Source organism: Xiphias gladius, chromosome 7 (assembly GCF_016859285.1).
Source record: "Xiphias gladius isolate SHS-SW01 ecotype Sanya breed wild chromosome 7, ASM1685928v1, whole genome shotgun sequence".
Taxonomy (NCBI): Eukaryota; Metazoa; Chordata; class Actinopteri; order Istiophoriformes; family Xiphiidae; genus Xiphias; species Xiphias gladius.
The window spans coordinates 20,551,225-20,620,033 of NC_053406.1; the positions used below are offsets into that span (position 1 = coordinate 20,551,225).

General features: G+C 40.5%; 7 protein-coding genes and 2 long non-coding RNA genes across 17 annotated transcripts; 5 read left to right on the forward strand and 4 right to left on the reverse strand.

Moving 5' to 3' along the window:
• The first annotated feature begins 3,315 nt into the window (after positions 1-3,315).
• Positions 3,316-11,710, forward strand: tlcd1 (TLC domain containing 1). The gene is made up of 4 exons (XM_040131472.1): positions 3,316-4,008; positions 5,053-5,135; positions 7,959-8,041; positions 8,651-11,710. The coding sequence occupies exons 1-4, from the start codon at positions 3,803-3,805 to the stop codon at positions 9,053-9,055; spliced, it is 777 nt and encodes a 258-aa protein (XP_039987406.1). The 5' UTR covers positions 3,316-3,802; the 3' UTR covers positions 9,056-11,710.
• A 1,969-nt stretch (positions 11,711-13,679) lies between these two features.
• Positions 13,680-24,632, forward strand: rab34a (RAB34, member RAS oncogene family a). 6 transcript variants are annotated; one of them, XM_040131468.1, is made up of 12 exons: positions 14,381-14,638; positions 16,553-16,667; positions 16,746-16,837; positions 16,931-16,999; positions 18,168-18,269; positions 18,364-18,428; positions 18,623-18,674; positions 18,768-18,849; positions 20,149-20,239; positions 21,522-21,629; positions 21,715-21,810; positions 22,972-24,632. In XM_040131468.1, the coding sequence occupies exons 2-11, from the start codon at positions 16,593-16,595 to the stop codon at positions 21,780-21,782; spliced, it is 804 nt and encodes a 267-aa protein (XP_039987402.1). In that variant the 5' UTR covers positions 14,381-14,638; positions 16,553-16,592; the 3' UTR covers positions 21,783-21,810; positions 22,972-24,632. The 6 variants fall into 6 exon arrangements, with proteins under 6 accessions (XP_039987400.1, XP_039987402.1, XP_039987403.1 ...); XM_040131469.1 differs by lacking the exon at positions 22,972-24,632 and adding an exon at positions 22,363-22,606; XM_040131466.1 differs by lacking the exons at positions 14,381-14,638; positions 22,972-24,632 and adding an exon at positions 13,680-13,886 and having other exon boundaries at positions 21,715-22,606.
• On the reverse strand, positions 22,719-26,011 carry zgc:174895 (uncharacterized protein LOC100126024 homolog). Its single transcript, XM_040131471.1, has 5 exons — positions 25,855-26,011; positions 25,637-25,730; positions 25,230-25,376; positions 23,103-23,198; positions 22,719-22,998 (listed from the first exon to the last, which is right to left on the reverse strand). Exons 1-5 carry the CDS (start codon positions 25,975-25,977, stop codon positions 22,835-22,837), a joined length of 624 nt encoding a protein of 207 aa, XP_039987405.1. The 5' UTR covers positions 25,978-26,011; the 3' UTR covers positions 22,719-22,834.
• Positions 26,012-32,101: 6,090 nt separating this feature from the next.
• proca1 (protein interacting with cyclin A1) lies at positions 32,102-36,175 on the forward strand. Its single transcript, XM_040131284.1, has 4 exons — positions 32,102-32,630; positions 32,791-32,923; positions 34,085-34,219; positions 34,328-36,175. Exons 1-4 carry the CDS (start codon positions 32,102-32,104, stop codon positions 36,048-36,050), a joined length of 2,520 nt encoding a protein of 839 aa, XP_039987218.1. The 3' UTR covers positions 36,051-36,175.
• Positions 36,176-41,622: 5,447 nt separating this feature from the next.
• On the reverse strand, positions 41,623-43,030 carry LOC120792427. The gene is made up of 3 exons (XR_005707809.1): positions 42,882-43,030; positions 42,154-42,358; positions 41,623-41,704 (listed from the first exon to the last, which is right to left on the reverse strand). It is a non-coding gene; the product is annotated as an uncharacterized LOC120792427 (long non-coding RNA).
• A 1,348-nt stretch (positions 43,031-44,378) lies between these two features.
• On the reverse strand, positions 44,379-52,475 carry LOC120792442 (dehydrogenase/reductase SDR family member 11-like). Its single transcript, XM_040131626.1, has 7 exons — positions 52,278-52,475; positions 49,323-49,532; positions 47,396-47,490; positions 46,267-46,396; positions 44,911-45,003; positions 44,732-44,797; positions 44,379-44,587 (listed from the first exon to the last, which is right to left on the reverse strand). The coding sequence occupies exons 1-7, from the start codon at positions 52,407-52,409 to the stop codon at positions 44,546-44,548; spliced, it is 768 nt and encodes a 255-aa protein (XP_039987560.1). The 5' UTR covers positions 52,410-52,475; the 3' UTR covers positions 44,379-44,545.
• A 39-nt stretch (positions 52,476-52,514) lies between these two features.
• ca4b (carbonic anhydrase IV b) lies at positions 52,515-58,837 on the forward strand. Of its 4 annotated transcripts, none has more exons than XM_040131624.1 (9): positions 52,515-52,689; positions 54,817-54,846; positions 55,005-55,049; positions 55,155-55,319; positions 56,110-56,255; positions 56,366-56,458; positions 57,128-57,194; positions 57,419-57,582; positions 58,057-58,810. In XM_040131624.1, the coding sequence occupies exons 2-9, from the start codon at positions 54,825-54,827 to the stop codon at positions 58,240-58,242; spliced, it is 888 nt and encodes a 295-aa protein (XP_039987558.1). In that variant the 5' UTR covers positions 52,515-52,689; positions 54,817-54,824; the 3' UTR covers positions 58,243-58,810. The 4 variants fall into 4 exon arrangements, 3 of the variants coding, with proteins under 3 accessions (XP_039987558.1, XP_039987559.1, XP_039987557.1); XM_040131625.1 differs by lacking the exon at positions 52,515-52,689 and having other exon boundaries at positions 54,686-54,846; positions 58,057-58,173; positions 58,751-58,834; XR_005707812.1 differs by lacking the exon at positions 52,515-52,689 and having other exon boundaries at positions 54,687-54,846; positions 58,057-58,296; positions 58,751-58,837.
• A 3,785-nt stretch (positions 58,838-62,622) lies between these two features.
• Positions 62,623-65,299, reverse strand: si:ch211-105f12.2 (RIMS-binding protein 2-like). Its single transcript, XM_040130775.1, has 5 exons — positions 64,995-65,299; positions 64,449-64,605; positions 63,303-63,424; positions 63,131-63,202; positions 62,623-63,037 (listed from the first exon to the last, which is right to left on the reverse strand). Exons 1-5 carry the CDS (start codon positions 65,214-65,216, stop codon positions 62,972-62,974), a joined length of 639 nt encoding a protein of 212 aa, XP_039986709.1. The 5' UTR covers positions 65,217-65,299; the 3' UTR covers positions 62,623-62,971.
• Positions 62,981-66,514, forward strand: LOC120791921. Its single transcript, XR_005707756.1, has 3 exons — positions 62,981-63,043; positions 63,667-65,929; positions 66,153-66,514. It is a non-coding gene; the product is annotated as an uncharacterized LOC120791921 (long non-coding RNA).
• Positions 66,515-68,809: the final 2,295 nt, after the last annotated feature.

Here is a 68,809-nt window from a genome sequence, read left to right on the forward strand (position 1 = left end):
GACATATTTGCCTTTATTTAATACAATGTAAATAATCATAAAGGAATTTAGTCGAATCAGCTAATCTTTAACTTAGTGAAAATATATACATTTTATAATTTTTAAAGTTAATGCAACTTAAAACCTCTTAGCTTTTATTTTAACTTAGAAGCACGAGTTTTTCTAACTTGAGGTGTTTTGACTTGACTCTCCTCCCACAAGTAAGCCTCACCCTCGATCCGCTACAGTTTCCCCGAAGGCAAAACCTCTCGCTGGAGGATGCAGTGATGATTACATTGCATACGGCCAACAGTCACGGAGAAGAAGCCCTGCGTATATGCCAGGATCCTGTTTGTGGATTTCCCCCTCAGCCTTCCACTGCATGCAGCCCCACATCCTCTGTGCCAGGCTGCAACAGCTCCAGATGGATCCTCACAGGATACTGGACTTCCTCCTCAAATTGGAGCAGTTGGTCAGGGTCAACAGCTGCACCTCTCCTGTGGTGCTCACATCCACCGGCTCCCCTCAGCAGACAGTGATTATACCAGCGACCTGAGGGGCTTCGGACAGTGTGAGCATGGCATCGAAGTTTGCAACTTGGTCGAATTCTCCAACAGCCCTGCCCATTTTGAGGAGGAAAACGAAGAAGCTGTACCAGTGCTGCGAGGAAGACAAAGGAGCTCCTCATAAACTTCCGCAGGAAGTCTGACCCCATCCCACAGATGACACTTAACGGAGAGGCTGTGGAGGGGGTTAGCAACTACAAGTACCTCAGGACCACCATCGACAGTGGGCTGACCTTCAACGTCGACACATAAACCATCTTCAAAAAGAGCCAGCAGCCTGTAATCAAAACAAAGAAGGGCAGGGCCAGCTTCAGCCCCTCTGCTTTTAGGCTTCTTAACAATCATAACCCCCCTCCACCAGGAAGAACTGGAGCTTTTGTGCTAACATCCCCCGTGCAGGCACACACGTGCACATATGTAGGCACGCGCACACATTACCAGAATTAGCAGAGGGCATTGCTTTTCTTTGAAAAATCCCGTGTTTTAGAATGATGTTTTGTACTGTGGTGTTAATTTTATTCATTTATTGTCTTGTCTGTCAGTATGGGACTGGCCTCAGCATAATGAATTTGCCTTTGCGGTCAAAAAAGAACATCTATGTCCATCGATATTCTGACTCTCTAAAAAGTCAGAATAAGTGTAAGAGATACTGAACCAAAGTTACAGAGGCACAAACACGGTTGAAATGCAAGGGTTTTTGTTTTATTTTTTTGGCATGAAAATTGAATATAAGGCATGTAGTAGTTTACATGGGAGTCCCAAAATACCTTGCACAGATAGAAGGAAGAGACTTAGAGCTTTCAGGTGATGTATAATTTGTTAAGGTTGTGTGAAGACTGATTCAGGTTCAAACAAAAACACACCTGACTCTAACCCCATCCCACAGGCCGGACAGTGTACTTTGAAAGGTTGGAGAAAGAAATCTTGATTCAAACTTTCTGTGCACCTTTAATACATTGCCAGGATTTCTTAACGGTCACATAAACGACAAACCTGGCTTCGGTAATCGGGGTAAGGGTTTCAAGAAACCTGATTTCAGATTTGTCCTGAAGAAGTTGTATTCACAGATTTACACTAACGGGGTCCCTATTCTATATGGCATGTGAACGTGTGCTCTGATTACCTGTGTTACCCGGTTTCTCTGAGCAACCTGGTTACCTACGAGCATGTAAACACACTGAATGTGAACCACGACGAAGGTTAGTGTTGAATTCGGTCCCTGCCCCCACACACTTATAATAAAACAAAGTCACATGTTGTCTTTGAACTATTACTGGTACAAACTGGATTCAATAGCCACAGCTGTAAGTTCTTCATGTCAAATGAACAACTGCCTCTTAGAGTCGAGAAAATGCAAATGAAAAGCCAATCTGTCTGTAACAATTGTTTGTTTGTCTGCATGACTGAACAGTTGTTAGTTCAATTTAATATCTTTATCAAACTCGTTTTCTGAATTTCAGTTAACTTGACTCAGCCGGTTTTACATTTTCAGCTCAGTTAACTCACATTTTTAAGGCAGCGGGGGTACTTCTATTTTTAAGTCGAGCCAACTTAAAGTCATTTTCAGCTGGGAGTCGAGAGGTAAGAGGAAATGAGGGGAGAGAGGTCCCTGGTCTGTGGCCAGAACCACACTCCTAACTACTCCTAACATTTCATTCAGTGTTTCAGTTGCATATAACTCCATAACGTGCACCGTCCATTCTGATTTAAGGGAAAGTATTTTAATCTATGTGTATTTTGCTAGATGGATTGCATTAGAAAAATGTGGAGAAGATGTGAGAAAGCAATGCAGGAACAAAAGACATTTTATTTGAAGGGAAAGAAGACAATCATGCATTAATAACATGTGAGAAAGAATGGGAAGATAAACAAGGAATAAAAATGTAAAGATGGGATTAAAGAACTACACCAGCTGTGGATGAACTGAAAAACTTTTTCGCAGTTAAAGAAAAGTAAGCTCTTCATGTGTGGGGGTGTAGGTTTTCACACAGACATCTGTGGTGCAGGTGGTAATGCGAATCAAGTGTGCAGGGTCTTAGCTGTTGCTGCTCATTTCCCTTTTCCCCATTGGGCTGCAGAGGGGCCAGTTGTGGGGAATGAGAAGTATGCCGTGTTTATGGAAAGAGTTATGGCCAGCGAAGGAGGCCGTTGCTGTTGGGCTGCCTGTTTAACATACAAGATTTAAATTGGTATGCTCCAAACAGCTGATAAAAATAGAGTTTAAAACCAGCAGAATTAAAATGGAGAAGTAATAATAACTTTCCAATTAAAGCTACTTTATACTTCTACTCCACTACAATTTTCCAAAGCCACAGTTTTTGTTCGTTTTGTTTTTTGTGGATTGCATTAAGATGTCCAGATACAACATGAAATGGCTGCTTACACGTCTATCACATAACATAACTTGTACTTATATATACTGTGAATGAGTTTGTTTGTTTTTTACATTGTGGAAACTTTCACTGAAACTCGATTCTAACACCAACGTGACAGTGTAAACAGATTTGGCCTTCTAGTGACAAAGGGAAACCGACACACTGCCTTACGTATGATGATTAAAGATAGAATTGTTATGTTCGTCGTTATTATCTGTAAATCGAACCCAGAGAAAGGGCCTTTACGCACGGTGCGTTGTAAGTGCGCACGAAGGGGTGGCGCTGGTAGCAATAGCAATCAAGAAGCTGCTATATGCGGATGTTTCACAGTTTTCACAGGGTCCTTTTCGACATGCTTACCCCAAAATCACGTTTCAGCAGCCTGGCGCCGTGTTTTTGCCCCTTGCGTAACACGATCGCAGTCTCTGCCCCTCCTTGTTTTTTGGTGGTTAAAGGGAGCAGCGACGGCGCCACCCACCCCGCTCCCTCTCCACCTCTCTTCCCTTCATTCCGCACAGACAGGCGGGCTGAGCGCGGCGTGGAGACGGACTTTGGAATGAGCGGTGCCGGGAATCCCCTCCAAGCCTGCCTCTTCAGGCTGAAACCGTGAGAAGAAAAACAACGAAAAAGTGGGGGCTGCACCACCAGTCGGACATCAGCTCCGCGGAAAGGAGCTCAGAAAAAAAACCCAAAACATAATAATAAGGATCATCTCCTGCAGCTGCAGCAGCCTCTCCTCTCTCTCAGTGGACCCTTGCCCTGGAGAGCACTCCAATCATATAGGGAGCATATACGTCCATCGCCGCGCCGAAGGAGACGGTCACAGGAGCGCGACGAGGCAAAGAGAGGGAAGGGGCGAAGGGACGTAGCTGGGAGGAGAGGATGGAGGCCCTGCTTCCTGTGCTGAAGAGTCACCCAGGCCCCTCGGTGCTGGTGTGCTCCCTGCTTTTCAGGGTGGCCCACCGGCTTCTGCAAAGGCTGCCCGTGCCCAAGGTGGTGAAGCAGGACGACCTCCGCTCCTGGAAGTGGAGGAACCTCTCCGTCTCTCTGGTGCACTCCCTGCTGACTGGGGCATGGGCCCTGACCTGGTAAGTCCCCATCCATCCGTCCGTCCATCCACACTGGGACACCATTGTCTATTCACAGTCCACATGATGTGTTATGTGTAGGGGTGTGTGTGCAGTGACAGTCTGTGGCAGCCAGGAGAAGAAGGGCATGTTCAGACAGGGTGAGGGACGGGGGAGACTGGCATTTTTTACTTGGTGGGGAGAAAAAGCTGTTATTGCTGTTTGCTTGCACTGTTGAATTTGTGTGCAACTCAGAGGGAAGACTTTTTTTTTCAGCCTCACACTCAGCAGCCAGCAGTCTGGGTTACTCAAGCGACAGCCTGAGGATATATTAACTGGAAAAACCTGCTGGCTGAACGATTCTTGTGAAAGCATTGTGAGAAACTATTTTCATGGGTGGGGACCGTGCTTCTGAATCATCGTTTAACATGAAGGGAGTGGGACCGAGGCCAGTTTTTTTTTTTCGTGCTCTCTGTACTTTTGCTGTTGCTTCATTTTAATATGTGACCGTATGAATTCGCAACGACTGAGAGCTTCCGTTGAGGCGAAATGAGCAAGTTTTCACATTCAAAAGGAGGTTTTTGTGCACTCAGAGCAGCACCAAGGAAATGTGAAACATTAATCTGCTTCGCAAGGCACATAAGGGATAAAGGTCATTTATTAACAATAATCCCGTCATGATGTGTTTATACAAGGAAGGGACCTTTGCTTTTTGAGGTGTGCCCCTATTGCCAAACAGCATTAAGAAGTGACAAAGAACAATGTGACCCACTTTAGGGAAAAATAATTGAAACTATGGCATTTTATTGAATATAAAGACAGATAAAGAAACTAGAAAATAAATAGTATTAAAACGAAATAATAAAACTTTAAAAGCGCCATTTCTACAACTAGTAAAAGGCGGGATATCTATTAGTCAGGGGGGTAAAAAAAAAAAAAAAAAAGCCGTAATGCCTGATATTAATGTCTCTGCTTAGTCAGGCTTTTCTCTCCAGGAGTGAGCCCATGTATGTCTGAGTGAGGCGAATACAGACCCATCTATCCATAACATGTATCCCTCCCCAGCGTGGTGGTCTGGCCAGAGACGCTGAGCAACATCCACTCGCACCACACCCCTCTGTCCTACCTGCTCGTCTGCGTCTCAACAGGTCAGTAAATGCATTGTGGGAAAGAAGAGAGCACGCAAGGGTGAAATGAAAGCAGCTGCAAAGTTAGGTTTTAGGAATCTAAATGAAGACGTGGATTTTGCCTACGCTGTTCTTGATTGTTTTTGTTGATTCACTGATTAGTCTAAAAAAAATGTTTAAAAAAATATATTTAAAAAATTAAAAAAAAAATGTTATAATTTTCCACAGGTGGTGTCTCATATGTCGTTTTGTCTGACCAACAGTCCAAAACTCAAAGATATATCATGCACGAGAGAGAAATCGATCAAATCAAAACATCTGAGATTGACTAATATTTGCAGCTCTAGGGTAAAGAACTCGAGGGAAATGTGGGAGAGGTGTTGAACTGAACTGAGCTGAACCGCTTCCCGCTGCTATCCCAGGGGCGTCAGACCGCCACCTCTCTCCAGTTGCTGCTTTTCAGAGAAACAACAGAAAGATCTACACCTCTCACCTGATTCTCAGAGCAGACGAACGGGCGCTCTCCCGTCGGTCGCCGCGGACACCCTAACATAATCACCTAAGGACTCGGTGGTCTGGTTCAGCTGTTCTGTACGTGGCTGGGTTTTTGTGTGCGTCTTTGTGTTACCATGGAGACGCAGGCCTGTGGAGCTCTGCCCTAGCAACCGCAAACAGCCACTGGCTCCACTGAGGCCATCCACAGCAGACGCTGGAGGTCGCGCTCTTTAACGTAGAGGCCGGGCTGTGTGTCCCGCCCGCCGCAGCGTGTCAGTGGTACCGGGGCACAAAAGGACTCCTGAATACCTCCAGCCAAACGAGGCCTACACAGTTTAATAACCACGTTTTTTTTTTTTTGGAAATCCTCTAGTTGATATTTTCTAAAAATATTCACGAAGAGAGACATTTAACTCTGCCGTCACATTAGTTCAACAAAACACTGACTCTAAATTTCTCTTGACGACCCTCTGACCGACGAGAGACTCAAGGGAAATGTTGCATTGCAATGTAAGATGTATTCAACATTATCCTGTAAAACGTTGATCTTTAGGTACACGCTGTAAGTAGTTAGTGGTAGTTTTTGTGCAATAAGTAATCAAAACAACTGATGACACTTTTTTTGCAATGCTGCAAATATCAGGTAACAAAAAGTAAAATCCACCCGTGAATTCAAAGCTGCTGTTGGTTCGGACATGTTGAGAACCTCATATCTAAGAGATTATTTCATCCGCGTGTTATCTCTTTAAACTGAAAGACTTTATTTTCATGATTAGTTGCTTGATGTTACATGCAATTGTGTGGTTAACTGAGGTGACACAATCAAACAACACATTCATTGTGGAGATTTGTCAGGTGTATTGAGTCTCAGCTGTCTGGCTCGAAATGCCAGTGCCCTCTGACTTCACCAATTCAGGGAATATCACATTTACAGTGACTTTACCGGGTTGGTCAGCGACATTTGTGCTACAGTGAGATGAAACAGTCAGGGCTGCTGCCAACGATTGTTATTGTTATTGATTAATCTGTTACTTTCAATCAAATTACTTTAATCGATTAGTCTATAAGATTTGTTGTTTTGTCCCACCATATCCAAGTCTAAATGCCAAACATTTTCACTTTACAATGACATAAAACGGCAAAAGACAGAAAATCCTCACACTGGAGAAGATGGAACCAGAGAAGGACTGGTGTTTTTGTTAAAAAAAAAAAAAAGACTTAATTGATTATCAAAATATTTGCAGATTGACTAATCAATTAACCAGGTGTTTCAGCCCGAGAAGCGACATTAACGACACAACAAAAGCTTCTCTGTCAGTTCTACTCTCCTATTCACTCTGTAGTTAGAGTTATGCATGCAGACCGAACAAGAAATATGTTTTTACAAGCAAAACATGCGTGTGAATATCTGAGAAAAATCACATGATGTGATGAATTCATATTTTTATAGTTTAGCAAAGATGCCCAGGCTACATGGGCTCGCAAAGAGAGAACAAAATGAAAGCAAGCAAACACACACTCCACGTGCTGCTGTATCCTTATGTGTCAAAACTAAAATTGTCGATTAATCTCTAGACTAATTGATAGCTTTGTCTGTAAAATATGTCAGAACATGGTGTAAAAGGCCTGATAAAACTGCACATAGCCTAAGCTGATATTGTCAAATTGCTTGTTTTTAATTTGACCAACAGTTAAAAATCCAAATATATTCAATTTTCTATCGTTTGCGACAAAAAGATGCATCAAATCCACACATTTCAGAAGCTGGAACCAGCAAATGTTTGGTACTTTGCTTGAAAATTTACAAAAATGAGTAATCGATTACTACATATTAATTATCGAATAAATCTTTGCAGCTCTAAAACTAAGCAAATTTAACACATAATGCTGTAACGCCTTGATGTTAAGACTTGAAAGAAACTGAGCTACACCCTGCAACTCGTAAATTTGCTGTATCTGTCATGTCATGAGTTGGATGCCTGCAAACATTTTGAGGAAAAGCTTACCATGAAAATCGTGATGAAACGAAGAGTTAAATATAAAATGTATTGTATATTTAGCCTCATCCACTTTCTGGCCCCCTCTCCAAAAGCATTTTCACATGGGAGTATTTGTTCACATGGGACTAAACCAGGCCTAATCCAACCCAAAGACTGTATCCCAGACACTCAATGTCTACAGAGAGCCTCTCCGCCCGAATCTGCACATTGTAGCAGCGGTTACGTGATACTAACTTGACTGTCAGCACAGGACTATCCTATCATATTTTCACCAAGTTGTCATTTGGCTGATTGACTCTACACGATTTATATCCGTTGCAGAGACAGAATCTTACTTTCTTTCCCCCAGGATACTTTGTGCAAGATGCAGGTGACATTATCCTGACAGGACATGCAAGAGGATCGTGGGAGTTCTTACTCCATCATGCGCTGGTAAGACGGCATGCCTGTGGCTATGTTTTTTTTTCCTTTAACTCCATCGATGTTGTTTTTCTGGTTCAGATAAGATATTGGAGTCACTAGGTCAAGCTCAGCAACTCGACAAAAGAGAGTTGATATCGAGATGATCTGAACAGGTAACCTGTTTCACATGTGTATGTAAGACTGAGAGAGAAGAAGAGAAAGTAAAAATGGTGACTTAAAACAGTCATGTTGTAAGAAATATAGCCCAGCAAGATAATTGTAACTCATGAGGTCAAATGGCAGACTTGTGTTATCCTATTTGCTCGGTGGAGAGCATCTTTTTTCTGAGCGTTTATCCCTGAAACGTCCAATTCCCTTTAATTCCCCCTTTAATTAGCTTTAAAGTTGAAAATTCATGTTTTTCCACTGGGTCTGACAGTATGACAGAAACAGTATATGTTGTATTAGTCTGTTCCAAGTATGTTTCTTTTCCTTTTTTGATTGCTTTACAGGGTAAAAGGAAAAAGGAAACAAATGCAAATGCAAATTAAATCAAACAATGAGACCATCGAAACACAGGAGTTTACTTGTTCGCTGCATATGCACCTCCACCTTTCTCTGTGTCCGTGTCCTCCTCAGGTGATCTGGTGTTTCCTGTACGCCCTCTACACTCAGCTGTACGTGGCCGGCGCTGTAGTCGCTCTCTTTGTGGAGGTCAACAGTGTCACCCTGCACCTGAGGCTGATGCTGAAACTGGCCGGCGCTCAGTCCTCCTCCATGTTCCACATCAACAAACTCGCCAACCTCTTCACCTACATCACGTTTCGTCTGAGCACCCAGTTCTACCTCACCTGGTACATCGTCCGCAATTACTCCTGGCTGGACCACGGTGGATACTTCCTCGTCACCATGATCATGATGAATATTATGATCCTGATTTATTTCTACCGCCTGCTCCGCGCCGACTTCTTCCACTGGAGTAAGAGCTATATGGGACAGAACGGGACTCATAACAACAACTCCAAAAAGTTTCTCAATGATTGACCGGAGAAGGTTCAGGGGACTATATTATGTTTTGATTTAGGGTGGGAGTTTACTCATTTTGTCTTTCTCAAACCATTACTGACACCATTCCTCGTGGTGACAGGTTTCCCTGTGTCTCACTGTCAAACAACCCCCCCCCCCAAAAAAAACAAAAAAATTGGTAATTGGTGGAACAAGGTGCAGCCTTGTTCAGGTCCTGCATTCCAGCAATGTTGGAAAGTCAGAAAATTGACTTTTCACAGGGAAAGATACAAAGCAGCACTGAAGCCAAAACTGTGGGTTGAACTTTAGCAACATTTCTCATACCATTGCGAAGTTACCACTTTTAGCATATTTAAAATTGATTTTCAGTATCATATAAACTTAAAGTAATAGGTCGACTATTTGGGAAATTCAATTCGTGGCTTTCTTGGCAAGCGTTTGATGAGAAGACTGATACCACTCTTCTGTTTGTAAAGTAAATTCGAAGCCATAGCCAGCAGCCGCTTAGTTTAGCTTAGTATAAAGACTGGAAACGGGGCAACTGCTAGCAGGGGTAAAAATCCTCCCGCAAACCACAACTTGTTGTTTTTACACTTCGGTTTTTGTACGGATTTAAGAAAAAGATATAATGAGTTAATTGGAGAGCTTTAAAGCTCCTTCTGTTAAATCAGTAAACAATCACAAGCTAGCTATATTTCTTCACAGAGCGTCACACTAGCTAGTGAGCACACTGTTTGCTAAACGACACTGTTAAAGGCTACTATACAGTTTTACTCTTTTACTGCAGAGTTGGACATTTTGAAAGGTTGAAAATACTGTGATTTTTCATAATAGCAAAATATATATTAAGTTTCAGCTTTTAATTACCATTAACACTGGACTTTGGCCAACATCAAACATCCGCATTTGCTTGTTTTTGCAGAAACTTCTGTACTTTCGCTCCAAGTTAGTAATATCGGCGCTTTCACAAAAATTTGACTTTCCCAGTCGTATTATTTTAGCTTTGTTTATTTGTTTTATTTAACCATTAATCAACCAGGAAGCCTCTTGAGATAAATTATCTCTTTTACAAGAGAGACCTAACCAAAATGGCAATGTGAGATAGCCCAAGTGTCATATAGCTACATAAGAACACACATCATCTTACAGCAACAATATACAACAATAATATCACAATAAATACACAATACTTCCTCATGGAGCATATTTTTGAAGGTGACATTTGAATGTCAGATATGAGGGCTGCATTGCCAGTTTCAACTTGGATGTTACAAGTGGGAAACTGCCGATTTTGGTAACTCCAGTATGACATGAACGCCCCATTTGCATACAGATACAGATACAAAAGTGGTGTTAACCTTCTCATTTAACTCTCAGCAAGAAAGCAAAGTGTACGTCCAAAAACATGTCACACTAGCCTTTAATCCACCAAAGAAAAAGAACCTGTGTGATAAATAGTTTAACACATAAATTTGAAATGTGAAATTGCATTTAACATATGCTAATGGTCTTAGCTGACAACCTAGCTATATACTGCCATATATCTTCAACATTTGCATGGGTAATAGTGTTTTTAATGTAGGGAACATTGAAATCTCGACCAGTTTTCTCTCCCTGGGCGTTTGAGCGACACGCCAAGTGAGATTTTCTGACATTGGACTTTGAATTCTAGCAGCAGCAGCACATTTTTATAATATGTGTATATACAGCGCGTCCTCTCCCTTTGTCTCGATGAAGCCTTTCGCGGCTGAGGATATACTGGGCTGTGACTTAACTGGTACATAATCTGGTAAAGGACCACTTGAACTGGTAACACACCCCAGTGCAGGACAATTTCTGGTCCCGTTACGGCTGTCATATGAAATCTGTTGGTATTTGACACAAGTGGAGCTAAAGCTGGATCTTCCTGCCAATTCACAATTTGATCATTTTGCTCATTGGGAAGTGGGTACCATGTGTAACCCTTCATAATGAGCAGGCAGCAGCACAATCAGTACTGATACTGCATCACGAGGCGCTAGACACGACATGGAGTAATAGAAGAATATCCTGACAGTGTGTTTCTTATTTGCTTGTTTGCGAAATAATAGTACTTTTACAGAGTAGATCCCTTTTTTAAGACACTGAATGACGAAATTCGGGTGAAGATGCGTCTCTCTTCCTTTCCTCGAAAATAGATATACAGCATTTTGTAAATATGTCCTCAAATGTGCATTGCTTTTTGGTTCATTTCAAAGCATAACGCAAGTTCACATAGTCGACCATTAGTGGACTTTAAATGCCAATTTTCTTAATCAGTTGTGGCTGTCATTTAAAAACCTGATGATCGTACATTTTATTTTCTGTTTCAGCAAACACCAAAGGGATAGGGACAGAGTTTAGATGTGTCTGACCTGTGCTACAGTGCCTTTACCACAGTGCCTTTTCAGAAATAAGAACAAAGCAGAGATAAAAACTATATAAGAATAAGAACGTATAGATATAGTATAGAATGATATAAGTATGTGCTTTTGTAAAAGCTGAGATTTTTGAGAGAAAATAATACTAAATTCATTTGACAATGACCACAATAATGTATAATGTATCTTGTATTAAAGTGACAGCTTCTTTTTAGGAGCCCTGTATTTTGGATTGTTGAGTGATACCATTAAATTTGAAAAGTATTTAAAATCACAGGGTTATTAACGTACATTTTTCTAAGATGTCCTCTGCCGCTGAGGGAAGGTTTAATGACTTGATTCTCTGTTTTACATTCACGTAGTCACTCATATTAACACCTGAGAGATTTTATGGTAAAGCTACAGTCAGATATTGTTTTGTCAGCTCATTTACTTAAATAAAAGTGCCAATACAACAAATGTAAAAATACTCCATTACAAGTAAATGTCGTGCATTCAAAATTTTACTCAAGTATTATCAACAAAATGTACTTAAAGTATCAAAAGTAAATACTCATTCTGTGGAAAAATGGCCCCTGTTACTGATATATTACAATACTGTGTTTTGCATCATTAGATTGCTAATGCTGACGTATCAATGTATAAGCTGCATTTTACTGTTGTAGCCGCTCGTGGTGGAGCTGGTTTTAACTACTTCACATACAGACAAGACAGTATTTTTTCTGAGTAAACGAAATCATCGAGAAGTATAAAGGGGAAATGTCTGTCTGGAGGAACTGCTAACAACTCATAAACAGATGAGATGTGACAGAGGGGCCCCAACTGAACGCTGGCCAAAAAAGGCTGGAAACCACTGTTTTAAAGGATAGGTTCACATTTTTTCATGTAGGGGGCAACATCCACAGGCCTCTCTCTGTGTATAGATATGTCCTTACGTTGGGGCTTCATCAAAAACAAGAAAAACACTGCTTGGAAAACACACGGAGGGAATGTGGCACTAAAAAGACCGTAGCTTTGATTTGAATTCATTTTCTGTCACACTAACTAATCATTTCATGTCATGTATAGGACAGTGGGGGTCAGAGGGGGTTTGATAGGGGCCCATGAACAAATTTTTACCCTGGGTTCCCCCTAGGAGGTGAATCTGATCATGAATACATGTCGAATGTATTACAATATTATAACTATGATACATGTTTCATATCAATATTTAATTCTTTTACAGTATGTGTATCAAGCAGCCTTTATTGTGTTCATAAAGAGTCAAAACAGACCTATGGCGCCACCTGCAGTCCACATATAGAATTGATGGACAGAAAACAACAAGGTTACAGTATTTTCTCTTTTTTCTTTTATTGCAAAAACAGGGATATATACATATATACAGACAAGTATGAAATTATTACTTTACTATAGAAAACAGCAACTTAATGAAGTTAAGTAGAAGAAAGAGAGGGTTCAAGTATTTAAAGGAAAGTTAAAGTAAAGTATTTTTGACATTTTCCTCAGCATTACCGAATTGTCCAAGTATATAATGTAATAACACAGTGTAACATATTATAGTATGGAATATACTATATAAAAGGTGAAATTTATTAAAATAGTATAACATAATATAGAGTAGAGTAGGGCAATATGTATACACTATATAATATTCTATACTACATTGCTGTATGAGTATAACTATAGTGTTAATAAAAAATAAATATAGTATAATATGAAATAAATATTACGTGTGCAATATTTGCAAATCAGTCCAGTGGAAAGAGTTAATAAGTATGAATAGGTATACATAAATAAATAAGAAAACAGTGTAACATATTAACATAATACAGTATAGTATAATATAATAGTGTATTATGGTACAGAATATAAAACATAAAGTGAAATGTACTAATATAACCTAATATAGAGTATAGTAAAGAAATGCAGTATAGAATATAAAATATGGTATGAGTATAGCATTGTCTAATAAATAGATATAGTTAAGAGGAGAACGAATTAAAAAAAAAAATTATCAATAGGTATTCATAGATAAGTGGGAAAAAAAAAATCAAAAGGAAACAATAAAAGGTCATCAACAACATACACGTTTCATTTGTTTTAAATTTTCAGATATAGATAGATAGACAGATTATTCCTCATTTCCTCCAGCAGGGGACCGAACTGAGAAAATCTGGGAGGAAAGAGAAAAATCCAGGGAACTGAGTCAGCAGCGGCGGCGGCGACGACGGGTCCCGGTCCGTAAACCCCCCACCCCCCCCTTCTACTTCCGTGGATCCGATTCAGCTCCGTTCAACGCAAACTCAACGCTGTGACACCGAGCAGTGGACCTGAATGGGTTTGCGTTGCAACAAGAAGCATCTGTGGCAGGAAATCGAGGCGTAAAGAAAAAAAAAAAAAAGGAGCAGAGGAGAGGAGACCGGAGCGGACCATCCTGTCCCGCTGAGGTAACAGCTCGAACACGCTGTTTTTCAAAGTTTACTCGGGACATGTACGTGGTTATAAGTCGCACTCCTGTCTCTCTGTGTGTGTGTGTGTGTGTGTGTGTGTGTGTGTGTGTGTGTGTGTGTGTGTGTGTGAGAGAGAGTTTTTGGTTGTTGTTTTTTTTTGTTTTGTTTATGAAAAAAATACACAACCTGCAGTTTGACTGTGTTCTAGTCGATTTGGTAGAAACGAGTCGCATGGTTTCATTTTCGCGGTGGCTCAAACCAGACGTACCGCACTTAAAGACTTCTCCCTCTGATGAACAATGGGATTAAACCAGATCTTACACAGTAAGTGGATCAACGCTGGGTCCGGTTGTCTGGTCTGGCTCCGTATGTGGTCATGTAGCTCCAAACTGGGGGGGGGGTGCAGTCTGTGTTCCCCAGGGCAAAAACATCCCCTATTAGTTGGGTCCCCTTTTGACCCCCACTACATAGTGCATGGCAGTTTGATTAGTTCCCCAGGCATCCCCAAAGGCAGCTGGACTCTACAGCTGAAATGATTAGTTGATTAATCAGTCAGTCAGTTTGACAGGAAAACAGTTGGCACCACTTATTTAGTTGTTTTCCTCGGTCTGCTGTCACACTGAACGCAATATTATAAAATAATTTGAATATGTTGACCTGTTGAATGTTTGTACAGGAGCCCGAAAATAATTTACCCAAAAGAAAACAGGTACTGCTCTTCAGCCCCCAACTCTGGCCTCCTTAGAAAGGTAACTCTTTACAGCCTAAAAGTCAGAGTGAACTGACGTCATGTTAGAAATGTAAGTTGTTTTTTGTTTGTTTTTGTTTTTGTTTTTTCCTCACCTATTTTTTGGCATAAATAACGGGAATGTAAGTCTGAACCAATCCTGTGCTTTCAGGTTTTGCGGTGATATGAGGGATCCATAAATGCACAGACAGAATGAGGAGACTCACAGCTTTCAAACAACGTATACATTTGTTAAGGTTGCTTGAAAACTGAGTCCGGTACAGACCAAAACGTACCTGAAGTAGTGCTGCCAAGGCCGGAACAGTCAATAGCTTACTAAAGAAAAATAATTGTCAGATCTGTTGAGAGGTTGCAGCCTCACCGTGCTTCTGTGATGGAATGATACTACCTCGCCCGAAGTTATCTGAGTGACAATAACTTGACTCAGGGGAGAAAAAAATGGAAGCAATCTGATAAAACATAAACTGCAAAACAAATGGGCTCAATATAAACTTGAATAACTGCTGTCTCAAAACTGGAATTCGACACGAGAGCAAGGCCGGAAGATGGTGGGTGGTGGACCGGTCAGGGTTGATGTCACTGGGCGGTTGCCTGCTCTACCCGGTTGGTAATCCGACCTTGGGTCTGGTCTCCTGTGTAAATAAAAACGAATATAAAGCCGGAGACAAAGATGGCACAGGGAGAGAACATGAGCTAATTTCATCTAAATTAATTAGAAATTTGTGCTAAGTGCAGTATGCGGTTGGTTTCACCGAAAAGCGGCGAGTGGGTTTTTATGGTTGTTTATGAGCAAGGGAGACTGAAAGTAACATTTCAAATAAACAGCAGTTAACGCAAATATAGATACATAAAAAAACAGTTTGAAGCCCGAGGTGACAAATGTTTTTAAAAATGAAACTGTCAAATTTGAGCAGCTGAAACTAGGGAACCTTTGGAATTTTTGCTTGAAAATGACAAACCATCAAAATAATTGCTGATTGATTTTCTGTCAGTTGACCAACTGATTAATTGACACATTTTTTCAGCTTTATATACATGCCGCGAAATGTCCAGAAGACATTAGAAATCAGGAAAAACACAAATAAAGATTTAGATTCATAACCGATTAATCTGTCAACATTTTTTTTTTGGTGAATAATAGTTTGTATGGTTGTTTATGTCTATTAAATGTCATAAAAGGGTTAAAAAAAAAACTACGTCTTTGAAAGTCTGATTTAGAGCTGAAACAATTCGTTGATTGACAGAAAAATCGATGAATTGTTAATCATTTTTTTTCAAGGAAAAATGGCAAACATTCAGTTTCCTGTTCACAAAATGTGAGGGTTTTTTTTTAAACATTGTAAGTGGAATATTTGGACCCTTGGCCAGACAAAACAAGACATTAGAGGACGTCTCCTGGGCCTGATTGAAGGTGTGATGGGCATTTTCAATGTTATCCGTTAACGTTTTGAAGAATAAATGATTATTCAGTTAAACGTGAAAACAATCAGCACGTTAACAGATAAGTTGGTTTCAGCCCTACTCTTGGTTTGTCCGGACAACACTTCATAACTCAATGAAATTCCTTTTTACAATAATATACAAGGATATAAACTGTTCGAAAAGCAGAAAATCCTCATAACTAAGAAGCTTGATCCAGATAATATTTGGCTGTTTTTAATTATAAAATGAAAACCAGAGTTGGTAGAGTTAGATTTTTGTTTATTTCTGTCTCTTCATGTTGGATGCAGATTCGTTATAAGCTTCAGTCTTCGTCTTGTAAATTTTATTCCCAGTAGCAACAGGAAAAATAAGCGCCAGGCCTGATGAGTGTGCCCAAAAAACCATTCACCACAGTCTAAATATTCTGAGGAAACAGCTTTAACAAGTTAAAATAGCAGATTGTTAATGCTGCCCTGCTTCTCTTTCTGTCCAGCACACCACGTCCCTGTGCTGAATATTAACCTGGAGGCCTCATGTCGGTCCGAGTCTCAGCCATGAGCGTTTTTCCTCCTGTTCGAAGGGACCGAGTCATCGCCCAGCTCCCTCAGGTAAAAATCGTTCACCGTTTAATTCCGACGCCTGCAAGACGGTCCACAGCCTCACAAAGTCTTCCTCCTCCCCTGCAGTATTTCAGGAAGGAGGCCGCTCTCCACACTAAGGACGATTTCAACAATAAAGTGAAGACTGCCTGCCAGGAGCAGCGCACCGGCACCGTGGGGTGAGTGGAGGAACCACAGGCCGGATGATGCGGGATCTGGTGTTCTTTGTGGCACTTATTCACTTGTTGCTTCTTTTTTTTAATTCTTCTCAGCAGATTTAAAATCTCTAAGGTCATCGTTGTGGGTGACCTGGCTGTAGGGAAAACCTGTCTGATTAATAGGTAAGCTCAGACACAGTCACTTAATAATTAAAAAGAGGGGTGACGTGCAGTCCTGGGAAATAAATAACTTAAATAAGAAAGAACTCAGAGAACATTTACCTCCCACAAGAAAGCACAGTCCTCTGAATTTATTTTACTATTAAAAGATGTGGAAAGGTTCTGTATTAAAATACACGTGCCAAGCTTTTTGATTCAAATAGATGCAGCAGAAAGTGCCTTCCTTTTAAATATGTTATGTATGTTCACACTTACCTCAAGTTTAAGTTTCATTTGTCCAGGTTTTAAAATATCCGCGTCCATCCCAGTACGTTGGTGCCGAACAGAATTTTGTTCACGGCGCTCAAAGCATCAAAAATAAATTACCTTTAAAATATTTAAAAAGGCAACATCTCTTTGCAGAAACAGTGTCCCCGTCAAGGCATATTGACTAACAAGGGAAAAACGGGGGGTCTGGTGCTGCACCCACAATGCTAATATTGTTAGCAGTAGATTGCTACGTTTCAGAGACTCAAACGGGGTTTTTGTAACAAACCTGGCACCTGGCATGCTGATATTTTTTTCTTTTTTACTTATCTGGTCTCGATATGAGGCTGATTAATCGTAAAATCTGCAAATCCAGAAACACAAGCGGGCTAATTGATCTTTCCTCCGTTCAAGCAGTGGTTAACAGTGATTGGCTGCTCCCACGGACAGCTCGGGTCAGAGTTCAGTAACTTTGAACTTTGGCATTCCCACTCCGCTCGGCGCAACATGGACATCGGTGCAGGGTCGTCGTTGCCCTCCTAGAAATTCCGTGTCATTACAACTGAAGAGCAACAGCAAATAGGCTTTGTAGGAAACATAATCTCTGGCTGGATTATGTTCAGAGACAACTTTTTTTTTTTTTTTTGAATGATGCGCTACGTTTATTAACGGCAGCGGAGAGACCAGGAGGTGGTTGGGGTGGATGGTAGGTGAACCAACCCTGTAAAAAATTGCTTGCTTGCACGTATTAATTCATATCCACACAAGAATCACTGTGCTCCTTGGTTTTATGTTTTACTGAAATTTAAGTTTTTTTTGGATAACTGTAGTCCTTACAGGACCTCGCTTTCCTGGATACTGTTGTGGGTGCTGGACCTGTTTATCATCGGGATTTTCTGAAGGCATGCACTTTCCTTTGTTTCAGATTTTGCAAAGATGCTTTCGATAAGAACTACAAGGCAACAATTGGTGTGGACTTTGAGATGGAGCGGTTTGAGGTGTTGGGTGTTCCTTTCAGCCTACAGCTGTAAGTCTAATGTGCACTTTATTAGGCACAAAACAAAGTTAGTAAGCTGTGTCTGACGTACAGTATAACTCACCAGTCAGTCTTTCCATTACAGGTGGGACACTGCAGGCCAAGAGAGGTTCAAGTGCATTGCCTCTACGTACTACAGAGGAGCCCAGAGTGAGAGATTTGTGTGTTTTTTAGGGCAGCAAACAAATAAAAGAACTAAAGACTCTCATCATACCATGCACACGTTGTTTAACAAAGGACAAAATGTCAAGGGAGGGAGTAAATCACTGGAATTTGTGTCGCTGACATGCTAAAAACAACACTCTTAAAACTGTTCATTGATGTGATATTTTCTTCTCTTCCAGTTGTGATCATCGTGTTTGATGTAAATGATATCGCCTCTTTGGGCCATGTGAGGTAAGCTTCTTTATTATCAGCAAATTGTTTGCACTCTTACAGTTTTTTCTTTTTCCTTCTTTTTTTTTTCAACGCGTCTTCTTCTGTCTGCAGGCAGTGGCTCGAAGACGCCTTGAAGGAGAACGACCCCACCGGTGTCCAGCTGTTCCTCGTCGGCACAAAGAAAGACCTAAGTGTGCGTCTTTTACTGTTTTTAAAATGGGCAACGCCTGTGTTCATTTCTGCATCTTTACTGGGGTCAAGTGTGAATGGTTTGGATTGTTGCCAGCAGCAGAAAGCGTGTGTGTCCAGGCTCCAACCTCAGGAATGTGGTTCCTCATCCTTCAGTGGACCCCAAGCATCTGAGACATTACTAACTGTATTTAAGCAGTGGAGCAAGAATCATACTTGCTCATTGTTGAGCTATTTTTCTATATCAAGATGTCTGTAAATCTTCCTTTTAAAATGTTTAAAATGTTTCTCTTTTACTTCATTGTGAATTTTGTTGAAACTTTTCTGACTTTTCTTGTTCTGATTTCTATCCTGTGGCTTTTGTAATCACCAAACTAACAATTACCCATTCTCCCGGAGCCCGGTAACATCATCATTAGTCTTTCTTCTGTTCGACCGACAGTCCAAAACCCAAAGATTTTCGATTTAAAGTGATATAAAACAGAGAAAAGCAGCAAATCCTCCCATTGGAAAAGCTGGAGCCAGCAAAGATGACTCAAACAAAAGATCATTAAATTGATTAGTCGACTAGTGTTGCAGCTCTAATTACTATAGTTCAGTTAAATTCCGGGCCAATGTGGTGCACAGTGTACCTGCCTATCACCTGGATGTACTTAGGTCAAAGGTTGCAGCAGTAGAAAGCAGTAATGCTATATCGTCACTGCAGTTGCTTTAATCTGCTGCCACACTTGACTTTGGCATTATTGATCTGAGAGATTTGATGCTTTTCTTTGACCAACATTATACTAAATATCTTTGAGTCTCTTACTCTTGGTCGGACAGAACAAAACATTTGAAGACGTCATTTTGGGCGTGGGAAGCTGTGATGTGAATTTTTCACTATTTCTCTAACATTTTCTAGGCAAGACGACGCGACGGTTAATCGAGAAAATCTGCAGATTATCAATAGTATTCATTAGATGCACTTTAGTAATCATTAGTTGCAGCCCTAGATTAAAGCAGAACTGAATGTTTACTTGATCGACAGAAAATCAGTTAACTATTTTAATAACTGATTACTTTTTTTTGTCATTTTCAAGCAAAAAATACCATAATTCCCTTTTTCCAGCTTCAAAATTGTGGGTATTTGTTGTTTTTTCTTTGTCATATGTGACAAAAAGAGCAATATTTTCAGGTTTTAGACTGTTTAGCTGTTTGGATTATCAAGTAATTTGAAGGCTTCAGCCTGGGGTGCAGGACACTGTAATCGGCTTTTTTTCCCCCCCACTGTATCTAACTTGGTCGCCTGTGGTTTCTCTGACAGTCTCCTGCTCAGTATTCTCAGATCGAACAGGACGCTCTCAAACTGGCTCAAGAGATCAGGGCAGAGTACTGGGCCGTTTCATCACTCACAGGTGAGCGTTTGGATTTAAATATGCTGTAGTAAACTGATCACTTCCAGTAATCCCACCACTGAGTTAGGGAAAATTATTAGCTGTGGTTCAGAGAAGGGGGGGGTCGTGTATTTTATTTTTTGTTCAAGGCAGGGTAGACAGCGGAAGGTTTTAAATTTTTTTCATGCCCCAGATTTATGTTTTACGCAAATATTTTCTCAGTAGAGTTACTGTTAAAAAACATAGATCAAAATAGTTACATCAAAAACCACCATTGATTTATTTTCCAGTTGCTAGTTGGACCCGTGTGTCAGTTTTGAGAAGCAATAGATGTTATAGGCATTGAATATTATTTCTGTAAAGAGCACTCCATTTCTTTTACAAGCCAAAGACAGTGTTCTAACCTATTTAATATCTGCGAATCAAATTCCATAAAAACTGTCATTTAAAAGCACGAATCTTGTAGGTTACCGATTCTCCTAAAACAAGCTCGGCTTCAGTTGCCTCTTCAGAACAAAGCTCCACTGAGCTGTGAAGTTCACGGTTCTCAGTCTCCCACTCGCCTCAAAGCGCACCGACTGATACCAGCTGGTGTGTTGCTGACCTCTGGGACTAAAACGACGCGTGGTTCCTCAGACGAATGGACCCGTGAAGACCTCTAATTGGGCCACTTGGAGTGTTCTTCCCCAACATTTCACAAACAAAAACAACTGAGACGTTTCACTAAATAGTTCTGAAGTCCATTTTGTTATTTTTGCCTGGATATTCTATCGCATCGAGTTTGTGAAAACGGTCCCCACCCCTAATAGATGGCTTGGCCCATTCCAAACACTCAAGTTTTAGTACACAATACACAACGCCGTTTAGCCTTCTTCAAGAGCACCAGCATGTTGCCTGCATCTCAAAAATTTACCTACTGAGCACAACACTATCTTTTAGAACTATGGTAAAGTTACATGGACTGCATCAGGTGGACTTAACCTGCGTGTTCAACACAACCCAACATGAAACTAACACATTACAGTGCAGAGGCTCCTCAGTAACCACAGAGCTGCTGCCTGTGTCCTGTTCACCTAGTAGCTCTTAGTTTTAATAATGGAGAGCGGCTGAAATTCACTGTAAACAGGGCACATCGTTTGTACGGCTGTATAACAATGATTGGGTGCTATTGGGTTGCTTTAATATTATTACCCTGAGGAGGGCCTCGCTTTTGTAAAAAGTCAGACATAAGTTTCACCCCATTTCCGGGCCCCAGTAATATTGATACAGTCCATTACTCTTCTTGATCTCTTTGATGCCGCAGGGGAGAACGTGAAAGAGTTTTTCTTCCGAGTTGCATCGTTGGCATTCGAGACCAATGTTCTCGCCGAGTTGGAGAAAAGCGGATCGAGGCAAATCGGAGACGTCGTCAGTGAGTATCCGAACAGTCTCTCTGTAACCGTGAAAACCACAACATTTGTCACATACTTTAACGCCCAGCTGTGCATCTGTTTCAGGAATTAACAGCACTTCAAACAACCTGTACGCTACATCGAAGAAGAAACAGCCAAACTGCTGTCAGTAGGGATGGGAGCAGAAGTTTGAAGTCAAAGGTACAGACTTTTTTTTTCCTCAGTGGAAAAAGACTGTGGCTGCTCTCCAGCTCATGGGAGGGACTTCTGTGGGCAAAGCAGGAGGAGGGACGCTGGGGTTTCACTTCCTGACGTGTTTGAATTCAGTTTTTCCTGGCCCATGTCAAGTTTTCCCTCGTGGGATGTGGATTCTTGTGGTGTTGCTCAGTTTAGCTTGTCTGGAGTTAGAGTGACACAAAAATGACTAGTTCTGCTGAAACGCCAAAGAATGACTGCGGATGATTTTAGCATGGCATATGTGTGAATGTGTACTTTACTTGGGGCTTGAATTAGATCTTCATTTATGCTGCTCTTTCTTGACAATAATACTCTGGTTTACCTTCTTTTGTTTTAAATGACTGTTTTCACTTGGTAATTTGCCTCATTTCATAATGTTGTAGATCATAGGTTCCCAATTTTTCTGTAAGAAGTAAGATAATGAAGTAAATAACAGCACAACACCACATTTGAAGATAGTGTGCAGAAATAAACTTAGTTTTGTGTTGCAGAAATTTTTTTTTTTCTGCATTCCAGTCCTGCTAATCATCTCTCAACCCTTATCTTTTGACTCCTCGTTGATGCAGCCTTGGACATTTATTTTTTTTTTATTTTTCAGTGCATGCTTCATAGGTGCTTTTAGCTTTTCGTTTACAATCAAATAAGTGACTGAATTTGACTGACGTGATCATTTTTATATCAGGAACTGAAATGGTGTGTGTTAACGTCTGATCATTTATTTTGTTTAAAAAATCCTCCTGTTATTTTTTACATGTCAAGAAATTAAAAAAGGGAAAATAAATCATTTCATCATCAAAGTGTTTTGAAATTAACATGTCTTTTGCAGAAATACTTCAATTTAGTTAAAATGACAGTACAGCTTATGTTATTCAAAAAAAAGCTCATATTAAACAGGGATTTCAGTATTTCTTAAACAGATACAACATGTCGGTGCAGATGAAACAATTTCTTGACAGTCTCAGTCTTCCCCTTTTCTTCTCTACTGAACTCACGAGAAATTATTTTCACTTGTTGAGTTGAGGCTTTTGAAAGAACTGACACATTGCCGGTCAATTTGACTCTGTAGCTCTTCGGAGATGCAGTGAGAGAATTTGTAATTTTCTTTGATCCACTTCCCCCCTTCAGTGTTTTCGATTGCCACAGCTGCTACACCTGCACAAAACAGAGTGAGATATTTCCGCGCGGGTGTTGAGGTTCTTTAAATTACGGCGTAATAAGAAGAATAATGGCGATGATATTGTCACATGTTGACCGACCTACAACAGTGGCTCCCAGTCTCTCTACCAGCTGGATGGCAGCCTTCATCGTACCTCCGGTCTCTATCCATTGGTCCACTAACAACACCCTCACACCTGCGAGACGGAGAAACAAAGTGTTTAAAGAAAATGGTCCACGTCTTTCTTTTCTTAAATGAAGATATAAATGATGATTATATGATTTAATATGATTACACAGCAAATTTGTTAAAATGTTAATGTTTGAAAATGTTAACAAAAGAAAAAAATTTAAACAAGGGAGAAGTAAAGTTTGTTATGCTATTTCTAGTGCAAAAATACTAAGCAAACAATGATACAATCCATTTTTACATTAAATGATACAGTGTATACTTGGCAATGGTGACTGACATTGGTGACTGATGCAACAATGTGTAAACAGCATTTTACTGTTGTTGCTGCTCGAGTTGGATTTAAGTTTAACTACTTTGTATGCGGTTATGTAGTTTAGTCCAGTGGTTATGACCCCAGGGGTCATAACCACACCAAGGTTCACAAGAAAAATTTGAGAGGTCTTCAAATGATTAATGTGAGAAGAAAGAAGAAAACACAAAGTTCTGATACACCAAATTTGATTAATTTTTCAGACTTTTATCTAATCTTTACTTCAGTTGTGAAATATTGGATAATTTTACCTCTTCTTATATTCAATCATCTGAAGCTGAGGCAGGAAATCACTCACAAACATCTTAAACACGACCAAACATTTAACAATGTGTTGTATTTTATTTTTTTAAATGTAAAATGTCTCATTCATATTAAATGTAACGTGAGTCTGAAAAGCAGCCAGTAGTTATAGCTAGTATAATAAGTATAGTGCAGTAGAAGTATAAAGTAGCATGAAATGGAAATACTCAAGTAAAGCGGAATGGAGTAAATATACTTAGTCACTCTCCACCACTGATACTTGGATAGATGTACAAATGTAAATATGCAATAAAAAGGAGTAATTAAAATTAAATAAATGGGACTAGAATCCAGCATTGACACGTTTCTCTCTGCTCCTTCTCTAATCCTTGGCCTTCAAAGTATCCAATGTCAAAGACACTAAACCAAAAAGAATGAATCTTAGAGCAACACTGGATCTTTAATTCACAAATGGCACATACAGCACTGTTCATTTAATGTGTTACACTGATGCAGCTGTAATTTGCTTCAACCAACCCTAGGAGGTGCTGTGTGACAGGGAGTAAATGGACGTAAAGTTAAAGAAACCTGTGCTCTAAGTCGTTTGGGGTTCTGCACTTGTTCATTTTAGTCATTTTTCAAGCAAAAATGCCAGATTTCTATTTGGTAGTTCCAGCTGAGGATTTGCTGCTTTTCTTAGTCTTAAACGATAGTAAACTGAATTTCTTTGTATTTTAAGACTGTTTGTTGAATAAAAAAAAGCAATTTGAATTCATTACTTTGGCTGTGGAAAATTATTATGGACATTGTTCAATATTTTCTGACATTTGATAGACAAATTGATTAACTGACTAATTGAGAAAATAACCAACAGATCAACTGATGAATGAATTAAAGCCGTAGTTGATTTATTCGTTTTTTGATAAGTATGAAATAAATGTCATAACCTGGTCAAACTCGTCTGCAAGTCTACAATTTGTATATTTAAAGGTGCTATGTGTAAGTTTTTGCTATCGCTATATATCCAAAATTAGCATTAACACCCGTTTACTCCCGTCAAACTTCATCCCTTTACTCACCAAGAGCTTTCTCCAGCCGTGGAAAGCAACACTAGTGTTAACGCTTGTTTTACTTCTATTTCTAACACTTATTTCGTCTACTGAAGTTTGCGTGCTAACTAGCTAGCCCCGGCCTGTCCCGTGTAATACCACTTTTTGATAGAGTACGAAGAAGTAGCGTTGCCCAGAGGGCGTATCCTAACCTCGCCTTGTAAACACAAGTAAACAGCTGATAATGCTAACGTTGGCTATGTAGCGATGGCAAAAGCTTACGTATAGCACCATGAAATTCTGTTTATTATTTTAATTTTTACATATAAATACAGCTGTGCATGGCAGCTTTTCCAATGCTCACAACATCTATGACAAATCAGTGCAGAGATTCGGTGCAGGGTTACAGGGTACAAAGTAAAGGAAGATTAACCTGGTTTTAGCACATCCAGTCTTACTTCCATATTCTTTTCCCTCCCTGTGTAGTCGGTGTAGTTTTGATTTTCGGTTGCGACACACAGGTGTCCTGCTTTACGGACGGCCAGGAAGCCTTTTCCAAGAACGGTGGCAATGGACGCCCCTGAAAAACGCACATCAAAAATATTCATGCACACTGACAGAATGATATCTTTGAACCTGAGGAAGAATGCTTTCAGATATTGTCATTCAATGTGTCATGAGGCAGGGTGCAGAGGAATCAAACTATCTAAATTTAGTATCTTTACCAGAGGGGTTAGGTTTCCCTGAGCTGACACTCTCACTAATTTGAGACACCAAGTGTGACCGCTCTTAACCTACCATTTATTTTCGTTCTTAACATGAATTGGTTTGTTTTCTTACCGAGAATGAATCCCATTGCATCTATCCCAGCGACCACATCAATGGTGTTGCTGTGGAATGGGCTGAGAAGGTCTTTGGCACAGTCTGCCAGAGCCTGAATAAGGTGCACAAAGAAAAAAAAAGTTAATCTACACTGTGTTCAGTGAGAAGGAAGACAGCAGAAGCAGTATCAACAGCCAAACAGTCTGCCGAGTAAGTAAAAGTTTTTTCCTTCATACCTGGGAGTTGCAGTAGAGTCTGGACGGATCCAGCCAGGCAAACATTGGTCCTTTTGTGTTGGGGGCCATCAGAGAAAGGTACCATCCTTTAGGTCGGTCTGCGGGAATGGCCAACACGTCCATTTCTTAAGACACCACTTTTTGCTCTGTGCGAAGGAGCAATGGGGGCGTATGAGCTGGACAGTGAGATGAGAAGAGTCGCCCATATCAGGTTCCATTGGGGCGATTGGTGGGTGGGAAGGGGCTGAACTTAGTTACTCTTTAATTACTTATTCTCCCTGCAATCAGTTAGGGATTCTTCATTTAAAAAGAAGTAATGATTTGATGACCAGTGTCAGCCTTGTCAACGACGGTCTTTGAGACTGAAAGATCAGCTGCAAAGGAGATAAATGTGCAGATGTTTTGATCTTTTTTTCATTACTCTTTTTTGCATCCAGCACCTTCTTGTTTTATGGTAGTGTGTGTTAGTTTGGGGAAAGATTATTATTAGATGTAGTATTTGTTTGCGCAGTTTACAAAAAAAAAAAAGAACAGTTACTATACAACCATATGACATGTACACAAAGACAGCCACATATATACAAACACACTTCTACCAACATAGACATACATGAATCCAATGGAAAGAGCTTGTGCAGGAGAGGTAACCGAATTAAGCTAAACAAAAACAATAAGGGATAAGGATTTTAGTTCATACACTACAAATCCTTTACACTGAACATCATGGCTGTTGTCCAAGGCATGCCAAAGGGTTTTATTTCCTTTAATGTATTTTTCTCTCCACTCGTTTCAGTTGCAGTATTTAATGGTCAAACTGACATTATTGTTTTATCCTAATACAGGTCAAAGCGCAGATCAAATGGAAAACTGTGCGGTGCATTAGCACACACGAGTATGAAAACTTTGACACAGATGAAAGCAGACGTTACATTCACTGGGAAGACTGATCGCACTAGATGCGTTTTTAAGTGTATGAATGTTGCCTTTTATATTGAATGAAATGGAACCAGTGACAGTCTAGAAAAGGGAGCACTTCGGCGTGCATATATAAATGGCGCAGTATTTGTGATTTGCAGTACACGGGCAAAAACAGTAGACTGTTCCTTTAACTGAGCAGAACTGTGTTTCAACACAGTTCATCAGGCTAAATGAAAACACGTATTGTGATGTGAACTATAACAATCAGTTCAACTGAATAATTTTCCCTATTGCTACTAGAGTAAATCAAATCAGATGAATAATATTGTGATTTAACCAGACGTTTGCCATTAATTGTGCTTTTACAGCTTTCTCTCGAGCCTACGCGGAGTCAGTTTTGGATACTAAAAATGCAGGCTTCAGACACAGCTACAGCTCATATCGGGAGTACATTATAAAATTACAGTTACCCTTTTAAACTACGGCTACCACAAAGCGATCTGTCGGTTGTCAACATCCTGACTCTAATGCTGTGTTTGGACCTCTAAAAAACAGACTTAACGTGGTTTTATCAGCCTGATACTTCTTCTAATTTTATGAAAACTTCATATGAGTAGGATTTTTAAACTGATGACATGTTTAAGAAAGTTCAATACAGAGAAGTGTGCATTTCCTCTCTGAGGCCCCGGCTGTAAAACATGATTAACTACATTTGATTTTTATATCTGTGATGACAGTATTTTTTGCACTTTACTACCCTGACAAATCCCACATCTATTTCGATTTCCGTCAAAAAAAACTCTCAGGTGATGAAACAAAGGTGTTTAAGAATGTGTCACTTGTTTGTTTTTTTTTAGTTGCATCTGTGCAGACTGTGCCCAAGAAACAAATCCAACACTGCAGTCAACTGAGTATCAACACTGGACTGAATTAAGTGTGACTGACGATACTATAAAAATGTTAATATTTTCTCTCATCCATGCCTCGGGTTGTTATTCTAAAGGCTTCTCAGAGCTGCTGTCTTCAGGCATTTGGCTTCAGATGCTTATAATCACCAGAGGACCGGTGTCTAAATAAGTTCAGGTTGTGATTGTGCTCACTGCAAGAGAAACAAAATCCACCATCTCGCCGTATCTTTCCCAGTTCTCAGGCGGGAAATATTATTACTGTCATTAAATAAACCGATATCTGAAATTTCACCCCAGTTCTGTGCAACAGAGTTCACGCTGAGCTCAAGACTGGGTGTTCACTTTTCTGCCAACAGTAACTCTGCTTTCCCAAAGTTTTGATTTATCTGTTTCTTAAACCGGGTTAACTTGGAGTAGATGTTACACTGGAAAGCTCACACGCTTTCCTTTTGCATTTTTGGTGTAAAAGAAAGCATGTGAGCCCGGCTCTTTTCCCCACTCCACCATTTTTACGCGCCCGGCCTTGTTATTTAACAAGGAAGCGTTTTTATTATAAACAACAGTAATAATAATGATTTATACTATTACTAATGCTGCTTCGTTATTAGATAACATTTCCCCTCTGGATGCGGCCAAAACATACACGGATCGCTGTGGCACTGCGGTGATAACTGTAAAGTGAAAGCGGTTGCTAAGTGGCCACCAAAAGATACTTGGCGGGCTCTGTCCTGCATTGTGCCATACACGCTCACAGCCAAAATACAGAGCGCTACCTACCTGGGGCTGCAGCCCCACCTAGTGGTAACGTTACGCCACGCCACTGCAAATGTCCACATTTGAGAACCTGGTACCAGCAAATTTTTTTTGGCATTTATGCTTAAAAAATAGCTTAAACAATTATTCAGTTATCAAAATTGTAGCAATTTTTTTTTTTTTCCCAAGCGACTAATCGCTCAATCTACTAATCATTTCAGCTCTAGAGTAGTGGTCCGTTTCTGAGTGACTGGGGCAGTAATGAAAGTGCCATGTTCAGTGGGGGTCAGTAGGGGCTCAGCAACAAAGTTTTGCCCCTTGGAGATCTGCACCAGCCTCCACTTACTGGTTTCCACAGGAGGAGTTAAAATCGCAATAAATGCATTAATAAACACTTATATCTGCTTACAACTACATTATAGTGTTATAAATGTTTGTATGCTGCTTATAAACACTTAGTGTTGCCCGTACGTGTAGCACATTCACACAGATTAACAGCGTGTATATTGTCGAGGTAACTGCATTCACTAACTAGCAGGGAATCATTTAGCGCTTTCGCAAACACATCGGGATGGTGCGCCTAGCTCACAGAAGGTCACTGACCCCTCAGCTTGTCCAGGGGGCGCTGTTCTGCTGCAGCTGACCCGTCGGTGGATGAGAGCAAATAAAAGGAGTCTCACCCGGCAGGAATCAATACAATGCATATTTCATTAAGTGTCACCTCTCTGCCTCACTGTGTGGTGTTAGTTGACTCCAAACGTTTCCTGGCGAACAGCAGGATTATTAATCTCTAAATCCCTCATCCACTGTGCACTTTAATTCATGAGAAACTTTTTTTTTTCCCTCCCTCTCTCAAGACGTGGTCGAACGTTGCCTCTGGTGATTTTACATCATTTCTCTCCGCCTTCCGACAATCCGATTTCAGTGCCCTGAGAAGGCCGGATCTCTGCCTCCAGAGCTCTGAGTAAGACAAGCCATGTGACAAAACACTGGGCTCATTTGAAAAAAAAAAAAAAAAAAAACCCAACCTGACAAGAGGTTTTTCTTTCCTCCGGGGAAACAGTCACTTGTTCGCAGATGCAGAGCTGTGCATCATTTTCTAAACTCAAATGTGATTTTAGTGAGAGTTTGTCAACCTAAGTCGTACGTAGGCCCACATGTCACAAAAGGCATTGATCAGACACAGATCTACCGCAATTTAATGCATGAAAAATGATTCCTCGCTGGTATAAAGTGCCGCTGCTGACACATTAATGACTGAATGAATGACTTTGTTTTTATTATTGTGCCATGCATACTGTGCCCAGTGTGCATGACCTCACAAGACACCACAAATACACCGTACTATGGGCCAGATCCAGAATGCTGCATATACATTTTCAAACAACACTAAAAAAAAAAAAAAAAAAAACTACATAAATGATCAGATCTTCATGTCTACAACAAATATTCATAAGTCACTAACACAAGGGGAGAAATCGGATACAATACTCATTAAATAGTCCTTCTTTTCTAGGCTTTTAAGACTGTTAGCAAACATGAAAACGTGAAACTTGAACAACCTTTCCACTTTTTGATCATCTACGGACCAGAATATTTCAGTGTTTTGAAAAGACATTTAATAAGACTCATCATACGGTAGTATGTACAATCCAAAAATATATATATAAGTCATTTTCCACTTCCCCTAAATTGCTCACACAGTGTTTCTTCTTGAATATTTCTGAACCTGCCAATCTCAGTATGGAGTAAATTAACTACCAATTCTCAACTGCAGCACCAAAGAGCTTTGGCTTCTATTTAGGCAAAGTTTAACATGTAATTCGGGGTCATACTTTTGTTTAATATGATTATACGCCACAGGTCAAATGTTTTAGAACACCTCAGCTTTTCCAGCTGTTATTTAAGTTTACATGACTCAATGTTTCAGTGTTTCTGAAATTTAAAGCACAGAACAAAAAAACAATTGGAGATTATAAAAACGGAATAACTGAATCTTCTTCTTTGACCTAAATTTTTGGCTCTTTCGGCAGCCAAACACACTCCTGACATTCTTTTACAATGGAAATGAAACATTGTTCAGAAAGTTCATCCCAACGCTGTTACAGAAGTTCCCAAAAATGTGTAGGTCGCTTTGCTTTCACCTTCTGCCCAGTTCATCCCAACCCAGCTCCTTGTGGTTTAAGTCTGGAGACTGTGCTGGTCTTCCATCATGTGAAGCCGCCGTCTGGCTCTTTTCTTCTAATATGTTGGGTCATTGTCTTGCTGTTGCACGAACCCCTGACCAACCGGTCTGTCTGCCTTTGTTAATTGCCTTTTTCTCACCATTCTGGTAGCAGTATACACTACTACTTCCTGCAGTACAGTATTGTCCTAATAATGCATCAGAGGGTGATGTAACATAGTTTGTTAACAACGCTGCCTTTGTGCAGACGGAGGGTTTGTGAGTAATCAACAAACGTTGGGGCTCCTGTAGGAAGTGTTTCCATTAACCTTCAAGGTTTCATTTACTTCCATGGCTTCGGGGAAGCTGCAAGTTGACCAGTTTCTTAATCCCCGAAAAAGTCTGTTTTCTATTAAATTGATTTTTCAGTTTTTGGAGTTTGAACTGCTTCAACTTCAGTAAAAACTGGAAAAATGGGGATGTTCTAAAACTTTTGACCGGTAGTGTAAACTCAGTATTTCCACTCCATGATTCCATAATTCCACACTCCCGCACTCCATAATTGGAGCAATTTGACAGAGAATAAATATTTGATCAATGCTAATGACACATTAGATGCATTATTATTATGAAATAGTAAAGCTAGTTTGTCACATTTGAGCATAATGAGACCCATTAAAAACAAATAATATTTTGAGGACACAAAACAAAAAACACATACAGAGGGTAAAATGAATAGCAACACCACCTAGAGGCAACGTCAAGTCCTAATTCTGGACTAATTCGGCTGATGGGTGCTGATGTTGGCCGGTGCCAAGCGCTCAGGACGCCTGGACGCCGAGCGGTCGGTTGATCCCGCCGCTATGCTACTGGGCTCTGTCTGAAATCCGACCGGCACTTTAGCGTCAGCCTCGGTGTCGTGGGCCGCTGAGGCCTTTTCTCAGTCGGTCGCAGCGCGGGTTGTGCGTGCGACAGCGCCAACCTTTCATCCCGACATTCCGCAGTGAGAGAGGTCCGGTCCCGCCACTGCGATTTAGGTCATCGCCGATTCAGCGGCTGTTTTGTTGGCATCTGAGAGATGCCACCCCGGTGCCTGTTACCATGGAAAGCGGGGCGAGCTAGAAGCTCCGCCGTGCGTGTTCCCAAAGTAAATCTTCACTTTCTTGGGGGGGAGGGCGAGGGGGCCGGGGGGGTAACTCGCGGTCATCTCTCTCTCTCTGCAGCGAAAGGTGGTGTCCTGCGCTACACACCCACAAATCAACCCTTTCATTTCGGCGCGGTAGCCTGACACGCTGATGGGTAATATTTACGCTCAGTTTGTCTTGGCGCTCTCCGTCATAGATAGAGGTACTCTACCACGCTGGAAATCTAAAGAGGTTAATTCGGCTAACTCCTCCCAGCGGTGCCATTCATCGCATTAATAATCGCGCCACTTGAGCTTCGCCTTAAAGGTGCGGAGCTGTCTGCGTTACGCGTGGTGCTGAAAAGTGCCACTCTCCGCATCATGTGGTCGGTCTTCTTTGTCTTTCTGGCTTATCTGGACGGAAACTTCGTCCAGGGCGACTCCCCGGGCCTCGCCCCGGACGCAGAGAGGGAGCGCGAGGAGACGTTCTCCGCGCTCAACTGCACCTTTTGCGCAAAAGTGTCAACCGCGGGGGGGAATTCCCTCTACCAGGTATCTGGCGGAGCCGCGGCGGTGCGCTCCGTCGTCGGTCCCTCCGGGAAGCTGGTGAACTGCTCTGTCACGGCGGACCAGAGGCAGGTGAGATCCTTCATGCATGAGTGCCGCTCGGGGCCGAAAGGGCAGAGGGCCGGGCGGCAGCCGGAGACGCGTTCTGCGCGCATGAACGAAGCCAAAGTGACGTGCCGGGAGTTTAAAGAGAGGTCCGGGCGCGGCGGCAGGCTGGAAAGGGATGACAGTGCGGACACTGCGCTGCGGAACAAGGCTTTAAAAAGATCCAAGAGAGGCCTGACTTATCCCGGGACCCTGTGGTGTGGAGCCGGTAACATGGCTGATCACTACGACCAGCTGGGTGGGTTTAACGAATTCAGTGTGTTTAAGCAAATTAAGCTAATGATTTGTGTGTGTGTGTGTGTGTGTGTGTGTGTGTGTGTGTGTGTGTGTGTGTGTGTCTTATGTCAGTGCGTGCCAAATATCGTCCCGGTTTAACAACTGTGACCTCCTCTACGCAGGAGACTTCGCAGAGACCGACAGCTGCTGCCGGACTCACGACCACTGTCCCCATGTCATCCACGCCTTCTCCTCCAAGTATGGCCACACTAATTTCAAGTGGCACTCCATCTGTCATTGTGACTGTGATAAAGCGTGAGTCAAATCTTTTTCTTTTTTTTTTCTTTTCAAATAAATGCTTTCTACTTCAATATGGACTCGGTTCAGTGTTAATTAATTGGACCATCCAATTAAAATTGGCTGGCATATGTTGAATCCCCTCTGTGTTTGAGGTACCTTGAATAAAACGTTGAGTTGAATTGGCCTAATGTTACCATACTTGGGTAACATTATTTATACAGGATTACACGTTCTGAATAATGAATACTGGGGTGCAAATGATATACATCCAGTCGAGCTGAAGAGTATGACTGCATGTGGAACGATGAAAAACATTATGATATATATTCACAAAAGAATCATAACTTTCCAAAGGTCATAACAATGAGAGCGTTTTTAGCATTAGCCTTTAAAAAAACAGCCTCAGAAAGGTTTAATAGTTTAATGAACCTAACAATACGAAGAAGTGGATCACAAGTAGTGACAGACTGAACTTGTGAAATGTTAAATTCAGTGAAATTCAGACATTTAGTTTAATAAACTGCTCTTCAGTCATTCTCTCCAAAAGTGTGTTAACATTTTGCTTTGGCCATCAACTTAAAAGGAGTTTAAAAGCATAATTAATATTAACAGTAATTAAAAAAAAAAAATGCATCAGAATTGATTGACTACAGATCTTTTTAAAATAAAGTCAGTGATTTCAGGCTGTTACTGCTTAAGGTGCAGCTTGTAAATAATTTTTGACCAATGTTACTGACCAATCTGTTTGTGCAGAGCCAAAATAATGTCAGAACGTATCAGGAGGACCAACTGGTAAATGTGTCACTGTTAGACGTAACAGTATTGCAGTCATCATCTAATTATGATGCCTGGTTTGACATCTAAAAAAATGGAGCTTCTGCAAAATGTTGGACAACTTTAAACTACACTTTGGAATTAATGACAGTTTGGTAGGTGCTTGCAAATGCATTATCTTCCAGGATATAAGTCTATAGGTTGACCATCTAAACCCGACAGCTGCACAGCAGGGCGGTAGCAGGGCGCACCGAGTCAAACGAGGTCAACAGCAAATATGCCCCTGTCACATTCTGGAGTTACTCTACTTTTACAGGTCAAAGTGTATCACCAGCTCTCCTTTTGCGTTTGAATGGTTCGTGAAAGGAGACTGAAATATTTGTTCTCTGTCACTCTCTGCAGGTTGAAAGACTGTCTGAGGAAAGTCAACGACACATCCTCCAGAGTTGTTGGTCAGGCGTTCTTCAATGTTATTGGCGTGCCTTGCTTTGAGTTTGAATACGAAGAACAGTGCGCAGAGCGGCACTGGTATGGCCTGTAAGTATCAGTTCACTCTGGTGTTAAACTTTTAAGCAGCTTTGCAGCATACTGAGCTGTACTACTCTTTGAAATCACCACGCACAACCTCTCCTTCATCTCTCGTAGGTGTAAGCGATATGAGAAGCTCCCCATTGCTGTGCTGAAAGAGGCGGTCCCGTATGACTTTGGGGGTATTGATGTCATCGATGAGCTGACGGTGGCTCCTCCCAAGAGGAAAGATTCCAAGAAAAGTGAGGAAGAAGAGAGACTGGAGAGTGCCACGCAGTCTACCATGACAGGCCCTGAAGAGCCTTCGCTCACAAACGTGGTCACCGCTGCCGAGGACTTCATCAAGGTACTCGCTACTGTCTCCACCTCTCAAAGCTCCACCACTGACTCTGACAAAGGCGAGACGCAAAGCTCGGAGAAGAAGAAGAGGAAGGACACGGGAAAGAAGAAGAAAACCACCAAAAAACAGAAAGGAGAAGGAAAGGGGAGGAAGAGAAAGCAGAAAGCAGGGGCAGGTGTCAAATCAGAGGAAGGAGCCGCGGTCTCGCCCTCTGGCAGCAAAGCCCTGAGTAACTTCATCAGCGAGTCACGCAAACACGACCAGTCAAGTAGAAACACAAACAGAGTCGGTGACAATGAATATGAGCTCGAAGGAAAAGAAGAACCCTCCAATGAAGTCATGAAAGATGAACCACCGGTGGATAAGGAGAGTGTTTCCATTACATCGTCTATGATAGTCCAGGAGAAGCCAGCAGAGTCGGACACTGATGCGCAGAGAGAAGAAATCACTCTTTCTGCATCGACAAGCACAACTTTTACTCCACATGAAGCAAAATCCAGAGGGCTAAGGAAGGGGAGGAGAAAGAAGAGCAAGAAAGCTCCTCTTCCTTCTGCTGAGGAGCTTGTAACGAACACAACAGACAACCTAAGTGCCATTTCCGTCCCCACCATCATAACCCCAGTGGCACAGCAACAAAGCTTTGGGAGCGACACTGAAAAGCGGCCTGTCGCCAGCACTGCCAGTACCCCCATTGTATTCCCCGTCAAAAGGCACAGGTCAAAGGAGACAGGAGACAGAGAGGGGAGGAAGAAAAGGAGGAAAGTCGGATCGGTCTCTCCCACTGCGGCCGCTGCCCATGAACATTCCTCTGTGGACAATATGAAAGCGATGCCTCTCAGCGGGGCTCCCACCGTAACACCGGTCCCCACCACAGAGCGGCAGGTTTCTCACAGGCTGGACGTTTATGGAGGGAAAACATCCATCTACGTAAAAGCCCCGGACTCTTCCTTTAGTGTTTTGAAAAGGCAAGGGTCGAAAGAGAGAAGACTGAGGAGGAGGAAAACAACTTTACCTCTGTCAAGTGAAAATCCACTTTATCACAACATCTCTGAAAACGTGCTTCCTACTCTCCAGACTCCAGACGCAAGTAGGACACTGAACAGCCCTGGAACCACTGACGCAATTAGTTGGCCTGGGGAAAAACTAGAAACTCACAGCAAATGGAGGATTTTTACAACAGCCGCCCCTACTATCAGTACAAAACGACACAGGCAGACAATCAGACAGCAGAGAAAACCAAGAAAGAAAGCCGTGCCCGCTGCCCTCGGCGACAGCGTTTCTATTTCTGAACAAACTGAACATACACCGATGACGTTTACAACCACGCCATCCAAAGTCGTCGCTGCTGAAGAGCTCAGTCCGCAGAGATCTGAAAAGCCCGGCAGGACCACCTCATCCACTCCCGTCATGAGCCCAGTTCAGTTATCTATTGAGAGAGCAAAAGCACAATTCATGAGGAAGAAGAGGAGGAAAGCAGCACTGTCTAGCAGACGGCAATGAGCCACGGCGTGCAAGCGTAGCAGGATAGGCTTCAAATAAAAAAGGCAACTTAGCCATCTAGGCTAGCTCATGTCAGTCTGATAAACTTGCTTCATGATGAGTTAAATATTAAATTAAAATATTTACAATATAATCTTCTTTTGGTTCAGCATTTAAAGCACAGAAATGGTCAGAAATAATACTTGATTGTAATGTCAGAATCATGTTTTGTAATAATTTATACTGCATGTCTCTAATAAAATTTCTGAATGATTATGAATTTATCTCACATTTCTTCCATTTATATGGAGTGATAAAATAAATAAAAGTAACATTCTTCTATTTTAGAAGATCAGTTTTGAATTTTGGGGATTATACTTATTTGCTTTCTTGCGTTAGAAGGTCGATGCTACTTTCATACCTGTTTCATACCAGAGCCAGGCTAGCTGTTTCCCCCTGTTTCCAGTCTCTAAGCTAAGCTAGGCTAACCGACTGCTAGCGGTAGCGTCATATTTAGCATACAAGCATGAGAGTGGTGATCATTTTTTCATCTACCTCTGGGCAAGAAAGCAAGTAATCGTTTATCCCAAAATGTTGACCTAAATCTTCAAATGACTTTTTAGATATCTGAAATTATATATATTCAGAAAAGACATGACAGCTTGCTAGGACTGATAGAAGGAACTTATCATCTTAAAATCATTTTGTGTGCACAGTCCCTTGTTATCTCAGCTGGAAATATTTAATTAACATTGGAAATCTAAAAACTCAGAGGCTTAAGACATAACCTTCTTAACCTGATTTTAATTTTTTGTGAACCTTTATTTCCATACTGTGCACAGAAAACCATGCCAAGAAAACGCGGCAAATTTATGTACTGTGTTATTTTGTTCTAGGGGACTGCGTGGTTTAAGGCAGGGTCACATTCTCCACACAGATTAGGTGCTCACTTTGCACATTATACTTTCACATCTCACCAGTGAAGGGTTGTAACACTCGGTGCAGAGGCTGAAATCCTCCGGGTCAGCTGATTCTCACGTGGTTGCATAAGAAGAATTTATCTGGATGAGTATGAAAGAGTGAGATGTCCAAATTAGACGCACGTAAAATGCACTTTGGCACTCTCAGATATACTGCACAGCATCAGATTATATCCTAAATCTTGCAAACGGTGGGATTGATGAGACAGTACAGACCTTCCCGCTACAGCTCAAGTTCCCAGATTTTTTGGAAGACACTCAAGCATTCAAAGGAGCTCGACATTCAGACACAACCCTAAACTGAAATGGAAACGAGACTAATTTAGGCAGATGTGTTTTAAAGCAATTTCTGAAAGTGAGGAAAGAAAAAGTGGCAAGAATTTTCTATTATATCTGAGAGTTTATGACCTCTGAGAGGACTTTTTTGGTTTCATGTTTATGTAAAGTATTTATTGGAGTTTAGATATGCAAAATCTAAATATGGATTTAGATTTTAAAACGTAAATGACCTGATGCTCTGCCAATATTCCCAACAAACAGAATGTTACTATCTGACACAGGTATGTATTTTAATTTATGCACCAATGCTTAAACGAAAACTTTGATTTACATAAGAAACAAAACATTGGAAACATGTGTCCATGTGGGTAGTTTACGTTTGTTAATTTAGTCCAAATCAGATTTTCTTCAACGATAAAAAAATTATTTACACACACACACACACACACACACGTAGATAAGCCGTATACACACATACACGCACCGGCTAATAGTTACTTGCAGGTGGAGAACTTCCGTTGCAATTTCATGTCCACACAATGTTTCCTCAAATGTGCAATTATATTTATTACAAGAGACATTTGATTTTACAAATTATTTCTCTCGTGTATGTCGATTAGTAAATGCACTTGATTTCAACGCAGTTGCATTTAACACAGCAATAAGGAGCAACAGACGGGTTGATAAATTCTCTGATAAGCTCTGTATTCCCTTTGAACCAACTAATGTGGCGTTGGGACCTCCCCGAGGGGTCGTGAAATGAATTTAAATGGTCGTGATATAATTTATGGGATGTGGTAAGAAGAAAAGACATATTTGCTACACAAAATGTCTCTGTTTTCATACATTTTTCTAAACTTTGCTTTTTCCTTGAGAATTACTGGATAATTTCACCTCGGTAGGCCTCTGAATATTGTTCAGATAAAACAATCTCAAAAGCAATAGTCACATATTACATTACAAATGTAGAGTAGACATAGATTAGGGGGTTGACGATGCCAATAAAGTTTGGGAACCACTGCTATACAGTATGTGCCCAAAAGTATGTGGACACACGTTTTTTACCTTTTTTTGTCAAGGGCTGTTTTTAATGGTTTGGTTCTGGCTCCTTTATTCTAAATAAGGGAAATTGTCAGTGCAACAGTATACAGTCATATTTCCGACAACAGTGTGTTTCGAGCTTTGTTGCAACTATTTGGGGAAGGCCTTTTACTGTTTTGGCATTACAAAGTCGCACGCACAAAGTAACATCCATGAATAAAAGATTTTTCTAGCTTGATATGGGAGATCTTGACTGGCCTGCACAGAGCCCTGACCTCAAACCCACCCCACACCTTTGGCATGAACTGGGGACAGACTGCGAGCCGGGCCTTATCACCCAACATCAGTGCCCGACCTCACTAATGCTCTTATGGTTGAATGGGAGCCAATCCCTGCAGCCAGGTTACGAAATCTGGCGGAAAGTCTTTCTGAAAGACTGGTTGCTTGTATAGCAACATGTTTATACCCATTGTTTTGGAATGAAATGTTCAAGAGTAAGATTTCGGAGTAACCTTTGGCTGTCCACATACCTTTGCCCATGTCTTGAATCTCACTGTCCAACCCGAGGGCCTACAAATTCATGTAGTGCAGCCACACATTGTTCAAACCTGCAACAGATAACGGATTTTTTTTTAACACTTGTGGGCAGTGGAAACAAGTTGTGACTGACATCAGGCACCTTATAAGTTGATATGGTGAACTTATTACAAAAAGTTGCAAGCAGCAGTTACGGACCAGCATCGTCATTCTTTTGGAGCCGTGTCTCTGTCCACCTGGAGTGTGTGAGTCCAAGATTTCAGACTGCTCTGTTTTCGGTCTCCACCAATTCCTGAGGGAAATATTTGGCTCCATGCTGCTGAGCAGGTGGTGCACAGTGAGTTTTTCAGAGCTTTTTTGCTGCCCGCTGAGGCTGGAAATGACACAATGAGAGTGGGCGAGAGTGAACCAAAGCCAGCAAAAGTTGCGTATCAGACATCCAAACAATGAACTGAAACTCACCATAAACCTCTGTAAAGCCAAGGGGAGCTGCAGACTCAGGTGATAAATATCTGTAGGTTCATCACTACGGGTGAACCCTTCCACATTGTCACAATGTTTTCACACTGTTATTGACATATGGTTATTATAAAAATATTGATTATAGCCGCTTTCAATATCTAAAATATATGAAGAGGCCAGCCTGTTTATTACCTTAACAATAGAGAACAATAGAGATTAAGATCTGAGGCACTGAAAGGCAGTGAAAAAGTGCCAGCACAGGGCGATGTGGACTTTGTGTGCCACTAAGAAGCCTAGCAGCAGCCTTTTGGACAAGTTGCAGGACACAAAAGACTGGCTACAGAACTGAAAGCAGCAGCAAATGAGGGTGTGAATGACTAGATTATGAAGTTAAAGGAAGAAGTTGATTTCGGATACTGTCCCCGCCTGAAGGAAATCTTACTGTGTAATATATATTAAGAACAGTTATTTATGTGCAGTACAGACTTTCTGGAAGCTATTAGGTTATTGGCTGTGGTTGTAACTGGGGTGATGATCCGTCAAAGGGCTGAGGGGTTTCAGTGGTGGGATTTTGATGAGCTTGTGGTTGATATTGGAGTAAGTTGGTGTCATACTGGGTGGTGGACACCTGTGCACGTTAAAAAAAGAAAAAAAAAATGTGGTTGGTTAGAAACTGACAAATTTAGGTTGTTTTTTTTCTTTGTCTTCTTTCTCTTCTGCTTCTGAGCACTGAACATAAATTTCACACATCTGTGACCACATCTTTAAACTCTCAACGGTGCATGTAACTTGAGATAACTTGAGGCCTGAGATTGGTTTTTACACACCAAAACACAGACAATGAAAATATAACACACTGTATGTGGGAAACTACAAAACATGAATCATTAATTACCTATGGATTGAAACATATAAGTCTTTTACTTAACTAATTATTCTCCTTTTCGAGAGGTTGAGATATAGATATCTTATAGTATGTCATAATATGTACATGTGTGTACTGTATACATACAGCATGTGTTGGTATGTAGTTTTTTTTCATTTACTTATTCTGTTTATTTCAATGATTGTTTTAATTCAGTGAAAAAAAGTAAAAGTACCAATACAGCAATGTAAAAATACTCAGTTAGGAATAAAAGTTGTACATGACAAAATCCTACCTAAGTGAAAGAAGTATTATCAGAAAAATGTACTTAAAGTATCAGAAGTAAAAGTACTCTTTCTGCAGAAAAGTGGCTTCTGTGACAGACCCATCATTATGTATTACAGTAAACAGCATGTTAATAACGTGGCTGCTTGAGGTGGAGCTAGTTTTATCTAATTTATATACAGTTAGATAGTTTAGTCCAGTGATTCCAAACCTAGGGGGTCAGGCCCCTTCAAAGGGCCACAAGATCCATCTGAGGGGTCTTGATGGGAGAGGAGATAAGAAAAAACAAAGTTCTGATGCACAAATTTGTGTTCATTTTTTCAGACTTCTTCCAGATCTTTACTGCGGTTCGTGAAACATTGGATACCTTAACCTTGCAGTTATTCAAATGAAATCAATCTGAGAAGTTTAGAGGGAAAATCTCTCTTTTGTGAAACTGATAACATCTCATTCATTTGAGAGTGAAAAGGACCCACAACTAGACTCGGTTTTTTTGTAAGGAGTCCCAAATGGTTTAAATCAATGGTGTAATATTTGAAAATGCATTGGGTTTTTTTTCTATCAGCTTATCATATGTTTTTTTTATGTGAAAATTAAATCTGCAAAGTTACTACTAACTAAAGCAGTCAAATAAATGTAGTGGAGTAAAAAGTACAATATTTCCCTCTGGAATGTATTGAAGTAATATTACCAAGTAGCAGAAAATCAAAATACTCAAGTACTTCAAAACAGTACTAAAGCACGGTGCTTGATTAAATGTACTTAGTTACTTTCTACCACTGAATATTATTCATCAAAAAGGAAAAAAAACGGGGTTAAGACATGAAATCAGACTGCAAAATTTGACCATTTCCTGAACCTAGGTGATGCCTCTTTCCCAGTGTACTGGCCGAATGCCCACTGGACAGGGGCCGTGTTAGGGTTTCGACCCCAGCTCGTTACTGCGGCGATGGCTTTGAACAGCTGAGAGAGGCCCGACTGCTCCGGTCAGGCAGAAAACACGTAAATGAATACACAATCACTGGTATAGAGGAGGACATGGTAATGAGAGGACATAGGCTCTGCGGCATGCCATTAGATGAAGAATCCGATAATCCATTATATTCACCAACACGGAAGAGGATTTCTTGATTGAGAGAAACTAACCTGCAGTGGTTAAATTGGCTCATGTGGCACTGATGGATGAGGAAGTGCTTGTTCTGCTTCTGCAGAGGCAACCCTTGTTTCTGAAATAAGCCGCAAGACAGCTCATCAAATACAGACAATCCGGGCTCTCCGGGATGTAAACAGTATGTATACAGTATGTTATGTAGAGCAGTGTCTCTATAGAAAGTATGTCGCAAAAAAAAAAAAAAAAAATTTCAAAACAAAAGGCCCGCAAAGTGCTTCAGTTACAAAAAAGACAATGAAAAGAATTTGAATAAATATTCAAATAATCTCTGCCGTCATTTCAGGATGGCTTTGTGTTGTGGTCATTTTGCATGTCTTTGTAGTCTTTTATTGCTTCGGTTGTTTGATCGACTTTCTAACAGGAAAATTTAGCAGTCGCTTCGTACAGAGGCTTTAGGCCAGGGATCTGGGCCTGAACCCGAATTAACTGGAACTACTAAGATAGATGCCTTGTAGAAAAACACTCCAAACACGCTCATTGTAAATGTATATCCAGATGTGTTACCCTGTTAGCACAATGTAGCTGAAGGATGCCAGTTTGTCATGGCTTCAGTTCCCCTCTAGCTCCTCAGCAAAGGAATCCAGTTCCAGGTCTCTGTGTGTCCACTGACTTCTCACACTTCAGAGCGTCAACAACCATCTTGTGTGCCCTCTCACAGGTCAATGGTTGAACGCATGGACCATCCAGAGGCCCCATGTGGGAGTCGGCGCTGCAGAGACATGGCAACGAGATCATTTCAGACCCATGACAACACACACACTGGCACATGATGCAAATATATTTGATTTTTTTTTAAATCACACTAAAGGTGAGTTGTGTAGCAGTTCAAATTCAACTTGATGTGATTACTGTCTCGTAGTGTGCTTTTGTTTCCATTACTATGTTTCATGGTAAATAAATGAGATTATGCATGTGATGCATAGAGAACACGTCTCATACTGACATTTATCAGAGCTATTTCAGTGACATCTAGTGGAAATGAAAGGACAGTTTCTGCGAGATTCGACCAGCCCTGTTATTCGCACTTACCCGGGACAGTTTTACATGCTTTCACCACGGTCAAAATATAATTAGATCACATCACTTGATCTTATTTACTCTCATTTGATTCTATTACATGCAATGTGTCAATTTAAGTGAAAAACGTGGAACAATTATCCCCGTGTATATATAAGTAAGGTAATAGTTCATGAATTCCACCAGGACTGGAAACCAGTGGCTTTTCTTCTGACCTCTTCCTTCCCATTGAGTGTCGCAGGGCTCTTCTTCAGCATCGCCCCTCCTCCTCCACATCACTGTAGGCAACAACTTCATGCAGGGTCTCAGTCTCTCATATCTCCTGAACATCCTGGAAATCTCCGTGAAGAAGGTGTAGATGTCTCTCACCGGCATCTGTTACACTATGCACTTAAGGGATGACAATGTGCGAATGAATGCGAAGAGACATTCAAGCTCAACATGTATCTGTGAATCTTAGCAACTTTCTCCATCATTTCAGTCTCTTCCACAGTTTACAATCAGTGTTAATGACTAAAAAAAAAAAAAACATGAATACAACATTATATCACCATCAATGTACATACGAATTAAATCGAAGATAATCTGCAGCCTCACAACAAGGTTATCCACATCCCTATGCTGCACTGAAGCACCAAACTGCTAAATATACATTCAACACTACACCAACCAACACTAAAGAGAATATACCTAAATCAAATATTGTTTCTCTCGGGAGAAGGGTATAAAACAAAAACAAAAAACAAACAACCAAAAAAAAAAACCTGGAATACCTAAGAGCCCTGCCCCATACAAACCAGTATTACTGCAGGTAATTTGCAGTAATCTGTGTGAGCAAACATGTAAAAAAAATGTAAATAGACGGATGGACATTATATTGATACCAAACACTACAAAACAATCAACCTTATGCCTGTTATTGAAGGGAAGTCTCTAATGTACAGTTGAGATAATCTAATGACCATAGACCTATTTGAATTTGGACCATAGTGGTAGACTGTTCCATAGATCCGTACTGGTAGCATGGCTACATAAAAAAAAATATTACACCAAATATAATTAATGTTTAAGCCATGTGCTAATAGAATCTGCCCTGCTGAAGGGTCCTTGTTAAGTCACTTGATCACCTCCAGCTGCAGAGTGACTGTAATGCACTATAGACATATCTGACCTCTGACCTTTTAACAGCAGGATATATTATACCAATTTTTGTAGAATGTCTTAAATATTTTTGGATATTTTACAAATTTTCTAATAATTTTCAGATATTTTAATATTCTTTGGATATTTTATACATTTTCTGAGAGATATTAAATGATTTTTTTTGGATACTATAATGTTTTCAGATATTTATCTTTTTTTTGGAAATTTTACCAGCAATTTTTGTAGGAAATTTTACTGATTTTTTTTTGGATATTAAACTTTTTTTAGATGTTTTACTAATATTTTTCAGTTTTTTTCCTATTACTTACAGACATTTGACTATTTTTTGTCAGATATTTGACTGATATTTATTTCACTAATAAAAATTTGAAGATTTTTCAAAATATATTTTTTATATTCTTAACATTAGTGTAGTCTAATGGTTTATGTTGCATGTATGTTTTTGACTATACATTGTTGTTTGTTGTCACTGGTGTATCCCTGTGTTTCATGCGTTTACTGCCTGGCTACAAATTTCCTTCTACATAATAAAGCTGAAATGCCACAAATTTCATCTTCAACTCAGACATTTTATTCCGTAAGTGCAGAGTTACAGCATTAACTTTAAAAGTAAAGTTATTCCACAATCCGATAAAGTAATTAGTTTCACGGATGTCATAAACCAGTCAACAGAGAGTCCGTCAGTACACCAAATCAGCCATCATATGGTGCAACCCTACGACACCTGCTCCACAGGTCTCATCTGAATGTCTCCAATCTGAAAAGAAAAGATATGTGAAGGTTATCTCACTATGGGTTAACAACTGATATTTCAACAGTAAAAAAGAGCCAAGGTCGAAAACGTGTGATAAGCTACTATAGAAAGCACTAAAATATGTACACTTGAGAGGAAGTCACACACCTGCACATGGGGAGGGGCACTTATGACGTATGTAACAGCATTTGCCACATCTATTGCCTTCAAAGGCTACAAGAGAAGTGAAAAGTTAAATAGTATGGACTTCTAATGGGTCAGATGCTTTTTTTTGTCCTCGCAATTAGATCAACAATACTCTAGCGATGCAGGAATAATATTTTTACCTTAAATATAGGGTCGGAAGCAGCGGCTTTATCAGGATAGTCTCTGTAGAGTCGCCGAGCAAACTCAGTCTCCACTACACCAGGAGAAATACACTGCAAAAAGAATGCACAACCAGAAATGACTAAACTTCACGAAATACTTTGCATTTCACTGAATATTTTCGTTCTAAAAACGACAAATGTTAATGATGCCATTGCCTGCACCAATGTAAAAGCAGTCTTCTGGAGAGTGAAAAGCACCACATAGAAATGCTGCGCTGGTAAAAATGTATAAAAGAGAGACGACTCAAATTCACGTGAAAAAAAGTGACGCCGAAAAGCCAGTTGTTTGCATCCCTGCATACCAGCCTTATGTCAACGAATATGTCCTGGAAAAGTTTCTTGGAAAGAGTGGGAACCCTGCTCTTGGTTTCTTTTATCTCTTTCCTTAATGCCTTCTGTCTGATGTAAAGTACTTTGAATTGACTTGTTGTTGAAAAGTAATATACAAATAAACTTCTTTTGCCTTGTAATAGTTAGAAACTTGATTTTCATTCATTCAATTCTAACAGTGTTAACATGTCCATCTCGTGTCTTGTATATGATACAAGAGATATCATGAGCGAACTAAGCAGTCAACACCATGGATGAGTATTTCCACCTTGGAACGGCAGTGTGCCAATGGCCGTCTAAAAAAACACGGATTCAGACGGCCTGGGTTTCCTACGTCATACAGCTAAGGAACCGATCCCATCAACTCGTGGGGTGGGGCAAAAGAAGCCTGTAACCTCCAGCACAGAGCGAACTTGTCAGTACAGAGAGCGAGGGTTTGCAGTAGCACAACCGCTAATTGTGTGTCAGCCACTGCCAGTTACAAGCTAACAAACAACATAAACGAATAAAAGATGCTAACTCAGTCTGAGGCTCAAACATGTGCAGCTGAATCGCTCCAATGTTTTCTCTATCGCTAGCCATCTCGATGTGCACTTCTTTTTCACCGGTCAACCTACTGCAAGCAGTGGTGGTGGGCGGGGCGTGAGGGCTGTGAAACCTGCATATTTGAATATTCATAAGTCCAGAATTTCTCAGTGAGGACAGAAGCCGAGATGTGCTTCCAGTCCCATTTAAAAAAAATGAATAAATAAAAAATTGTATGTGTGAAAACCATATTAAACAAAATAATCATAAGAGTACTTTTACATACTTAATGTATCTGGACGGGAATTTTAATTATGGTGTTAATGGTGCTCGCAGGGCTGTTCAGCTTGGTATGAGACGTGAATTGTTTAATGGAGCACAATGCAGAGGACTGAACGTGTAGAGTAAAAAGCAGTTTGTTTTTTTTTTAAATACAGACAGACAGTGATGACATCTTACTGTGGCTCTGATGTGGGTGTTGGCCTCACGCAGCTCCTGTCGCAGGCCCTCAGTCAAGGCTGTCATAGCGTACTTGGTGGCGGCGTAGAAATGCACATCAGCATGCATAACAACACGATGTCCGCACATGCTGCAACAGAAGATGTAGGAAGCCAGGTCAGCACTAGCCTTCGCCTACAGCACGTGTACTGATAAGATCTCAGTCCCTAGTACTTATGAAGTTTGAAAAATCCCTGAAAATTTTATTGAAGTGCTGTGAGAGCGAGAGTGATGCAAGAAAATCTGTGTCCCACAAAATTCGATTGGATCTAAGGCTGCATCAGCTCCTTAATTAAACTGATAGTTTACTAATATTTTACGGATATTTTTTAATGGTATTTTCCTACTTTTTTGGGATTCTTCCATAATATATTTCAGATATTTTACAGTTTTTTTCACATTTATTATTGATATTTAAGTAATATTTTCCAGATGTTGTACTAATAATTTGTGGATATTTTAATAATATTTTGTGGTCAATTTTATTGGATATTTTATTTTACTAACACTGTTTTTGATAATATAATCATTTTTCGAATATTTTACTAAATTTTGTCAGATATTTTACTAATATTTGTTGGATAGTTTACAGATTTTCTTCCCGAATAATTTCATTTTTGAGGGGGATATTTTACTTACATTTTTTCAGATATTTTACTAAATGGTTTTTGGATGTTTTACGGATAAAAATAATCTGCAACTATTTTGACAACCAATTAATTTGTCCAGGAAAAATGTCAGACATTTCCTAGTTCTAACATCTGGATTGAGATGATTTGCAACTTTTCTTTGTCTTATGATAGTGTTGCCTGGCTAGATTGAGTAATTTGAATTTGCTCTGTCAGAAATGTTTCACTATTTTCTGATATTTTATGAACCAAATGATTAATTTAGAAAAAAAATAACAATGTGATGATAAAATCCTCTGCTCTACTGACTAGTATTGCCAATGGACCACCTTAGTATGATTTTTTTGTAAACTAACAGTGGGTTTGAAATATTAAAGCAACAGAACTTCACAAGCACCAAGATCAATCTATCTATCTATATCTCTCCACACACATACACACACACGTAACTAAAACTGTACCTGTTTATGTTTATGATGTGCCCATCGTCAACATTTCTTTCTTTCATTGACTGATACGTTTCACGTGTGCATATAGACAATGCAAGAACGTTCACCTGCAAGACATCAAGCAGAAAAAAGTCACAAGTTGAAGGGTCTTGCATTAATAACCTTCAGATAATGGCTTCTTTGCTGGATTTCCCTTCACACACAGAAATATAATTATTACAAACTTCACACTCCATCATTTCCTGTGCACAAGGAAAGTGGTTTTAGCCACTTCATCGTTTCATGCCACGTCATTTCTGTACTGATTAACCCCTAGCACTCCCCCAAACCCTAACCAAGACGCCGTAAAAGGACACATGAAAACCTTAAAAATGTGTAGACACGATGCACGAAATGTCACTGAAGATTTGTTGTACACACGGCAGATTCATGTAGCAATGCGCAGGCGTAAGACTTTTCCTGCTGTGAGGTGTCAAAATGTCCTCTAGGCATTTTAAAGTTAATGATGTCAGCTTCTTGACCTTATGCCTCCCACCCATTTTTTAAATTTTTTTTATTTGTTCCATTTCCAGTTTTGTCTCTAAGCCGCTGGTTTCTATTTATGCCCAGAATAAGTAAAAGTTAAAAGTTGCGGCCGGTTAACAAACCCTAATATACATTTCTCAAACTTGGGAACGCATGTCCACATTTTAGAGGTCATGCGGCCTGATAGCACCACGGATATCAGATTAAAAAGACGATCTTTGGCTCAAAGTTACACTTTGTGTTAATTAGCCTACAACTACCCCAACTAGCTTACTGTGTTTTCCAGCGGCAGCTCAATGTTTCTAAGATAAAACATATTGAAAGCTCTGGTACAAACTTATCACTTCGATGATGCAGCTAATTAAGTTGTCAACATTATTTTCTCTCTTTACAAGCGATCTCTAAACCTGATCATCTTAAAATTTGTTGTCTTAAAACTGATTTATTAGTACAAAATAAAAATATATATTCACCCATTAATGTATTTTTATAATTAGCTTGTTACACAATAATAAGCAAGCCAATGACGTAGGTTGGGCGATGCATTGTCGGATATTTTGGGAACGTCACAGCTAAAGTTAGGCGTTCAACACGGTGATACTAACAGAGGAATAAGGTGTAAGTAAAGAAAAAGCACAACTTTGATGGGTGGACAGTTGAAGAATAAACCCCAGTGGTGATTTCTCTCTCTTAAGAATAGATGAAAAGTATTTTTAACCACCTTATAAATGTATTTACAACCAAAAATATAGTGTCCAGAACCATTTGTACAGGCATTACTGTAATTTATTTATTAATTTATCATTTTAAAATGACAAGAGAATTAAAAATTATTATATATGAATATATTATAAATTAATGTAAAATAAATATTAACTAGAATAATAGTTAACCGATTCACAGTATTTAGACAGTGGCCTTTGCAGTACCATGTTCTAGCAGCTTTCAGTCAGCGGCTTTTATGTTTTTTATGTAAATTGTACAAGGTGCACACTGGCAGAGAGAAACCTGAGATTGGAGACTTTTCTGCTGAAAGCGGCACTTCTTTTGAGTTTTGATGGATTTTGCTGACGCTTAGGATCTCAGGATATACTATCTATCTGCTTGGCAATGTGATAGGAAAATGTCTTTTTATCCTTCTATTTCTATTGTGATGGGGATATCCCCTTCTAACAGAAAGTTTTCTTCTCCAAACTGTTAATTCTTTCATTTGTAACGGTCTGCGGACAATCTGTGCAGCTTGTGATTTTTAAATCAGCGCCACCTGCCAGTTTTCACCAATACTGCTGCTCTGTGTCAACAACCACTTACGTTACTGATAAACTAGAGGCCAAACTGCTGTGGTTTAAATGCATATATTCAATTGCTGCATGGATTGTATTTAATTTCTAAAATAAAAACACTAAGCTCTTACATCCAGCATGTTCTTCCAGCCACTGGTTTTGCCATTTAACAGTGACTCCGGATGAGCCAGGCCAGCGTTGTTGATGCAAACGTCCACACCTTTGTGCCGCGCTTTGATAAAAGAGAACATGGACAGAATCTCCTCCTCGTTGTTCAAGTCACACTTGTAAGGCACCAGAACACCACTGTGGCCTGCAGTTTGACACTCATCTGAAAGTTTCTGAAATCAAAACCAAAAGTACATGTCAGACAATCAGCTTTATAATCAACTTTGTGAAGTGGGTCTCATTTTTAATTAGGGCTGCAGAACCAATGATTATCATATTATTAATATATTAACCTGACCGTTTTTTCAGTTAACTGACTAATCTTTTAGTCTATAACATTTCATAAAATAGAGGAAAAATCCAACCCGTCAAGGTGATGACTTCAGATGTCTTGTTTTGTCAGACCAACAGTCTACTATCCAAAAATTAAATCAGATTACAAAGATATAAAACAGAGGAAAAAAAATTTTAGAGGCTGAAAAACGCAATTTTTTTTTTTCCGCATTTTGTGCATGAAAGTGACGTAACAATTAATTGATTATCAAAATAATTGTAAATTATTTTTCTGACAATCAGCTAATCGATTAACTGACTAATCATAACAGCTGTGCTTTGAATAGGTTAAATTAAAGTTTACACAAGCCCCCACCTTCCATTCAGAGCTTTTACTTTGGCATGAACAAAAATACTGTAAATCTGTAGACTACGGAAAAACTTTGCGCAAGAGCTAAAGAAAAAACTGAATACAGTACTGAGTATTTACATTTCTCGATAAGGTGGGGGAGTAATTTGAATCTCTCTTTTCTTAATATTAGAGTCCTTAACCTGGGGCATATTTAAAAAAAAAAAAAAAAAATTTAAAAAAAAGGAATTTAAATGTAATGTCATTTGTAATGTAAACTCCTGAAGTCAGGTAATCTCGAGTTGATTCTGGGACATTTAATACAGGTTAAATTACAGGAACTTATTCAGCTGACGTGCTAAACCACTCAGGTCTTGACGCATTTCATATCTCGATCTTTTTAGTTAGAAAACGACAGCTTAAGCAATAACCACATCCACTCAATTATTGGCATCTTCTGTGTAGAAGATCATCCCTGCCTATTTTCTTTTAAAAGTTAATGTTTATTTCAGGAAACTTTTATGATCTTCGTGGAGATGGTCGTTGTTTCAGGCAAGGTGGCCCAACACCACTATAAAAAACACTGCAGGAAACTGAATTAACTTGCTTATAAACACCTATAGTAAAGTTTTCTCAGTAGAAAGAAATATCTCGACATCTCTTTCTCATTATGACAAGTTAACAGGAAAGCAACTATTTTCCTGTGGTTTGGTTTCTTGTGAGTTAACCAATGATAATGACATGTTTCTGAAAAAAAAACAAAAAAAACAAATCCACTGTCCCACCCACCCTCTATAGCTTACATAAGACTGACACAGCTGAAAATGACTTGTATAATCAGTCACTTTAGATATGAATCTTTACTTTGTCTTTGGCAGCCTCCAAAAAACAGCTTTAATATTAACTTTTTGTTTAAGAAAAGTAGCACATTAACCATTTAGAAATTACAGCCATTATTCTACATAGTCCCTCCATTCTAAGAGGCTCACCGAACGCTGAGTTTCGACCCTTGAGATGCTTCGCCAGGCCTGCGCTGCAGCCGCCTTCAGTTGCTGCTTGTTTGTGGGTCTTTTTTGCCCTCGGGTTCGTCTTCAGGAAGTGAATAGCATACTCAGTTGGGTTGAGGTCAGGTGACCGACTTGGCCATTGGAGCATATTTCATTTCTCTGCCTTGAGAAGCTCTTGGGCTGCTTTCGCAGCGCGTTGTGGGTCATTATCCATCTGTACCGCGAAGCATCGCCAGCATTTGGCTGAGCAGATGGTGCAGTCCTATACACTTCAGAATTCATTTTTTTTTCCTTTAGTCTTAAGATGGCCTCCTTCATTGGCGTCGACAACCCTTTGGGCCGCATATTGAGAGTTCCCATGAACAGCTACCAAATGCAAAATTCAACACTTGGAATCATCTCCAGACCTTTTAGCTGCTTAATTTGTCCCGAAATAACGAGGGAACGGGCCACACCTGGCCTTGAGACTTACTGTCAGTCAATTGTCCAATTACTTCTGAGCCTTTGATAATGAGTGACTATGTATAAAAATGGCTGTAATTCCTAAACAGTTAATACAATGTTTTTGTTAAACCCCTTGAATTAAAGCTGAGAGTCTACACTCCAATCACACCTTGATCTTGTTTCAAATCCACTGTGGTGGTGGTGTAGGGAGGCAATTACAAAAAACCGTGTCGCTGTCCAAATACTCATGTACCCAGCTGCAAGTAGAAGCAGGAAAGAGTATTCAATGGAGAAATGGCGCCCATGTGACTGTTAGATTACATTATTGGTGTCTAGCAGCATTTTTACTGTTGTAGCTGGCTGAGCCAAAGCTCATTTAATTTATTTATTTATTTTTTTTAAAACAGGACTTAAACTAATGAAAAATGAAAACCGAAAAAAAGAAATGCGAAAGCGTTTCGCCTCTGCTTGTAGATACTGTTGGGTAAAGTACTTTCATTTATAATAAAGCGTTATGTTTTATAAGTTCTTCAGATGTTTTTATTGGTAAAAATGTAAAGTGGCCTGAAAAGAAATACCTCAAATTTTGTACTTAAGTTGCTGTCAGAGAAAAATAAAAAATAAAAACCTGAAAAGTACATTTTCTTTTATTTAAGGCTACAACAAATACCTCCTGCAACAGTGACTTTCACTTCACTTTCTGGTTTTCCGTTGGCAGGAGGCTTTCCTCTGGACATTTAGCCGGCTAGGTTAGCTAAGCTACAGCTGACATCGCCTCGGGCTGTGACCCATTTCATTTTTTTGCCCAAAAACGCAGGAATTAAGTTTCAATTTCGCCGTAAAACCTGTATTTTCTCGACGTCCCTGGCACAGCCCACCACCTTCATGCCGCTCCGGACCAGCTCCCTGGCTACAGCGGCGCCGATCCCGACGGACGCGCCGGTCACCAGCGCCACTCTGCCCCTCCAGCGCTCCATCGCTTCCGGGCACCAGGGTGTCTGGCGGCGCGGCCAAATCCCGGGGTTTTTATGGTCGGCGCTCTGGGATTTTTGGACGCTTGCGGGAGTCGGACGGCCTCCATGACATCCCGTACGTCACCGTGCTGCATTCACGAGAGCACCCAACTGTAGGATTCCGCAAAAAAAACCCCAAAAAGACCCCCAAAAACGCGTAGTTTGGAGGATCCGCTCCCTCAGCAGACCGTTGCGATACGATGTAACAAGCACCAGACTCCGAGCAGGTCAAGCACTCGAATAAGTATTTGAATGCTCGTAATGATTATGACTGTAATATTACTTTATTGAAAATGTTTCGGTTCGTTAGACCTTCGTCGTTACACGGATTATGAGAAAACGGACAGGTAAAGGCCCCTAGCCCAGCGCTCCTGTATAGGGCCCCCTAGACTGAAACAGACACAAAACGACTACAAAAAAACAAAAGCAAAACACTGCTACAAAGGACACAACGCCTGTGGTCGATTTGAGTCTCTTTATGGTAGTTTTATGTTTCTTTATGACAATTTTCCACCCCTTTCAAGTCATTTTGAGTCACTTAATGGTCATATTCTGGCCTCCATTCCAGTCATTTTCTGTTTTCCCAATGCTAGTTTTGCGTCTCTGTTTGGTCGTTTTGTTTTTCTTTAAGGTTATTGTCCATCTCCTTGCAGTTGTCTCGGGTGTCTTTCTAGTCGTTTTTGAGTCTCTTTGGCTCATTTTTCATCTCTTTGAATTCATTTTGTTTCTCTCTGTAGTCATGTGTCTCTTCATGGTAATTTTGTATCTTTTAACTGAGCTCTATGACTTTCAAACAGGAAATATTAACAGTGACTTCACACAGAGGCTTTGCCCCCCCCAGGGTTTATACACAAGGTTTGCCACAATTACCCAATAAGAGGGCCAGAGAAATCAAACTAGACACTGAAGCACCTTCAATGGAAACACACAGAACATTTAATCGCAAAAATAATTTGGAAATTACACAAAGGACACAGCTACTGATGATTCATTTTAAATACCACAATGTTATCATCCGTGCAACATCCATATCGCACCGGATTATTAGTGGGAGTATTAGCAACAAGATATGTAAAGTATCAAAAGTAAAGTGCAGAGTTTGCTCCTCAGTTGCCATCAGCCCCTGCTCAATTTTTCCCTTCATCTCCCCACACATGCCATTCTCCACATGACCACCAGAGATCCCCGGACTTTCTTCCTGTCTTCAATTCCGCTTGCTCACCTGTTTCCTATTTTCAATCACCTGAGCCTCCCCTGCCCACTCTCACACCTGTTCCCCGTTTCCTCGTGACCCCAGCCAATAGTTAAACCGGCCTTTGCCACCAGCTCCTGGTGGGATTGTCTGTTTATGTTCCTGAGCCTATTACCTGTGTTTGGTTACCTTTTGTCTATACCTGCCTGCCTGCCTGTCTACCCATCTGTCTGAAAGCCTGTTTTCGTCAATTAAAGCAATTTGAGTGCAACAGACTGTCTTTGTGTTTGTGTTTGGGTCCAGCCTACCTGTGCTGCCACCAGCAACCATGACAACCTCTGTTATATCATCATATTATCGGATCTCTATTAATGATGTATAAGTGGTGCTTTAATGTGCTGGTCGAGCTGGAGGTCATTTTAACTACATATCATGTTGGGCAATTTCATCTATAACAGTGCATTGACTTACAAACTGGTCATATGTTGCGTATGTAAAATCTTAATCCGAGGAGTAACCAGGAACTTTATCTCTGACTAAATTGTACAGTATTTCCCTTTGAAATGTAGTGGAGTAGAAATATGAAGTTGTGTAAAATACAAATACTCAAGTAAAGTAAAAGTACGTCAAAACTGTACTTAAGTACAGTAGTGAATGTACTTAGTTACTTTTCTACCACTGAACAGTACTAGAAATAATAGTACTTGTATTATTAGTCCAGAAGGCAATAGCAGTAACAGAATACAACACCAACAGTAGTAACTGTGGATGAATCCTTATCTGTCATTTACTGATAACTCTGCCTTCTAAGAAATCATTCAGTCCATTTTGCACCTGAATCAGTTTCAGTGTCTGATCTGGTGCCGATTTTTCTGTCCATACTGCATCATTCAGTCTGTGCGTCTCCAGGCTGTGTGAATGAATAAGGGTCCGTTCATTATCTCGAAAATACAAGTTCGCCAGATATCAGACTTTGCTAGGTATCAGTGGTCACAGAAATAAGGAGTCATAAAACCGAACCGTGCGGTGTGGGCGGGATTGATAGGTGGCCCTAGCTGTCTTATAACAGGCTGCTTGGACTCTGTTTCTGTGATCGTCTTCCAAACATTTAGTGCAGACAGACTTGGACAGTTGCAAGTACATTTACAATGCTGCCTTTACCTGTTCTCTTTTTGTTAGCGTCTTCCATGAAGATTGTCTCTGGGGCAGGTACGTTCTCTAAGGAATAAAAAGGCGTTGTTTTGTGTTTGAATAAGTTGCATTATAGCCAATATTATTCAACTAATGGCTAAAGTGTGTGTGCTTGTTCATTTCAAAGAAGTAATTTCTAATGTTCTTTCTCACAATCTGCTGTTGTTCTGCTGTAGATTGGTGCTACCAGTCCCAAGTTACATGCAATCACACCTGCACAGGTAAACCTCAAGACAAACCACTAATATTAACAGTTTAAATAAAAGCAGAAAATGTGTAGTAGTAGTGGAGTTACTTTTTTTTCCCCAATCATCTCGCCTTCACAGGTCCAGACGCATGGGGAGTGGTTTCTCAGCACTGCAGCGGTAGATCTCAGTCTCCTGTTAACATTGTTACGAGGAGAATACTGCCAGATGAACGTCTCACTCCTTTTCACTTCGTTGGCTATCAAGAGACTTTTCATGGTCGCCTCACAAACATCGGTCACACTGGTATGTTTTAGTGATAATTAAAGTTTTATTAAAAAAGAAGATTTGGTAAAAAGACAATAAGTCACTGTGCTTCTCAGTGATTTAAAACAGCCAGACTAATGTAAACTGGCTATTAATAGTCATAAGACAATCACCTCAGTTGTAACCAAGTGCGATAATGGTCTTATATGGTATAAGAGGTGGCAAAATAGATAATAATAGCTAAAGAGTAAAAATACTGCAGCCCTGCGGCCTCTGATATAGTAAAAAAGACTTCCACAAAATATGAAATGTGAAAAAGCCTGAAGAAGTTGCAAAACATTGATAATCTTCCAGATCTAAAAAGCCCCTTGTAATGAAGGAGGGATCACTGAATGGGCCTACCGGCTACGGAGAAGGGGTATCACCGAAAGAAAAGAAGAGAAACTGATTATGATTAGATACAAACCAACCAAGACCACAAAGAGATATAAAATAACCACAGACGAAAAACGACCAAAAAGCTGTGTAAAATGACTAAAACCAATTCAAATTAACCACAAAATGATGCAAAGTGACGAAAATAGATGCAAAATGACTACAAAGAGACATAAACTAAACACAAAAAGACACAAAATTACCAGAATGAGATGCAAAGTAACTCAAAACAAAACAACAAATAAGGTGCAGCTGCAGTGTTGTGTGTCTCTTTGAGTTTGGGTGTCTTGCTCCTATGGGGGGCTTTTTACATATCTGTACCCAACAGCGGGGTCTCCATTAGCCTTTCTTTTTTTTTTTTGCCTGCCTTTTTGAATAATTTTTTTTTTTCTAGTTCAACTGGATTTGCCTTCCAATATAACGATCAAGGGAGGAAATCTGGCTGCATCGTATAAGGCAGTTCAACTTCACCTGCATTGGGGCAAAGACGGAGGGCCGGGGTCTGAACACACGATTGATGGAGAAAAATTTTCAATGGAGGTACGAAATACGGGGATGGAAGCGCGTTATAATCAGCACTGCATGTGATAAAGCCATTTTGTGTGTACTGCATTCAAATACGTTTACGTAATACTTTATGCCACCTACAGATGCACATTGTTCACATAAAAGAGCAATACAACTCCTTATCCCAGGCTGTCAGAGACCGCACAGGTGTGGCTGTTCTTGGATTTCTCTTTCAGGTGATTTTATTTTATTATCTTGCAACAAAAAAGTGTTGGTATACGAAAAATTAAAATAGTTCCAATATGAAAAACTGGAAATTTAAAAGGTATGCACACTGAATCTTAGAAGATGTTTGGCAAAAAAAACTAAGTTACATTTTTTTCCAACTGGATATTTGTTGTGTTGGATTTCTTCATATGGAAAATGTAGTAGAGGTGGACCAGTTCAGTAATAGCAGAGAATGTCCTGCATGTCATCCTGTAGATGCCAGGTTTGATCCCAGAGTGTGCACAAAATCAGGGATCTTTCAATTTAGACTTGATCAACTGGCATCAGTTTTGGGACAGAGGAGCAGGGCTTTACACCTATGAAGGGAAGATGGAGGATTATATCAATACAACTGTTGCCACAATGGTAATTTAAATTGCATAAAAAGTACAAAAGGTTTAGGATGTAAATCCTGCGATAACTCCTGAGAACTGTCTCTGTCGTCAGGACACACAAAGCATCACTTTACCAGAGAAAAACCCTCCTTAATATTTCAAGGGGGAGCCAGCGCTCCTTCAGTCAGAGGTCCCTTTATAATTTAAACCGTCTGTTTGAACCAAACCATCTACTGTACCTTTTTACAAAAAATGTGATTTTAGCCTGCCAAGTAAAATGAACATTTTATTCTTTCATTACAGGAGTCTGCGTCGGCAAATAAGAAGTTTGATCCCCTTTTAAATGCTCTGAAATACATTCCACAACCCAGTAAGTCTTGTCTGGTGACATGGAAAAAGACAGTTGTGCTTCAATATCCTATATGTGCTGATTGTTCCAGCATTTAGACTAAAGTGAACCTGTTATGAGATGTCATAAAACACCATTTCTTACATCCCAACAATGAAGCTGTCACCTTGAATTTATTTTTTTTTGTTCTAATGTTAGATTTCTCGCTTCCCTCATTGCCTCGTTAATCTTTTATAAAAAACCAGCCAACAGCACCACACTGAGGGGTGTGTCCCTGAACATGTTCATTCCTCATCAGAGCAACATGACCAAGTACTTTCGCTATGATGGCTCCCTCACGACACCGAACTGTGACGAAGCCGTCGTCTGGAGCCTGTTTGAAAACGCTATTCCCCTCAGCCGGAAACAAGTAATTATTTTTAAAATATTGTCTCATCTAAAAAGAGGAAGAAAGTACGCTTGCTATTGCAAGTATTGCGCTTTAGTACAACACTGAGACGGTGGTACTTTACTCGAACAGTTTGGGTTCTGGGAAACTTTATACTTTTACTGTGCAATATATCTGACAGCTGCACTTCACAATGCATACTCAGATTTTACATTTAGTTTCAGCATTTAATCCTTGAGCTGACGTGAAAACATGAAATTACCCCCAGACGGGAAGGTATTCGTATAATTCAGATAATTCTCAATGCTGTGCGAGTTTATCAATCCCTTTCACGTTACGTATAGTCATTTGAGGCACTGTTAATATAAAAATACTGATTGGAGAAACAGTAAGTTAATAATTTGAGTGGCATCTTGTGTATGTATAGGATGTGCTGTTCTATGACCCTGCAGAGTGCATTTTTACCTGTTTGATTTGATTTCATCTTTGTTGCAGCTCACTGCATTCTCCCAGATTCGGTTTTCCAATGGAGAGCCAATGGTCCGAACCTACAGGCCAGTGCAGCCCTTGAATGGGAGGCAGGTGTACTACTCCGGGGGCCACGTTGCTCTGGTCAGCACCGCGTTGCTCATCACGTCAATGCTTGTGTCCAGTGCACTCTCCCTGCACACTACGGCATGAGAGCTCCGTTTAATTTACTCAACCTTTATGAATAAATAGCTCCACTGACAATTGGTAAATACAAGAAATGTAATGTACTGTATATTTAATAGTAAATGATGTATGTGTGAATCTGCCGTATGCACTGTGTGCGATTTTAAGTCGAGGTACAAATTGTCATAAGCATTTTCTTTCTTTGTTCTATACATGATTTCTAATATAAATAGTGTATTTAAGTTGTAGATTTAGCACCTTAACGCCTCATAAATTATGTCTTTGTCAATGTTTGCAACAAGCTACACTGAAGTTCACTGATAATATTGATGAATTGCCCTCACTGCGTTTGATTGCAAAGTTACCATGTAGCATGACCCAGTGCAATTTAACAGAGTAGGCAACTAATTGCTGATACCGTTATACTGTCTCCTGTGATATGCTATCACAGTACATTTGGTTGTGATACTGAAGTGTGTCTTTCCTGTGCCGCCGACATTTGAACTCTGAACCGTGGTTTTTCTTCTTCTCGCAGCACACCTCTGGCCAGTTAATCATCTGAATAACTGTACACATGTTCATGCTGGCGCGTTAATAAAAAAGGTCCAGACTTTGGCACACACACTGTCTCCACTCAGCTCTTTGTGAAACATTATGTAATGTCTGTGTGACAGATATTTTTGTACATAATTACACACACCACAGTAATTCATGCTCAAACACATACACACATATTGTATGATGAGAACTGCTCCTATAGATCTCCGTCTGCTCCACACCAGCGCAACACAGATCAAAATTACATTCAAAAAGTCACATAAACTGATTAATCTTACAGAGATGTTTTTTTGTTTTCACCGTAAGATTTCCTGTCAGGTTTTTTCACTTATTTTCTGATGCTTACATTTTGCGATTTTCCTGTTTTAATGATCAATGTCACTTAAAATATTTGTTTGCTTTTACTGTTGTTTTGCGTGTGTGTGTGTGTGTGTGTGTGTGTGGACCCCAGGAAAAGTCACAACCAATCCGGGAAAGCTAATGAGGATCCAAAAAAAAAAAAAGGGATAAAGAATTTCCACCTTTAAAATGACATACCTGTAAAACTGTCAGTTTTATTTAGAAATTTTTCTCCGCTCCAGCCTCTAGCTGGGTTTTGTCAGTGTCACCTCCGCGAACACCCACTCTGTGGCAGCACCGAGCGAGTCTGAGTGGCTGTTCAGGTAGCAGTTGGGTACTGTACACTCAGTCTTTTAAACAGGTGCACCAATATCCACAGGCTTTTCGTTTCTATTTTTTAAGGATTCATGGGGAAGTTTATCATTGTGTGACTTGCTAACAAACCTACAGCCATGATGTAATGAGAAAGTTCGATGTTGGAGCTGACAGAAACAGGAAGGAGGGCATTTTGTGGTGTACTATATGTGAAGACATGCAGTTGATAGAGTCAGAGTTTCCAGCTGCCGTCAACTGTTCAAGCATGTTTAATTTCAATGCTCTTAATGACACTACTTGGTTGAATAAACAATTGCAAGGTACGTTCACGGGTACTGTTACACAGTTGAAGAGGATCAATTCCCTGTCCGAGATCAGTCATCACAGGTAAAACATCATTCAATCAGTCCTAAGCGCTGACCTGGGAGGATAACAGCTACTGGTGTCATTAGACGCTGCGCTTGTTTTTGGCACCCTCACGCTATCTATATCGCCTTAAGTACTCGGGGAGATCACTTTGGATATAATCCCATGTTGCACAGGAATAGATGTCTGAGGCAAGCACAGCCTCTGGCGCAACAGTGCTGAGATAATCTGCAGGATGCCCAGTCATGCTCGCCTACTGCAGAGGTCCATTCCTTGTTTTCTTGGAGAGGACACACACACACACACAGACACAAATAAAAAAATCACAAAAATACAACCTTTGTGTGTGTGTGTGTGCGTGTGCTGTTTTACATGAAAAAGGATTTTAGTATCTGACACCTTGTATAAAATTAAACTTTTTCTGTCAATTGCAACCTGAATTTTTTCATCTACTACGTTACTGTCTGCTTGTCTTTTCTTCTTTTTTTTCTTTTCTCACAAGGACATTTTTTTTTTTTTCAGTTTGTGCACGCTGCCCATCCCCCACTTCCTCTTAGTTCTCTTGGTGTGACTCTGAGGTTTGGGTTGTCGTGACAACAGAGGACACAGGCCCGTCTCTCTTCTATTTGCAAAGTTTCTGTTGTTGCAAGCATATTGCAAATATGCTGCTGGGATAGGGAAGAGCCACGCACCACCATCCCCCACCCACACCTTGTCAGACACATGCAGGCGTGAACGAGTTCTCAGAAATATAAATGAGATATGAGGCTCTTCCTGTAATCTCCACAGAAGATTTTAGACTTACACGGCTTATAAATATGACATACCTTCTATTACCTTTGCTAGCAAACATTTAACAGCTCCAGCACCTGTAAAACGAACTCAATCAGTCTATAAATATATAAAATCTTTGATTTACTTGAATCTTTTATCACTATGTTCAGTCAAAGTAAGCCTCAATGCTGCATTAGTAAAGAGTATTTCGTTCTGCGATAATTGGTACACGACCACATAAATTATTGCTTGGATCGGTATCTATCTGCTTTAGTGTCTGACTTCTTTTTTAAAAGCAGGTGTCACCTCATAACTGTACTGTATGTCCTTAAAAGGGATGAGCTCACGCTTGGCAGCAGCGGTGCAGTGTGCCCGGGCTCAGTGGGTGTAGGCTTTGAATTTGCATGTGATTGTGTGTGTGTGTGTGTGTGTGTGTTTGTGTGCATGTAGTTGTGGAAAGTAACTAAGTACACTTCCCATGTTAAAGGTGTACTGCATTTTTTCTGATGGCTATAAGATTGTACATAAAAATACATGTAAAATACTATGAAATATGTAGTGGTAGAGGCACTCGTCAAAAATAGCAATAAATCAACCCCAAAGTCATTTTACATATATTACAACAAATAATTATTTACTTTAACTAAAGAGACATGCCCACATGCCTATGTTTCAAATACTTTCCCACCACTGTGTGTGTGTGTGTGTGTCTGCATGCATAAACGTGTGCACATGCTCATACACTTCCCCGAATGTATAGTTTGTGTGTGTGAGTACATGTGTGTGAGTGTGTGACTGTTAGAGCTTTTCCTGTGTTAACCACGTGGCTCAGACGGGGTTAATAAAAAGATCACATTCACTTCTGGGTTTTCTTTCTTCTGTGGAGTCCAGACACTGGTAAGAGCCTGACAGCAAGTGACTATATTTAAAATTCGAATGATTGCCGCTGTTATTTGTTGTATCCTTCCACTGAAAGTGCACAAAACTAAACAGGAAATATTACTTTATGTCCCATTAATGTCCTATATCAGTGTAATTTTAGGCAAGGTTACAGTCAAATGTTGTGGGTGCAACTAATGGCAAACTCTTTCCATGTTTCTCGGTCATAAAATGATGTTTTAGCATGTTCTTGTGTCTCATTTGATTTGTGAAAGCTTGCCTTTATTCAACCCGTCATGTCTTCAGAGTTTGCGGTGGAGCGACCAGGAGCTACGGATGTACAGTGTTGTCACCCATAAAGTAGAAAGCACTACTAAACTTCACTACACAGTGTAGTGTTTCCTACTTTATGGATGAGTATACTGTTGGCTGCAGAGGAAGATAAAAGAAGAAACCAACGAAGTGTGTGAAAGATTTTAGGACTTTTAGGCCCATCATGAAAAACCTGCTGAATCTCTCTGTTGCTTTTGTCATTTAATTTTGTATTGTGGTTATTCGTCACAAAATGATAGGATAATGGTGAACCTGAAAACCGGTCAGAGTAGAAAAGTATTTAAAATGACTTAGTAAAATCATAAACCAGTACAAACAAGTATCTGAGCTCTATAGTTGAAAGAAAGCAGGTAAGCCCTGTACAAATTTAAGAATTTATTTTCCCTTTGTGCCTTACAATTTTTGCATTGATAACATGAATAGAACATTCATCAGTTCTTTTATACAAAGTTTCTGTCGTGATTTGTTTTTGGTTTTTTTTTTACATAAAAATTGCTGCAAAACTCAAAAACGAGAAATATTTTTCTCCTCATTGCTGCATATGAAAAGACTATGAGCCAATTATAGAAAATATATACACGGGGTATAAGGCAAATATGGACGTACTATATTAATTCACTCTGGTCTGCAAAAAACTGAGACTATAAGTGTATTATTACGGTTAAAATAATCTATTGTTAGCAATACTTACAATTTGTTCATATTTGTTCAATCTGTCATACATTTACAGATATACAGTCTTTCTAAAATTGTAAAATTCACTCATTGGGACATGTTGGTTTTTTGTGAATGTAGCCTCATAAAAAGTGAGTCCATGGTGAATTTTAAACATCGTTACATATGATTTGTAATTTTCTGTATTTTTTTTTTTCACTAAATGATTTGTAATTTTCCTTCAAAAAATTTCAATAAATGAATTATCTGGAAACCGCACTGTTTGTCACTTTGCAGCATCCTGATCAATACTGGTAATATTGGTAATACTTGTTTAATTAGCTTCTTATTTATGTCGACCATCACTGATTTTTCATCTAAGGCAGTTGTAGTGCCATACCATAATATAAAAATAAAAAAATGTGTATTTGGACAGAAAATGTCCATTTAACTATATGTTTTAAAATGAAAACTGTCTATTTCTCACTGTGTCTAAGACTTGGCATCTGTATCAAACATCCTAGCGTGGCGTTTTTTTCTAATCCCAGCCTAGCTGCTGCAGGAAGTTTGATGGGACCAAACCTCGTCGTCCGTGCAGATCCCCCTAAAAGTGAGGTGAAAGTTAAGCTTGTGTGCAAAAGCCAGCGTAAGAACTAAGCAGTGGTCACTGTACTGTGAACGTAGAGGTGACACTCACATAGTAAAATCCATCTTGATCCATGTCACCAAACACATATATGATGTCTCCTGAATGAAAGCCAAGTTCAACCTGTAAGGGAGGAAAAGTCTGAGTCACTTTTTTTTTGTTTTTTAAAACAACAGATTGATCTAAATACGTAAAGTGGTTCATGTATGATTTTAGTGCTCACTTCGCTGTCCATGTTTGGCGAATTTTCCCAAGGGTCATAGTCAAATAAGGCCACCATTCTTCGAACGACCACATCATCAGGGATACTGGCTACGTCGCTCAAATCTGGCGTTAAAGACATACCTGTGGGCCAAAATACACAGACGCTCCTTTGAAATCACAAAAAAAAATTAATGTTAAATTAGAAAATCAGTTTGCATACAGGCCAGTGAAAGCATCGAACCTGCTGAAAACACTAACACAACTGAGTTGACAAGAGAACTAAAGGAAATCATTAAGTGGCTCATATAGTAACTTTTGTAATACACACAAGATTTCTGTCTTATTTGTCATGGTAACCTTTTTTTATTTTTTTTATTTTTTAGCTTCGGTAACTTCCTACAGTTACACCCTTTCACACCAGGCAGCTGCCCAGTGCCAACAGCCTCTCACAGCAGATCAACCAACTACAGACTTCTGTACCTTGTTCAACAATGACTGTTGAAGGTAGCGAGCATCGCTTTCTGAGATAACGTCCCCATGTGTGACCCCTACATTACCAAGTACATCTACTCAGGTACAGTTTTGAGGTATCTGTACTTTACTGAAGTATTTCCATTTCATGACACTTGATACTTCTGCTCCAGCTACCACATTTCAGAGGTACCACACTTTTTACTCTGCTTTATTTATCCGACGACTACAGATACTTTGATTTTACATACAGAAGATATGATCAGCTTATACGATATGATTCACTATTACACATTAAAGCTCCGCTGGGACGGATAAAGTTATAGCTTGTCCTGCAACAAAACTAACAGGCGCTCCTGAAGTCCTGACAAAATAGTTTTGATCTTGTTTTACAAGATAATGACCTGTGTGTACATAATATTGTCTTGTGCGCACAGGAAAATCATCTTTAATTTAACACCCTTCTGCAAAATTCTGCAAAATGAGTGCTTTTACTTTGGATAATTAAAGCACATATGGCCGGTAATACTTATGCACTTTTATTGAAGCAGAATTTTGAAAGCAGGACTTTAACTTGTAGCAGCATTTTACGTTGTGGTATCGCTATTTCAACTTCAGTGAGGATTCTGAGTACTTCTTCCACCACTGCTGCTCTGCCAGTGGACGGTGGTCTGCAGAAGCAGAGGGTGGATACCTGCGTGGTCCACGGGGAGGAATCCCTGCTGCATGAGCAGATGCTTCAGGTACTCATCGGCCACTGGGATCTCAGCCACCATGTTACCCGGCACATAACCGGAGAGACCACCGGACTCCCCGTGGTAGAAACCGTCGGAGTCTTTGTCTCCGAACACCTAACAAGTGCGGAGACAGGCAGTTATTGTGACTTTATCTCGGGCTTTGGAAGAAAAAGAAACGTATGCGTGTGCATTTGCATGTTGCAGCGGTAGTCAGGTTCAATTACAGGGCAGCAAATCACACGAATCAGTTGAAAATGGTGACAGGAAAGACAACAAAAAAAAAAAAAAAAAAGCTCATATCTACGTGCACATTCACTTGGCCTGAATCTAGCACAAACAGGAAACACCATCATGTTCTTTCAAAGAGGCTTTTCAACTGATGCAGTGAGGAAATAAAACTCAAAGACGCGAGCACACTCGGTGCTGAACTGTACGCCACGGGCACCGAAGTGTTACACTTCCACGTGAAGTCACAAAGGTAAGACACGTTGCCGGTCCTTTACCTTGATGATCTGGCCCGGCACAAAAGGTAGCTCCTCCGCAGCTGTCTCGGGGTTGGGAGACATGGCCGCGGGGTTGTATGGGTAGAGCGCCACAAAGAGTCGGACGGTGGGAATGGACACCTGGCTCGCAGTCTCAAGCTCCCATTCCCTGAGATCCTCCGGAGTAGCGATCCTCACTTCATTCGGGTATATCAAAACGTCCAGCTCCAGACTTGTCTCCATTTAAGACCGGCGTGAGTGCTCGACTGTCCGCTGGGCAGACAGATGGCCGCTGCGCGCAGCGCATCTCTCCCTTCCCTCATCCTAATTTGAGGTAACTAAGCTAAGCAGAAGGGACAGTAATCCTCTTTGAGGCAAGTGGATGGATTCATTAGCTCAGCACTGCCTGTTGCACTGTAAGACTCTACGTGCAACATAATAGGAGCCATGTTTTTTTCAAAAAGTTCCTAAAGAAACCACTAATGTTACGTGGGTCAGATAATAGCAGGTAGTTCTTATCGGCTGCTCTAATGCAACTTTGCCAAAAACCCACTGAAGATGGAGGTACCTTGTGGCTTTTGGAGCCCCTTGGGGTCTGGGGCCCCTGGGCAGTTACCTTTCCCCGGTTGGTAATCCCACCTTGCTAGTATCTGGCAAATATTACAAAAAGGGTGCAATGATAAATACATTACTGTAAGAACTGTTTGGAAAACCTGTATTTCCCTTAATGTGCATTGAAAAATAATCGGTTTTATGCCCAGTACTGTAATATAAAAGTAGAGAAAAGAGATATAAACCTGTGATTTTCTAACAAACGGGTGTTTTACTTTTCACGAGAAATAGCTCAATCTTCATAGAAAACAATTAAGTTGAAGCATAACCGTGAATGTACATTAATATAAGGCTTTTTATTTCTGCACAGGTTCCTGTCTTACAGGCCTGACTTCATCTACTTGGTAAGAGATAAAATGGTCGAGAAACACAGTTCAATAGAAAAAAAAACCTCAGCTTCCTTCTACAGTTCAAGCCATATAAACACGATACTCATAGACATGTCACCACCAGGCCTTCGTTAAGTGTGAGGCAGCAGTGTTTTTGTTTGTCTTTTTTTTTTTTAATCCATGTTGACCTGACTGCTTCTCCTATCATGACTTGACCCACTTTTACACGTCACTGTAGGTCACCACCTCCTCTCCTTGACTTCTGGCCAGGTCAGCGGGTGGTAATCTCCTGCTGCAGGGGCAGAAGAAGGTTAAACAAATCTCCCTCTCTCTCTCTCTCAGTCTGTGTTAGTGTGTGTTTGTGTGCGTTGTAGTCTATGTGTTTGTTACTTAGATTTTCGAACGCTCACCCCTCTGCCTTCACACTTGATGTTCTTTTTTATTAAGTCACCAGGGAAATAAAGAGCATTAGTATTCATGCTCCTTGTTCGCTGATTAGTTCATCTACAATCTCATGTTTGAAAAAATACATTTGCCAACATGGAGCTTTTTTTTTTTTTTTACTTGCACGCGTTCCCCTTTAGTTGTTAACAAGGTTTTGTCAGTTTTCATTTCCTCTGTATTTTTGTGTCTTTGTATGGCCTCCATACTTTGTCCATCTTTTTTTTTTTAGATATTTATATCTGTCGATAGATTCCATATGTAGCTGTGAATCTGATAACCTGTTTGCTTTTGTGATTAAACAGCTTTTGTTCTCTCCTCTGTCCACTGTGTTTGTCGGTGTGGGTCTCCGAATGGTCCCAACAGGAATTAAAAAAAAAAAAAAAAGGGTCGCTGTGACTTCATTAACTGCTGATCTGAGAGAGGTTTCATTTGTGCAGGTTTCAAAAGACAGTCCTGCGGTCTCCGAAGCTTTTTTCACAACAACAACACAGTCATTTACTTTCACACGACTCATTGTAGAACATGATGTCTCATCCTCAGAGGCTTTCATTTCCAATTTTTGTCCGGAAGAGGGTGCGGTGAGCTGCCGTCCCCTCGTCTACTTCGAGGAGCTTGCGTTGCTGACTCGGTCAGGACTCCCCACATGAAACCGGTTAAAAAAAAAAACAACTTCAAACATTTAAATGTCAAGAGTGTGGTGCTGAAATTAAAGATGCTATGATACAAAACTGTTTCCACTGTATTCAGATCCTTTAGTAAAGACTAAAGTGCCACTGTAAAAAAAATAAATAAATAAATACTCCTTTGCAAGTAAAGTTTCCTGCATCGAAAATGTTACTCGGGTAAAATTATGGGACTATTATCATGAAAACGTACTTAAAAGCATCAAAAGTAAAGAAACCCAATGTAGAGAAATGGCCCCTGTGAGTTTATATAGTAAATCTATACCGCTGCAACGAATGATTGTTTTATTAGTGGGGTAGAAAAGCACAAGAGGTCCCTCTGAAGTGAAGTGGAGTAGAAGGCTCAAGTGTCGTGAAATGGAAATACTTAAGTAAAGCACAGACACCTCGCTGCCCTTGATAAGCGCGCTCTGCTCTGTGTGTGTGTGTGTGTGTGTGTGTGTGTGTGTGTGTGTGTGTTCAGAAAACGGCTGCACGAGTTCAACCTCACCAGCAGAGTTTGCTCTCGGCCTCGCTCGCTCGCCCGTGGCCCCCGGAGGACAGGAGACACCGTGCAAACCCTGCGAGCGATGCCGTGTCATGATTATAAAAAAAAATAAAATAAATAATAATAATCAAAACTGCCAGTATTCTCTGGGAACAGTTCAACAAGGCAACGACATGCAGAACACGAATGACACAGCAATCTGGGCCAAGACGACGGGGGTTTTACTGTGAGCTGACCGGGGGGCCGGGAAACGGGTGAGGTGGGCGCGGTAGCCGGAGCCGGAGCCGGGCGATCAGAGAGTGAGAGACGGGTGAGCAGGTGGGAGGGAGGAGGGAGGGGAGTCCGAGGACATCAGGTGGGCGGAGGGAGAGTGGCGGGAGACGGGGGCAGAGACGTTTCTCGCTGCTTCACAACTTTCACAAACCAAACGATCAGTCGATCAATGGAGGAAACGATCAGCGGATTCATTCACATTGAAAACAGTCATTATTTGCGGCCCCGTGGAAAAACAGTAACACGCTACCTCCACCGCAGCCAACTACAGCTGTACAATGCTGGCTGAACATGATGCATGATAATCTAATGATGTACAATAATACAACAAGCGTTTAGTACTTTTATGTTATTTTGATGCTTGAAGCACATTTTCCGGATAATACTCACATACTTTTACTTAGGTGACGTTTTCTATACATTCATTTTACGTACGATGGCGTATTCTTACAGAGTGGTATTATGTATTATGTATCTGTAACTTGTGACAAGGATCTGAGTACTTCCTCGACCCGTAGACACCTGCGTGGCGTTACGCTCGCAGTCAGCGGTCGTCGTCTGTACGAGGAACCCCCCCCCCCACCACCACCTCCACCCGGACCCACGTGTAGAAACCCGGTTAGCTGCTGCAGTCCGTTTCAGCAATGCAGGCCCAGAAGCGTAGGAGACTTTCTTCAGGGTGGACAAAATAAAAAATAAAATAAAACAGAAAGATAATCGTTTGGTACAGAGCGCCTGGTTTTCTAATGCTAACTTTGTACGAGTTGAGAAGGCGCAGAAACACGATAGGAACCGTGTAAGGGGGCATGTGCGGCGGCCCCCCCCCCAGAGACCTTGGAGGTGACCGGCGCTACTCATCTGTGGAGCTGCCGCTAAACAGGCCACTGGGGCCGCATCGTTCGTAATGAGGAGACATGACGCCCGGTGCGACGGCGCGTCTCGCCGGTGTGTTTGTAGTAGTTGTGGGACCCTAGCGGAGCTCCGTGGCACGGAAGAACGGGCTCAATC

Coding starts and splice junctions, on each gene's coding strand:
- LOC120792442 (XM_040131626.1), bottom strand. CDS start 52,409: ATGGAGCGCTGGAGGGGCAGAGTGGCGCTGGTGACCGGCGCGTCCGTC. Junction 49,533..52,277: donor GGGACGTCGAGAAAATACAG/GTTTTACGGCGA, acceptor TTTTGATTTCAG/AAACTTTCAGATGAGTGTCA. Junction 47,491..49,322: donor GCTGGAAGAACATGCTGGAT/GTAAGAGCTTAG, acceptor GATGTCTTGCAG/GTGAACGTTCTTGCATTGTC.
- proca1 (XM_040131284.1), top strand. CDS start 32,102: ATGTGGTCGGTCTTCTTTGTCTTTCTGGCTTATCTGGACGGAAACTTC. Junction 32,924..34,084: donor CATTGTGACTGTGATAAAGC/GTGAGTCAAATC, acceptor CACTCTCTGCAG/GTTGAAAGACTGTCTGAGGA. Junction 34,220..34,327: donor GAGCGGCACTGGTATGGCCT/GTAAGTATCAGT, acceptor CATCTCTCGTAG/GTGTAAGCGATATGAGAAGC.
- rab34a (XM_040131466.1), top strand. CDS start 16,593: ATGTCGGTCCGAGTCTCAGCCATGAGCGTTTTTCCTCCTGTTCGAAGG. Junction 17,000..18,167: donor AAAACCTGTCTGATTAATAG/GTAAGCTCAGAC, acceptor CCTTTGTTTCAG/ATTTTGCAAAGATGCTTTCG. Junction 20,240..21,521: donor GGCCGTTTCATCACTCACAG/GTGAGCGTTTGG, acceptor TTGATGCCGCAG/GGGAGAACGTGAAAGAGTTT.
- zgc:174895 (XM_040131471.1), bottom strand. CDS start 25,977: ATGGACGTGTTGGCCATTCCCGCAGACCGACCTAAAGGATGGTACCTT. Junction 25,377..25,636: donor TGCAATGGGATTCATTCTCG/GTAAGAAAACAA, acceptor TGCGTTTTTCAG/GGGCGTCCATTGCCACCGTT. Junction 22,999..23,102: donor ACTGGGAGCCACTGTTGTAG/GTCGGTCAACAT, acceptor TGTTTTGTGCAG/GTGTAGCAGCTGTGGCAATC.
- ca4b (XM_040131623.1), top strand. CDS start 54,786: ATGCTGCCTTTACCTGTTCTCTTTTTGTTAGCGTCTTCCATGAAGATT. Junction 55,050..55,154: donor ATGCAATCACACCTGCACAG/GTAAACCTCAAG, acceptor TCGCCTTCACAG/GTCCAGACGCATGGGGAGTG. Junction 56,256..56,365: donor GAGAAAAATTTTCAATGGAG/GTACGAAATACG, acceptor TGCCACCTACAG/ATGCACATTGTTCACATAAA.
- tlcd1 (XM_040131472.1), top strand. CDS start 3,803: ATGGAGGCCCTGCTTCCTGTGCTGAAGAGTCACCCAGGCCCCTCGGTG. Junction 4,009..5,052: donor GGGGCATGGGCCCTGACCTG/GTAAGTCCCCAT, acceptor ATCCCTCCCCAG/CGTGGTGGTCTGGCCAGAGA. Junction 8,042..8,650: donor TCTTACTCCATCATGCGCTG/GTAAGACGGCAT, acceptor TGTCCTCCTCAG/GTGATCTGGTGTTTCCTGTA.
- si:ch211-105f12.2 (XM_040130775.1), bottom strand. CDS start 65,216: ATGGAGACAAGTCTGGAGCTGGACGTTTTGATATACCCGAATGAAGTG. Junction 63,203..63,302: donor CGCCAAACATGGACAGCGAA/GTGAGCACTAAA, acceptor CCTCCCTTACAG/GTTGAACTTGGCTTTCATTC. Junction 63,038..63,130: donor ATCAAGATGGATTTTACTAT/GTGAGTGTCACC, acceptor CCTCACTTTTAG/GGGGATCTGCACGGACGACG.